At 39.5% G+C, this 60,915-nt stretch overlaps 2 protein-coding genes across 3 annotated transcripts; one reads left to right on the top strand and one right to left on the bottom strand.

Moving 5' to 3' along the window:
• Window positions 1-8,866: 8,866 nt before the first annotated feature.
• Window positions 8,867-60,684, top strand: PSMD1 (proteasome 26S subunit, non-ATPase 1). The gene is made up of 25 exons (XM_075202384.1): window positions 8,867-8,993; window positions 13,549-13,592; window positions 14,327-14,400; window positions 14,599-14,768; window positions 15,215-15,420; window positions 15,594-15,737; window positions 16,239-16,465; window positions 17,344-17,404; window positions 18,432-18,560; window positions 22,655-22,743; window positions 23,048-23,126; window positions 23,218-23,391; window positions 24,102-24,213; window positions 24,368-24,564; window positions 25,831-25,926; window positions 30,824-30,888; window positions 53,236-53,350; window positions 53,448-53,564; window positions 56,345-56,447; window positions 56,925-57,094; window positions 57,891-57,983; window positions 58,190-58,276; window positions 58,999-59,139; window positions 59,711-59,865; window positions 60,509-60,684. The coding sequence occupies exons 1-24, from the start codon at window positions 8,978-8,980 to the stop codon at window positions 59,855-59,857; spliced, it is 2,856 nt and encodes a 951-aa protein (XP_075058485.1). The 5' UTR covers window positions 8,867-8,977; the 3' UTR covers window positions 59,858-59,865; window positions 60,509-60,684.
• On the bottom strand, window positions 39,838-46,762 carry HTR2B (5-hydroxytryptamine receptor 2B). Of its 2 annotated transcripts, XM_075202381.1 has the most exons (4): window positions 46,472-46,762; window positions 45,308-46,056; window positions 42,378-42,578; window positions 39,838-40,995 (listed from the first exon to the last, which is right to left on the bottom strand). In XM_075202381.1, the coding sequence occupies exons 2-4, from the start codon at window positions 45,642-45,644 to the stop codon at window positions 40,097-40,099; spliced, it is 1,437 nt and encodes a 478-aa protein (XP_075058482.1). In that variant the 5' UTR covers window positions 45,645-46,056; window positions 46,472-46,762; the 3' UTR covers window positions 39,838-40,096. The 2 variants fall into 2 exon arrangements, with proteins under 2 accessions (XP_075058482.1, XP_075058483.1); XM_075202382.1 differs by lacking the exon at window positions 46,472-46,762 and having other exon boundaries at window positions 45,308-46,459.
• Window positions 60,685-60,915: the final 231 nt, after the last annotated feature.

Below are 60,915 nucleotides of genomic sequence, written 5' to 3'. Positions count from 1 at the left end.
AATTCCTTAGGAATAGATGTAAATATCTCCTTGATGTTTAACTGAACTGAATGCTCAATTAAGAAACTGTATCAGAAAATACAAAAGAGTAACGCTCAAACTCAACTAATGACTAACAATGAATTGGTATATAGAAATATGTTTAATGTAGCTACGCAGTTATGGATTCAAACCGATGGAATGGGTGTGAAGTATACAGAAAACTGGTGCATAGGAAGTTTTCAGACATACAGTATACTGAGGACCGAGATAATGTGTAAATTCCTCATATTGCCTGTCCCAATCTATGCCCAGGTCGGTGGAACACAATTATGGACCCCAGCGGTGTTTGGGACATAGTACGGCGGTGGAATGGCGTCTGCTGTTTCCGTTTTTTTTTTATGGATGCCCCAGTCAGTGATCATGTGATATTAGTCCTCTTCGGCAGCATCTCCAGGTCCAGAGAAGTGCTATCCCCACCCCCATGTTCTCACACTGTCTGTCACTGACAAAGTTATTTCCCAGAGCCCCCACTCCTCCCAGCATGCACCGCTCCGCTCCACCCCCCTCCTCTGTGTTTCTGGAAGCCGAAGAGCGTTTTGGCAGCCAGTGGAGAGGACAGAAGAAGTGTGAAGAGCCCCCTGCATCTGCTGACAAGAGAAAAAAATTAAGTAAATAGAATATTATTATTTATTTATTTTTTTGTAAAAAGGCGTGCACAAAGCTCAATAAGGAAGTGGCGAGTTAAAAAAAAAAATGGGGGGGGTGGATTATTATTTGGCACCTCATGTTCTTTATTTGATTGTAAAAAAATGGTGGCGTGGCACCTCATGCTCTATATTTGACTTTCAATTGTCAAATATAGAGCATGAGGTGCCAAATAATAGTCATTTTTCTCATGCATAGTTTGCAAATCAAATATGGAGTATGACGTGGCAAATAGTCATTTTTATACCACAGAAAAATGACTATTTGCCACCTCATGCTCTATATTTGACTTGCAAAGTATGGGGGAGAAAATGACTATTTTATTGGTACCTCACGCTCTATATTTGACTTGCAAACTATGGGGTAGAATTTCTACCCCATATTTTGAAAGTCATATCTGTAGCCCTGCGCCCAGGGCCAGAGCAAATCAAGGTGTCGGCAATAGGAGTAGAGTGCTCGGTCTCTACTTCTGCCCGTCACCTCGGACACCCCCCTTCCTTCCCATACGGATTATTGCACTGCAGTAATTCTTGCGCTTTCTCCACTAGACTCAAGCGGCGTGGACAGATTGTTGCTGAAGAAGGGGTGTGACTGACAGGTGGTCCGAACAAAACCAGTTAAGGCCGCTATAGTAATAATAAATGTAGAATTCTGATTCATTCATTTTAAAAAAAAAATTGTGTGAGAACCTCGCGGGAGGATGGGGGGGGGGGGGGCCGATAGGCTGAAACTTTGCCTAGGGTGCCTACAGACCTAGCACCGGCCCTGCACATAACTTAGGATTGAGTTCAAATACAGACAATGGAATAGTGTGCTCTCAAAACACTCAAGTTTATGAACCTTGTAAGTTAGAACATCCAACTAGTGTCTGTAATTGGGAGCTCCATGACAGGAGAAATGATATGTTTATAGAAGTAGCACCACAAATAGTGTGCTTAGTAACCCATGATAAACAAACTATAGAGATGTATAACTTGACTAATCCATTTTCAGGATGTATCTAAAATGTTACTCATCTAATATGGAGAAATGAGACTTATATATTCTATAAGGATAGAAAAGACAATATATATCAGCAATTTATCCCAATTAAACTACCCTCCTATAACTTGACTATTAATCTTCAGGGGATAATCAATGCTATAAACAACACCCAGCGCCTGGCAGAGCATTTGGCACAGGTAAACTATTCAGCTAATCATGCACAAATGCAGACAATAATAGAAGCACAGGAATTAAAATATGTAGCTCATCAATTAAAAGATAATCTGCAACACCATTGGTGGGATGTGTTCACAGGTAATTCCTCCACTGCAACAGGTATTTTTAAGGTAATGCTCCATCCAATACTGGTAATAATAGTGGTTTTGATCCTGTTGATTGTGTGGAATTGTTATTTGTCCTGTAAGTTTAGAAAAATGGTTAATCAGGCCATGACTCCTGTACCAACATATTTTAATCAAACTCAAAAAGTATGTACCTCATGTAAACGGAATAACCCCTATCAAGCAAAAATGACGTGTGTACTGCAGTGAAATACTGCTAGGGAAAGAAAAAATGATGCAAGGATACTTTCTCTTGTGAATGACTAATTCTCTATCCACATGGAGACTTTAGGTCAAAATCTGGGTAAATATAGCTTGAGAATCGGGTAGCCCTGTATCATGACATGATAGGAAGGGTCAGGAAACATATGTATATTTGTTTAATGTAATAAAAAGAGGGGATTGTGAGAGTATAAAACAATTAATAGTTATTAAGATGTACAAATATACGTGTGAAATACCTTAAAAACTATAATACAGATACAGGACTATGCCTTGAAGAAAAACAAGTGTTTCCTATGGAACAGACAAAAGCAGGATGCCAGTCAGCTAAAAACGGCCGAGAGCAAAACCACGTAGTACTGAACAAAGGATGTTGCCTTATATGTATTATTGTTGCAAAGAAATATTTGCTGAGCTAAAGAGATTTCCTTATATGTACTTGTTGTTAACCAGTTAATGCTGGACCCTAGGTATAAATAAAGGGCCAGTCTGAAGAGACCCTCAGAGCTGATGTTGAAACTGCAACACCTTGTTTGTGTTTCACTTCTTCCTCTCCTGTCGACAGAATTATGCTAATAGGAAATCAGGTTATCAGAAATCGATAATAGGGGCACCAAGCCTCGGTACCCCGTCAAATCCCCATATTAATCTATGGGTACTGCGATGCTGCATGATATTTGCCTAAACGGAGATTTCTGTGAAACCTCTTCCATTAAGACAGTTAATGCATTGCAACTATACTTAAAAGATGAACTTTTAAGTTTCAAAGTAGCTTAATACATAGACTGCTTAGTGTTTTAATTTTCTGGCCATTCTGTGGACTTAAACATCATCATTTATTTATATAGTGCCACTAATTCCGCAGCGCTGTATAGAGAACTCACTCACATCAGTCCCTGCCCTATTGGAGCTTACAGTCTAAATTCCCTAACTACACACACAGAAGACAGAGAAAGAGAGAGACAAGGGTCAATTTTTGATAGCAGTCAAGTAACCTACTAGTAGGTTTTTGGAGTGTGGGAGGAAACCAGAGCACCTGGAGGAAACTAGGGATGTGCACCGGCGACTTTTGGTGTCTCGTGTTTTGGATTCGGATTTGTTTCGCAAAACACCTGCCGAAAGGTTTTGGTTCGGATTTAAGGTTTTGGATTCGGATTTTTTTTGAAAAAAGCATAAAAAGTTCAAAAATCAAGTTTTTGGGCTTATTTTCACTCCTACGCTATTATTAACCTCAATAACATTCAATAACAAGCATTTCCACTAATTTACAGTGTATTCTGAACACCTCACAATATAGTTATTAGTCCAAAACGTTGCAACAAGGTATCTTTCTGGACTGCGTAGTGGAGTGGTCCCCACAATATAATAAGAAAACCATCAACTGGTCTTAATCGCACCAAAAAATGTACCTGGACTGCGTAGAGGAGTGGGTCACCACAATATAATAAGAAAACCATCAACTGGTCTTAATCGCACCAAAAAATGTACCTGGACTGCGTAGAGGAGTGGGTCACCACAATATAATTTAAAAACCCTGAACTTGTATGATTCGCACCAATAAATGTATCTGGACTGCGTAGAGGAGTGGTCACCACAATATAATAAGAAAACCATCAACTGGTATGAATCGCACCGAATAATGTACCTGGACTGCGTAGAGGAGTGGTCACCACAATATAAATTAAAAACCCTGAACTTGTATGATTCGCACCAATAAATGTATCTGGACTGCGTAGAGGAGTGGTCACCACAATATAATAAGAAAACCATCAACTGGTATGAATCGCACCGAATAATGTACCTGGACTGCGTAGAGGAGTGGTCACCACAATATAAATTAAAAACCCTGAACTTGTATGATTCGCACCAATAAATGTATCTGGACTGCGTAGAGGAGTGGGTCACCACAATATAATTTAAAAACCCTGAACTTGTATGATTCGCACCAATAAATGTATCTGGACTGCGTAGAGGAGTGGGTCACCACAATATAATTAATAAAAAACCCTCCATGGCTCTGAATTCCCCCAAAAAATAATCTGGACTGCGTAGTGGGGTGGCCCCGGTACTAAATTTGATACCGGGGCCACAATACCTCCTCCAAGTACCAAGTGTAGTGTCTATAACATATTAACACTACACTAATTCTAGCACGTCAAACCCTCTTGTTTTAAATAATGACAGGGCATTTAACTTTTGATTAAATTTTTTGAATTTGTTGACATTTTCTTTTACTTTTTGAACATGGCAAACGACTGTTGAATGGTCACATAATGCCAAAAAAATAGTTGCAAGATGGAATTGTCCTTGGGCCCTCCCACCCACCCTTATGTTGTTGAAATAGGACATGCACACTTTAACAAACCAATCATTTCAGCGACAGGGCCTAACAAACAACTGTGGCTGAAATGATTGGTTTGTTTGGGCCCCCACACCAAAAAAATAATTCATCTCTCCCTGTACAAACTAAACAGGCTCTACTGAGGAAAGATGTCGTCCTCATCCTCTGATTCCTCTCCCCCTACAGTGTGTACTTCCTCCTCCTCACACATTATCAATTTGCCCCGCTGGACTCCACAACCACAGGTCCCTCTGTACTATCTGAAGGGCAGTGCTGTACTTCATTGAGGAATTGATTATTCATTTTTATAAACATCATTTTTTCAACGTTGTGAGGAAGCAACCTCCTTCTCCGCTCACTGACCAGGTTCCCCGCTGCACTAAAAACTCTTTCCGAGTACACACTGGAGGGGGGACAACTCAGGTAAAATAGAGCCAGTTTGTACAGGGGCTTCCAAACTGCCTTTTTTTCCTGCCAGTAACAATATGGACTGTCTGACATGTCTATTTGGATGGTGTCAGCAAAATAATTCTCCACCATTTTTTCAATTGTGTCAGCATCCAATGCAGCGACAGTAGACATGTCTGCAATGGTTGGCAGGTCCTTCAGTCCGGACCAGATGTTATCAGCATCCCCGCCAGCGGCTCTTTTAGGAAAACTGAGCTTTTTCCTCGCAGCCATAGATGTGGAAGAAAATGAGGGTGGAGCTGTTGGCATGTCACGGTCCTCTTCAGAGGACAATCTCCTAACCAGAAGGTCTTTGCACCGCTGTAGACTTGTGTCCAACGGAAACAGAGACACAACATACGCTTTAAACCGAGGATCAAGCACGGTGGCCAGAATGTATTCCTCTGACTTTAAAAGAGTGACCACCCTCGGATCCTGGCAAAGCGTACGAAGGGGGCTACATCCACAAGAGCTACATGCTTGGTGTAATCGCAATGGTTTACCAGCTCCTCCCTCACTTTCTCCAGCTGCTTCTGCAATAGCCTGATCAGGGGAATGACCTGACTCAAGCTGGCAGTGTCGGAACTGACTTCTCGTGTGGCAAGTTCAAACGGCTGGAGAACCTTGCACAACACGGAAATCAGTCTCCACTGCGCTTGACTCAGGCGCATCCCAACTCCTTTGCCTATGTCGTGGGTGGCTGTGTAGGCCTGAATGGCCTTTTGCTGCTCCTCCATCCTCTGCAGCATATAGAGGGTGGAGTTCCAGCACGTCACAACCTCTTGTTTGAGGTGATGGCAGGGCAGGTTCATGCTTTTTTGATGTGCCTCTAGTCTGCGGTAGGCACTGGCTGAATGCCGAAAGTGTCCAGCAATTTTGCGCGCCACCGCAAGCATCTCCTGCACACCCCTATCACTCTTGAGGTAATGCTGCACCACCAAATTAATGGTGTGTGCAAAACATGGGACGTGCTGGAAATTGCCCATATTTAATGCCCGCACAATGTTACTGGCATTGTCTAACACCACAAATCCCCATGAGAGTCTAAGTGGGGTAAGCCACTGGGAGATAATTTCCCTGTTTCTCTAATATGTTGTCAGCGTTGTGCCTCTTATTAAAGCCTGTAATACACAATGTTGCCTGCCTTTGCACGAGCAGCCATTTTGTAGATGCTGCTACTGATGAAGCTGTTGCTGCGGAAGGCGATGCATCTACCCAGTGGACTGTCACAGTCATATAGTCCTTCGTTTGCCCAGAACCACTTGTCCACATGTCCGTGGTTAAGTGGACAGTGGGTACAACCACATTTTTTAGAGCACTGAGGACACTTGATCGTACTTCTCTGTACATTTTTGGTATCGCCTGCCTAGTGAAGTGGAATCTCGACGGGATTTGGTACCGGGGACACAATACCTCCATCAACCCTCTAAATCCCACTCCACTGATGGCGGACACCGGGCACACGTCTAACACCAACATTGCAGTTACAGCCGCAGTTATACGCTTTGCAATAGGGTGACTACTATCGTATTTTGTGGTCATGGCAAACGACTGTTGGACGGTCAATTGTTTTGTGAAAGACTTAGCGGTCTTACGACTTCCCCTCTGGGAAGATGACTGACTAACAGCAGCAACAGCAGCAGTGGCAGTAGTAGGCGTACCGCTGCAGGATTCCTCGGATGAATCCCGTATTGGAGAGGACTCAGTCTGGCTGCTGACTTGGGCTGCAGGACTGAATCTGATGGAGATCGTGGAGGAAGTTGACGAGGAGGGTGTTGCTGGTGTGTATCCAACTGGACCACGGGATTTAGGTGTCCCTGTACTGATGACGGTCCTAGCCCCAGTTCCTGAACTAACCACTGAACTATGAAGGTTATTCAGGTGACGTATAAGGGAGGATGTCCCTAGGTGGGCAAGATCCTTACCCCTGCTTATTTGAGCTTTACATAAGCTACATAGGGCCATACATTGGTTGTCCGGATTTGGATAAAAATAACTCCAGACCGAAGAGGTGCATTTTTTGGTCTTCTGACCAGGCATGACGATGGGCTTTTTCATCCCATGGACATCAGCTGTTTCCCCCCCTGGTGCCTCATTTACAATAACCACATCACCATCCTCATCATCAAGTTCCTCCACAGCGCCAGCTACATCATCAATAGCCTCCTCCCAAGCCACCTCTTCCAGTACAGTGATGGGAAGGTCAGGCTTGACAACCACCAACACCCTTGGACTCGCCTTCGGGATTTGTGATAATTTCTCTTTAGAAGGCAGAGTTGTTTGCTGTTTTGTTGCTGACAGCATAACTCTCTTCAATTTTTTGTGGGGGGGGGGGAGGAGGAGGAGGAGGGCTAAGATCCTTGGGTGAAGATGGACCACTAGTCATGAACATGGGCCAGGGCCTAAGCCGTTCCTTGCCACTACGTGTCGTAAATGGCATATTGCCAACTTTACGTTTCTCCTCAGATGATTTTAAGTTTCTCTTTTTTTTGAAAACTTGGGCTTTTTGGATTTTACATGCCCTGTACTAGGGGATTGGGCATCGGGCTTGGAAGACGACGTTGATGGCATTTCATCGTCTATGTCATGACTAGTGGCAGCAGCTTCAGCATTAGGAGGAAGTGGGTCTTGATCTTTCCCTACTTTATCCTCCAAATTTTTGCTCTCCATTATATGTAGCACAAGATACTGCAGAATGTGTGAACTTGGTAATATTGTAGTACCATAGGGCTTATACTACAGGATTGGTTTTGCAAATTTTGTTGTAATTACATTTTTTTTTAAAAAAAAATTGTATTTTTTTTTATAACTTTTTTTTAATTTTTTAAACACTTGGGAATATTGGGGAAATAACTATGCCCTTAAAAGCACAGAGCACAGGACACAGGACCACTGGACTGAACAGGACACAGCACACAGGACCCAGCAGCACCACTGAACTCAAAATTGACAGAGCACAGCACACAGCACCACTGGACTGATACTGCAGAACACAGCACAGCACAGCACAGAACTAAACAGCACAGCACGAGATCTACCAGAACAGAGGACCACCTAACACACCCTCCCTCTACCCTGATCAATGCCCGAGTGAAGATGGCGGCGACTAGCGGGGAATTTATAGGTTCCGAGTATCGCGAGATCCGACAGCGGGATTATGACTCCGAGCCTCGGTTTCAGGTTTTCATTTGGTGCCAATCTGTCTCGGATCCGACTCGGATTGGCAACGTTCGGGTGGGCTCGGATTCAGGAAATCCGAGTGCGCTCATCTCTAGAGGAAACCCACGCAAACATGGGGAGAACATACAAACTCCACACAGATAAGGCCATGGTTGGGAATTGAACTCATGACCCCAGTGCTGTGAGGCAGAAGTGCTAACCACTAAGCCACCGTGCTGCTCCTAAACACTCCCTTCCTCATTGGCTGGCAAGGGAGAAGAGGAGCTGTGTTTAACAAATTTAAATTGAGTGTTTCCTGCCTTGTGTAAAGATGCTGTGCAGGTTGTGATTCTGTTACTGTACTCTCCTTTCTCCCACCTGAAACCCTAAATTTGTTTCGAACCACATAACTCATACTTACACAAATAACATGTTGCAGAAAAAAATTAACTACACCATTGCTGCTTATTCCAAGCAATGACGCTTTGAAGTTGACTTTCTGCACGCAGAAAAACTATCAAAACTGATGTGTGGCCTGGGCATACTGGGCTTTGCAGTTCCACAACTGGCGAACCGCTAGCTGCCAAACTCTTTTCTATCTATCTAGACTACCAAGCACAGTTTTGCCCATGTCTAAAATGGCGCAGTATCATCACCTCCATGGCAACTGCCCGGCATCACTTCCGTCTCCCTGGTGACGTGTAGAGAGCGCCGGACACAGTAGAGTGATACAGGGCTTTGCCGGGAGCAGTGTACCGGATTACCGAGGGACAGCGGACAAGTGACGAGAGACAAAATGATCACCTCGGCGGGTGAGGAGTGTAACGCTGGAGAGGCCGGGCTCGGGAGGGCACAGGCAGGCCGCGGGGTAGCCGGGATTCGCTGACTCATTGTCTGTGGCTCTGTGTGATTGTACGGGGAAGGCTGGGAGTAACCCGGTGTGCTGCGGCCGGTGGTGCTGGAGGGGGAGGGAGGATACTGGGCGCAGGGAGAAAGGTTAGCGCAAGGAAGAAGCGGAGATAGAGGCACATGCTGAGTCACCCCCGACGGAGGCCTTGTCCTGAGTGAGCTCACTCATCCGCTGCTGAGCACCGGCCATTCCTTTCCTCCTGTTCTGTAACTGGTGCCCACTGGGAAGAGCTGGGTCTGTAGATCTTTTACCCATATGGTACCCTCATCTACGCGAGACGTGTGTGTATGTGCACCCATTGTGGCAACTTCCCATAGCCAAAGTATTGTCATATAGTAATTTCTGTATGTATGCAGTTTTAAGATTTTAACACAGTGATTGTGTGTGTGTGTGTATATGTATATGTGTGTGTATAAAATATATATATATATATATATATATATATATACACACACACACACAGTTTTTATTTGTGCCACTCCTGGTACTCATTTGTAAATAGTAAATAAAGTTTGAGCAATCCTATCAAGCCAGTTTATTTAAATATTGCGCTTTATTTTAAAGACGATGAACCACTCTTGGCCTCCAGTTTGTGTGTTAAAGTAATGATAGTTTGAAATGATTTGATTAGAGTTTGTTAGACAATGGATTATGCATGTTGGGATGTTCATAAAATCAGGGTTTTTGTTTGTAAATGGAGGGTTAGGGTACAATATCGGTTAGGGCTTGCATAGAATAGTGAACACTAATTCACACACAACAGAAAAGTTCCTGTAGCCCGACAGCAGTGGGGCATATCTTTAAGTTATAGCTATTATACATCTTCATATATGCATCACTTTCCTGACTCTAAAATGTCCTACTGGCTTCTGCATTTTATGTTATATTGGGCATCAGTGAATTAACATGTGTAGAGAAGTTTGTGTCCTGGAATATATGAAATACACTGTTGTTAGCATTGTAGCTCTAGCAATGTGAATAGAGAGCTTGGTTTCCCAATTTCTCAGATTTCCAATGAGTCATGTTTTGGCCCTCATGCACAGATAAACTAGTTTATCTGATTGAGTCAGCAAATGTCCCCACAAAAGTAAAACTTGAACTGTTGGGGGTCTATGTATACTTGAGAAATGAAGTTAGAAAATCCTGGTGTCCTCTCCATTGTGTGTTTGTACTTTTACAGAAAACGTAGTTTGTCCTAGGCTGTTTTGTGTGCTACTGAAATGTGACAGGTCATCAATGGGCCCAAAAATAGTTGTTGGTCCTTAAAACTCCTTAGGCACATAAAAAAATTAATCTTCTCCATCTCTCTATCTTGGTAGAAAGATTTCTCCTAGGTCCTGGAGCAGCTATTAGCCTGTTCCATGATTGGCAGACAGGGCTCAGTCTCATATTTTACACTGAACTTTGACTAATTGAGTTCTGTGAGGATGGAAACTGAGCTGTGTTTGGCAGTAATATAATAGACTGCTAGTAATGTCAGGTAGGAGGCAGCAGATTAATAAAGGATTGCTGCAGGGGGGACAGGGAATGGCCATTTTGATAGCAGTGCAGGAAACTGAAAAAAGACAGTGCAGTGCGAGCCAGTGGATGGCTCTGTTATATACTTGTCTCAAAATTATGGTTCAGCTTTCTAAATGTGCCACCAAAATGGGCCCCTGCTTTGTATTTTGGCAGAAAGGGTTCTATTTTTTTTTATATTTAGTGGGAATGTAATTTAATATTTTTACAATGAAGACAGTAGGAGAAGTGGCAGTATGGCATACCACCGTATACTTCCCCACTTCAACATATATATGAACCTACTATCTGATTAAGGCATACTGAGAGGTGTGACATGCTGGAAAAAATCAGCCCTTCCTACCAGTAAATGTATTTCCTGTACATCAACATATTGGGTACTCTTTACCTGTTTAGTGTGCTGGGAGCAGTGACTCATGGGATAGGTATAGAGTTGGCACTTTTTCTGTTTGATTTGATAATTTAGACAGGTGTTCCTTGCAGATTGGTGGGCATAGACCATATTTGTTTTTATAAACAATTTATTGTAAATCAATATATAACATGGTATCAACTCCAATGTACTTCCCCAAAATGTGCAATGATCCAGTCAAGTTCTGCATACATTTTTTCTTTTCATTGGAGTAAGTGTAGTAGTTTATTAATTTTGTCTTTGGCTCTAAGAATCACTGAGCATATATTCACTGTTGAAACACAGTATGTGAATCTGGTATGTCATTACTTTTCACACTAGAATCTAAAGAAATATGATATGGATATTGATCTTTATGTTTTAGAGCCTATTAACTTAGACTGTGTTTAAATGTAATCAATTAAATCTACAGATGAAGATTTATTATTGATAGAAATATATAGTTATGCATCTCTACCATTAGTTTTGTAACTGGACTACAAGTCCCAGCAGACTAACTATAAGGAACAGAGTTTGGGATCATTCCAGTGCTTAAAATCAGGTTTGTTTTTAAAAACACTATGTAATCCGTTTATATTGATCAAGAGACCTGTGGGATGCTAGTTCCTAAAGTGATGATATTAAATTGCATATGTATTTTTCAGTGGAAGTTCCCATAGACTGTGTTCCCATATTGAATATATGCTCAGTGACTCTATATGGGGCATATTCAGTTGACGGCGGGATCGCCGAAAATCCAGCGCTCAAAATATATTACCGTTAATACGGTAATATCTCGCTGGATTCCAGCTCGCAGCTCCTGAAATCCAGCGAGTAAATTACCGTATTAACGGTTTTCCTGCGCAGGATTACCGTAATAACGGTAATATTTTTTGAGTGTGGGATTTTCGGCGTATTCAATTGTTAGCGTTAACGCTAACAAACGAGCGCTCGAAAAATCTTAGCGTTAATACGGTAATTACTCGCGGAATTTCAGCTCGCTGCTTCCTGAGCTGCGAGCTGAAATTCCGCGAGTAAACTACCGTATTAACGCTTTTCGCGCGCAATATTACCATATAAATGGTAATATTTTTCGAGCGCTCATTTTTCAGCGTTAACGCTCACAATTGAATACGCCCCTATGAGTCTGATATTATGAATAAACTACTACACTTGTTCCGGTTCAAATAGTTTGAAAGGGATTGAACGTCATTGCAGTACATATTGGGGGAATGTTAGATTTGATACAAGTGTTTTGTTCTTTTGTTTTACTTTTGAAATTGTCTTTTATTGTGTTTCTTTGTGAGATAAGCTTTATACATGTATTATATTGCATTAATATTGATCTACTATAACAGATTATCAAATATCTTTTTTGAGTTTCATATTTCATTTATTTTTGCAATTTTTTTTAAGGACTCGCAACACACCACCTTGTCTATATTTTTAACGCCTCTTAAACTCCATTTGGGTTTGAGCGTTTTTTTTGTCTTTAGTGTATATAAGTTAAGACCTCATATTAATAAGGTGACATGTCCTGTCTGAAGAACAAGAAAAGCAACTATTTGACATTACTGTACACCGTGCTGTGTATTACTGAGCTGAATGATATACATGATACTGCAGGAGTGTTTACATCCACCATGCTTCTTTCATTTCTTCTGCAGCAGGTCGCCATGTTAGGAGGGAGGTACATCGCTACACACATAGGCAGTGACTGACAGCTAGGCTTAGCAGAAATGCACATTGTAGATTGGTTCATACACTGCGGCAGAGCCAGTGATGTCATAGCGTTCCAGTCTCTCCTTCAGTCAGGTCACACTGTCCTGAAAATTGTGAAGGAGTTGTAACTTTAGGGGGGCAGTGGGTCAGTAATATTTTACTGTTTAACAGAGCTTTAGCGGAATGTCAGTTTAACACTGAACAAAATATTTTGCCTTTGACTCGTATCTGAAAATGTTAATTTTGGTGTGTAGTATTCCTTTAAAATCACAAAGGGCTCCACCCCAATATGCATATTCTAGCATTCTGTTTTAATAAACACTGCATTACATATCTATTCCAAACCTATGTTTATGTGTATATCTGTTTTAGCACCCAACTATATTGATTTATGTATTTGTCCTCTGTTCAGTATGTATTTCTTTGTGATAGTATGTTTCCAGCTTAAAAAAAAAAATCTTGGGTATGAAATACTAAATAAGTGCTCATAAACAACCGTTTCTCTAAACCATACTTTTGGTTACACAAGCCGCAACACACAGGTTCTGACGTATGACTCTTGGGTCTGGTTCCTAGATTGTGAGCATTTGTTAAGACCTGGAAATCAATTTATGAACCTTTCAGTAGCAGATGTAGGATTGAAAGAAAGGCATAACGCTTTTTGTTATATTGTGGTTTTCACATACTCTTATACTAATAAGGAAGAAGCAATTTTATATAGTATACTGATAAGCAGACCTCTTCATGACTTTAAAGGGACAAGGCTGCAGATGTTTACATTTGTTTCTGATATTTGTAAGTAATTGTATTGTTTTCATTTTCACAGCTGGTATTCTGTCTCTTCTTGATGAAGATGAGCCTCAGCTCAAGGTATGGGAATTTTGTTTTCATCTAATGTTCTTTTATATCAATAATAGTTTTTATTAAAAATTTTCAGTTTACATAGTGCAAATAAAAACAAACCAAAAATAGGGAAAGCAAGGGGGAGGAGAGGGAAGGGATTAGGAAGGGTAAGGTGAAAGTACACACAAATTGTTCCAACAATTGCATAGTATATTTTGATGGACCAATCACATTAACTATGTCAAGACCTTACTGTGAGGAGGTCGCTGGTGCATTTACAGTGTCTTGAGAGGCCAGACGTGTGTGTGTGTATATATATATATGTGTGTGTGTGTGTATATATATATATATATATATATATATATATATATATTATATTTGTTCCATATAAACCATATCATATGGGGTGAGGAATCTAATGTTCTTTTAAATTGTTTGAAATAAATTATTTTAGAGATACTGCTTGCAGACACCTTTTCCCAATCTTTCCTTTAACCCAATATATGAAATATTTGTTTTAAGGCAGAGTATCTGTAGAATAGCATATCTCTTCTGTAGCTTCACTAGACTGCACACAGATTGTATTTAATAGCAGCATTACATTATGCTATATACGCTGTGTCTTTAGCTGTTTAACGTTTTGTCTTATGACTGTTGTTGTGAACTTGTTTTTTGTTCCTTTTTTCCCTTGAGACTGATAAAGTGTTTATTTAAATTCTAATGTAGATCTGCCTAATTACCATGAAATTCTTTCCTTGCAGGAATTTGCACTTCACAAATTAAATTCTGTTGTCAATGATTTCTGGGCTGAAATATCCGAGTCTGTGGATAAAATGTAAGACTTTTACTATGTCGCAATACACTGTACAACATATATTTTATATATTTTTATTAATTTCTATCCTAACTCTTAATATATGTGCAATGTTTTTTTTTTTTCAAAATGATGCCATTGGACAAAACTATAAATATTATCTTGGTCAGTACTCGCTGTTGGTAATAGAGTTGATGACATGTCTGTTTTATTTTGCAGTGAAGTGCTTTATGAAGATGAGAGTTTTAGAAGCAGGCAGTTTGCTGCTCTTGTGGCCTCCAAAGTGTTTTATCATCTAGGGGCATTCGAAGAGTCACTGAACTACGCCTTGGGTGCTGGAGATCTGTTTAATGTAAATGACAATTCTGAGTATGTGGAGACAATTATAGGTAAGTTTTGGGAGTGTAGCTTACAAGTTATTTTCAGACTTTGGGCCCTGTCACACTTATGGCACATTCACATGCGCTGGTGTTAGGCTCTATTCTAGCCTTTGGACACTTGATTTAGATGAGACCAAGACAACCCGTGGCTCTCCAGATGTTGTGACATTACAATTCCCAGCATACCAGGCAGCTATCGGGCTTTCTGAGGCTTATCGTTTCACAACACTTGGTGAGCCACGGCATCCCAGGACTTGTTTACAGTGTCTGTTTTGTTTTTGGAGGGTCTGTACAGATCTTTGTTTGTTAGTTCTATAATATGCTCTCATTTTTCAGAGAGCATAATTTGTCATGACGCTAGAAAAGATGAAATGTATAAGAAGTCAGAGTGATGAAGATGTTACAAAATTGATTTAATGTTCGTGTTTAAAAGTCCTTTACGTTCTCTTGTGCAGCTAAATGCATTGACCATTACACAAAGCAATGTGTGGAGAATGCTGAGCTCCCAGATGGTGAGAAGAAGCCAATTGATGAACGCCTAGAAGGGATTGTAAACAAGATGTTCCAACGCTGTCTTGATGACCATAAATACAAACAGGCTATTGGCATTGCACTAGAGACTCGGCGGCTGGATATCTTTCAGAAAACCATTTTAGAATCGGTGAGACTTCTTTCACTCTATTCATGGTCCATGATCTTGTGTGTTGTAATCTGCTCTGTTTTTCTCTAATATACACTAAAACCTTCATTTGTATTGCTCATGTTTCTTAGTCATGTGAAGTACCTTTTTGCTTTATTTAAAATTGATATGTAACACATGCCCCTTCTCTGTAGAATGATGTCCCTGGAATGCTGGCGTACAGCTTAAAAGTCTGCATGTCATTAATGCAGAACAAGCAGTTTAGAAATAAAGTTCTCAGAGTCTTGGTGAAAATCTACATGAACCTGGAGAAGCCTGACTTTATCAATGTGTGCCAGGTAACTTCATTACCTTGTTCTTGGGATGCTATTGCTATGGAATGTTAGGGCTTTGTGAGTGAAAACTATTTTTGTTAATTAGTATTAGGTGACCCTTAACTTTTCATTCCTGTATAAACCATAATGCTCAGCAACTTATTTATTGTTGGCACAGTGGCCATAATTTGTCCAAATCTCTCCATAAGGATTGACTGCATTAATTTGTGTACCATAAATCTAGCACATTTGGAAAGGTTTCTAAAGACCACAAATGCAATACAAGTGGTGGATAGATTTACTTTCGTAACTGGTGGATTTTTGCGCACTGTTGACAATTTTTAAAATGTAATCTTTTATAGTCAGTGTTGTCTGTCCTGGTAGAGACTAATTCATTGTAGCACAGTTCATTGTAGCATTGTATGTGTGGAGACTTATCAATGAATGCTGTAGTGAGAATACGCTGTTCTGTTTCATCTCCTTCCATTAATGTAACTCCTTTTTCTTCTCACTTTCTCTCCCCAGTGCCTCATCTTCTTAGATGACCCACAGGCTGTTAGTGATATCCTGGAGAAGTTGGTAAAGGAGGATAACCTGCTCATGGCTTATCAGATATGCTTTGACTTGTATGAGAGCGCCAGCCAGCAGTTTCTGTCTTCAGTCATACAGAATCTCCGTACCGTTGGAGCCCCCATTCCATCAGTGCCAGGTTCAACGAACACTGGGACAGTGGCTGTGGCAGCAAAGGACAGGTGGGACTTGCAGAATTGGATTGCTATTAATTTTCAAAGCTTTAACAAGACAAATGCTAAATCTCATCATTTTAGATTGAGACCAAAGACTATAAGATATTTTATTTTAACCAATCATTCTGTATTTTTCATTAGATTTAATTTTTTATATAAAGCTACGGAACATTGGAGACTGGACTCTGAGGCTGTCATGATTTAGTCACTGAACTGAAGTATGAGCACTGAATCAGTTCAGTTTAAACAATTATTAGTAGAAAGTTTTGTTGACGGTACACATAAATTAAGAGTTGCAGAACCTAAAACAGAACTGAGCAAGTCCATTACAATTATATCTTTAGAAATAAATAACAATATTTAAAAGAATAAATTGAAATAATAATAATAATAATAATAATGTTCATTATAACTGAGAGCAATAAGGCTGGTTTATTCTTTCAGGCTTATATGTTATGTGGCAGAGATATTTAGATAATCAAACTCTTCGTTGAATACATAGAAGCGCGTGTAATATGGACAGGCAAAAGGTTTAATTGCACAGCAGCTTCGCATAGCAGGCAAGAGTTGCTTCTTATTTCCACTGCAGGCCCTGCCTCTTTAATGAGGGGTAGGTGGCATTGTTTGCCTCTGCCCAACAAATGCTGCACATACATTTAGGAGCACACTGCAGCTTGGTACTACCGTTGTTAAAAACTGCCGCTCAGATCATATATATATATATATATATATATATATATATATATATATATATATATATATATATATATATATATATATATATATATATATATATATATATATTACACACCACACACACACACACACACACACACATTCTTTTTAACCTTTACTACTTGAAATATTTTTCTTTCTCTTTGCAGTGAACCAATGGAAGCAGAGGACAAAGCTGGGAGCATGGTAGGCAGCAAATCAACAGACTTGGTTAGTGTTTCCACTTTTTATCAGCTTCTTTTAATTTGTTTGTAACTGTTTTTGCTGCTCTTTGTAACAAATTTCCAATAGCAATTGTACCATCAGTCACCCAAAAAATATTGAAAGCCATTTAGAGCTTTTTAGTAAATTTAAAGTGACGCATTTACGAACTATTATATACTTTGTTAAATTTGACATTTACTAAATATTTTAGGGACCTAAGTTTCTGCTTATAAGTTTCTGTAGAGCTGTCATTAGTCATGTAATTATTGTAAAAATTTTTTTTGTGAAAACTGTGCAGGAACTACCATTTTCTAACATATTGCCTGTCCTATATGCATTGTCATATCTGGCTTTCCTTACTTGTATGTGGCTAGCAGGATTAATCTCGGTGCACGTGCATTGCAAAACCTGACATGCTGTCCTTTCACTCTGCTTGTCATGGAAATAAAAGCTTTTATGTAAAGACATGGGGATAAATGTATCATCCTCCGATTTTTTTTCAACTCGCCGGAAATCGGCGAGTGGCTTGTTTGCCTTTACAAGCCATCGCCGCTCTAAATTTTCAATGCAAAGTCGCCGATTTCCGGCCAGTTGAAAAAATTGGAGGATGATACATTTACCCCGTAGTGTTAAATCTTCTAAGTTTTGTGTACTTCTAATTTCTTGAGACTCGTAGTGAATTTAAGTAAAACTCTCAGCTGTTTGTATATGGTGAATAATATTATTAGTATTTTCTTTTTAATTTAAAGTGTAACAAGACAATAAAAATAAAAAAATAAGTAACAAATTATAGCCCCAAATGTAAATACTATTACCTGCTTAACTTTATCCCACTCTTTGACATGTAATGCCATAGAAAGTTTGTTGCATGGAATCATAGACCTGATCGACATGCTGATGTCTAGCAGCTTATAGAATACTTTTATTAAACTACTTATTGCAGATCGGCTACAGACTCCTAGGCACTGGTTATTGATTTTGCACCAAAATTTCCCACAAAGCTTATGTATTTCATATATGTTTCTCTTTGTAGAGTCCAGAACCTAAAGACCAGATTTCAAAAATGATAAAGATCCTCAGTGGAGAGATGGCCATAGAGTTGCACTTACAATTTTTGATACGGAACAACAACACAGACTTAATGATCCTAAAAAATACCAAGGTTTGTAATGCTCCTAATGACTGTACTGTTCCTGTTGTATCTAGATTGATGGATCATCTTAATGTTTATTGGGACTGGTATGTACTTAACATGAGTTGTGGCATTGTCCATTATCTCATGCAGTCTACTGATATCCAAACAAAATGAAGCATGCATTGTGTTTGATGGAAAGTCTATATACTTTATTTTACTCCAATTAGTAATCTTGTTGGGAAATATAATAGCCGCCATAGCAAAATATGAAAAGTGTATCATAGAGAGGCAGTGCAAAAGTCAAAATTGCGCACTTGAGGTTGTTGTGCTTGCCTTCCTATCTGGATGTGTGAAATTAGATTTTTGACTGTGTGACATCACACAGAATTAATTGGAACAGTCAGAATGTATTACTTGTTTTGCACAGGAAGAGCTTATGTTCAATGTCATTTCACATATTTAAAATGGGAAAGTGCGTATCACATGTCGATAAAGGCAGTCTTTTCATATACTCTTCATATATAAGGGGCACAGTTTTTTTTGGATGCACAGATTGACCTTATCCTTCAGCCATGCAGACATCACTACATAAGGTTAAGCTCTTCCCAGTATACGAAACAGGATGCTTAGAAAACTTATGTTTCTGCTAGCTTATCTTTTCCTGGTCACTGATCTCCAAGTTTGCTTTGATCTCTTTGGACAGTTTCCCATGATGTTATTTGTCTTCAACTTGTTCTCCCAGATTGTTGTTCATTAAATTCTAGTCTTTGGGATTAAACTGATTTGATTACTGTAATGCAGGCATGGTATGCAGAAGTTACTTTAACTTCTTAGTGGCCACAGAGAAATAGTCTCATCTGTTGACGGGATTGCTACAGTCAAAATTGCTTCTGTTAGCAGATCATCTCAGAGACTCTTCTGAATACCTGAGTGATGTGGGTGCAGTTTCAACAAGCTCTAGAATCTCCTCTGCTATAGTTGCTAGGTGAGCACTTTGACTCCTGTCCTGGGACATGGACCTTGGGACCCAGAAATCTGTGGAAGCCCTTCAGCATGTGAAGACAGGTGTGGATGGCCAGAAGCCTGACAGGCTTTATCCCCACCCAGCTCAGGCTGTGGTGGTAGCCAGTCTTTGTTGTTTTGGGAAATGTTGGAAGCCTCTTCAGACCTGTGGGTACCAGGCATTATAGAGATGTGTTACATCCTAGACCTTCAGGGACTCCTGTTAAGAGATTTTTTTCCACCAGTATCCCCATGAAAAAGCAAAGTGTCTGGCTCTCAGGAAGGCTATTGTCTCTTATTTCTTCAGTACTGATCACACCCTGTCCCGGAACAGGAGAAAGCTTGGGTTTTTCTGAAACCTCTTCCTAGTCCCAAAAACCAGGAAAGTCTCTTTGGCCCATCTGAACCTCAAGTCCTTGAACACTTAGGTTTAAGATGGAGTTTCTCAGATCTGTTCTCAATGGCGCTGAAGGGTAACAAATAGTGTCCATAAACCTCAAGGATGCTTATCTTCATATTCTGGTCTGGGAGGGGCACCACAGCTGACTCAAATTTGCGTTTCTGGATTCTCTCAATTCAGGGCCCTTCTGTTGGTCTGACAACTGCTCCACGAATCTTCACAAAGGTCGTGGCAGTTAACCGTCTTGATATTTAAGTGAATCACCATTGTGCTTTGCCTGGACAATCTGCTCCTCAAGGCAAAGTTGTCCCCCTTGCTGTACATTAACCTGCACATAACTGCTCTGATACTGGAATGTTCATCTTTTGGTTGGTTTCTCAGCTCATCTCGCTGTACCTGGATAATATGCGCTTGTGGATCAGGTGGTGGCTTAGAGCAGACAACTTTGTGAAGGATCAACTGTTTTTACATCCTTGACAGGACCATGTTAATGATTGACATCAGTCTTCAGGGATAGGTGATAGGGGATGGTGGTGGTGTTGTACCTTTGGTCCAGGAAGAAGTCGAAGCTCCCCATCAATGTTCTGGACCTCAGGGCAGTGATGAGCAGATTTTGTCTGGCAACACCACGGCTTTGGCGTATATAAATCATCAGGGAGGAACCAGGCGCTCCTTAATTATGAGCCAATATTTCCAAATTCTGTCCTGGGCAGAACACTTTTTCTGTTAGCAATTTCAGCAGTTAATATTCTGGGTGTGAAGAGTGGTGAGGCAGGCACTCCAATCTCCCAGGGTATGTGGTCTCTTCATCCAGAGGTATTTGGTCAGTTGGTGCAGAGATGGGGCCAGCCACAGGTGTACTTGATCGCCTACTGGCACAACAACAAGGTGCCCACATTCTACTCCATCACCAGAGAACTGTTGGCATCCCTAGTGGATGCCATGATGGTCCCTTTGAACTTCAAGTTGGTCTGTCTATTCCTTTTGATGCTCCCTTGTGTTCTCAAGAGGGAGGGTGTTCTGGTCCTCTTCGTGGCTGCATTTTGGCCATGACTAGCTTGGTACGTGGACGTTCTAAGTATGTGGCAGGCCCAGGATTGTGACTTCCTCTGCAGGATCTACTATCTCAGGGTCCATTCCTTCACCAGGCTTTAATGGCATGGTTTTTAAAGCTAGGTTCTTGAGAGCCAAAGGTTTGTCCGAGGGAGTTATTCAGACTGTTAAGCCAGAAAGCCAGTGTCTGCACACAACTGTCACAAGATGTGGAAGACCTAAGTGTTTTGATGCAAAATGCAAATTATTCCACTCTTCATTTAGGCTTTATTTCTTCTTTCCTTTCTTATGCTTTAGTTCCGCTAAGGTTCAGGTCTCGTCTTTGTGTATTTTGAAAGAAATTGGCCCTGATCCCTGAGGTCCAGACTTTCTTATAATGTGTTTTACACATCCAGCCTCCCTATGTTCTTCCTATGGCACCATGGGATTTTTACATGGTTATTTCTGCTCTTTAAGCTACCTCTGTTTTAACCTTCAAAGAAAATTGACTTGAAGTACTTGACTTGGAAAATTAGTTTCCTTCTAGCTATTTCTTTGGCTAGTAAAGTCTCTGAATTAGGCAGTCTTGCGTACATCTTCATTGTTTCAGCCGAAGGTAGTGTCACGTTTCCATCTTAATCAGGAGATCTCATTCGCTCTTCAAGGGGGTCCAGTTCATCTGGTGTCCAGGAACAACTGGTTTTCCGGGATGTGGTCAGAGCACTTAGAATTTACATTGACAGGACTTCAGGGGTTCGAAGGACTGACTCCTTGCTGGTTCTCTACGACTTGTAGAAGCGGGGTTGGCCAGTTTCTAAGCAGACTATAGCCAGATGCATCACATCCATTATTCAGCAGACTTACTCTAGTTCTGGTCAGCTAGTTACAGAAAGTCTTTCTGCTCATTCCACTAGATCAGCAAGTCCTTCTTGGGCAGCACTTCACAGGTCTTCAGCTATGTCGGTGAGCCACCTGCACATAATTACCAGATTTTACCCTTTTTATATTTTTGCGTCCATCAATGCTAGTTTTGGACGATGAGTTTTGTGGTCAGCTACGTCTGAGTACCCTCTTAGGGTATCTATGAAATGTAAGCAAGATAGTAGTGCCCCCCAGATAGGATGTAGGAGTAAAGAGGATTTTTGTTTTTTTTTGGTCTGGGTCCAAGCCTTCTGGAGCCAAATTCAGCATGGGGGTTTATACCAGACCTCAGACTCAAGTTCAGCTGATGCTTTAAAAATTGGCTTACCTGGCCAGATTCAGTGATGCCACCCTGCCAGTGAGTATAATGTTAGATGTGAAGAAGGTCCACTTGTTCACACCTTTTTCTATTACATTTATGGAAGGCACACTTTGTATCACATTTGTACATTTAACCCCCAAGGTACGATTACCGCTCTGTAAGCTAAAACACATTTCACAACATGTGCAGAATGTCGAGGAGGGGTGACACTACCTTGTGGCGTCTCAATGGCATTTTGGGCAGTGGGATTTTTTTAAAAATTATTGCTGTGAAATAATTGTCATGGTATACTTTTTAAATATAAAATTATTAAAATGCCCTGGTACACACATCTTGCAAAAATAATGGTATCAGTATCCAAAAAATTCATTGTAAAATGAGGGCATTATCTTAGGAAATAATTTGCTTGCACTGAACATCAATTTTTTTTTTTTTTTTTTTCAGGATGCGGTGAGGAATTCTGTTTGCCACACAGCTACTGTAATAGCAAATTCTTTCATGCACTGTGGCACCACCAGTGACCAGTTCCTCAGGTAAGCTCAGCTGCATATCACTTTTTGTACTTGGAATCCTGCTATTGTCCACATAGCATACAGCACTATCTCTGACCATAACTATGTTTAATGATTTAACTGAAAAACATATTGTTAGTACTTTTATTTTGTGCTACATCTATGCTATCTGAATCCTTTCTTCTCCAGCACATGAATATTGTTCTCGTATACTCCATATTTATTTTGCAAGAGGGTCCAAAATGTATAGATAATCACAACAGTTCTCTCAATCTTATCACCCAGAAGAAATTGATGTTTATCTTTTCATTTTATTTCTTGATAGAGATAATTTGGAGTGGTTGGCAAGAGCCACAAATTGGGCAAAATTCACAGCGACAGCTAGCCTTGGGGTCATCCACAAGGTGAGTGATCTAGAACCATCAGTAGTAATATGTGGAGATAGTTGTAGAAAAACCTGTCAAGGCTTTAATCATGTCTGCTTTATTTTACTAGGGCCATGAGAAGGAGGCATTGCAGCTCATGGCAACTTATTTACCCAAAGACACATCACCTGGCTCTGCGTACCAGGAAGGGGGAGGCTTGTACGCTTTGGGACTCATTCATGCTAACCATGGAGGGGACATAATAGACTACCTGCTTAACCAGCTGAAGAATGCCAGCAATGATGTAAGATATTTGTAATTAACAAGAGAAAACAAATGGCCATATGTGGCCTGAAATATATACAAGAGTATTAAAGATTTGTTCATTAGAATTGTCTGTTTTGTGAATGTCCTTTTGAAGAATGGAGAGCCTTGTGTGGGGTGCCAGCTGGATATTGGACAGTGAGATGCAAAGATGCATCATTTTACCCTGTAGTAAAAGTGTTCAACCTTACAATCCATAATCATTAAATACTTTTAAACTCTTACTTTGTATGCACTACTTGATAGAAATGTCTGTTTCGTCGAGGAAAGTCCAAATTGTTTTCCCTAAAAAATACCTATTCCCAGATTGCCCCAAAATCAGATGATTTGCCTTTATTTAGCTGTTAAATTCTCTTCTGGTTTATGTTGGTAATAGTATGAAGTAAGTCAGTATACCTTAAGCAGATTACAAATAACGAAGTGGATCCACTTAATAGGAACAATACTGAGATTATATCTATATTTAACAACATCAATACAATGAAAAACACTACTATCCTAACTTTGGGGAGTACACTACACTTTTAAGATCAAATTGAAACAGGAAAAATAGATATCTCCTTTAAATCATGAAAGGTGTTTCCCTTGAGATGTGCAAATCATATCTTTGTGCTCACATATTGGAGACACATTATTGCTTCACACAGTTGATTTGTGGCTAATAATTATCCTCAACATGTTTTTCATCAGATTGTACGTCATGGTGGCTGCCTAGGCCTGGGTTTAGCTGCAATGGGGACTGCACGACAAGATGTATACGACCTTCTGAAAACAAACCTCTACCAGGATGATGCAGTGACAGGTGAGAACACGGTTACTTAAACTAGCCATTCTGTTTTGTTTGTACTCTCTTGTTACTATTTTTGTTTCTGTTTTATTATTACATATATTGTCAAATAATTTTATACAAGTATTTCTAGATTGCTAGTCACACAGTACTACTATTTGTCTACTAGGGGAAGCAGCAGGCTTGGCTCTTGGTTTGGTGATGCTTGGATCGAAGAATGCCCAGGCCATTGAGGATATGGTTGGATATGCCCAAGAGACACAGCATGAGAAGATCCTGCGGGGGTTAGCTGTTGGCATTGCTCTAGTTATGTATGGCCGTATGGAGGAAGCAGATGCTCTTATTGAGAGTCTCTGCAGAGACAAGGTAAGAGATGTCAATACAAGCTGGTCTATGTGTATTAAAACAAGACAGAGCCTTTAACAGAGCCTTTATTCCTTATAGGAAGAGAAAAGTAAGTCTTGCTAAAATCATATTGGTACACTGGAATATAGAGATCCTTTTCCTTGGCCAATAGGATACTAATATAGCAACGGTACAGATACTCTATACATATGTTTGGGAATGTGTGTGTTCTTTAGAAAATCCATTTGGATACAGAAATATTCAGTATACTCTCCAGGACACACATACCATTTGTCACAAGTAGAGGAGTAATACCGCTATATAAGGAGACCTAAGAAATTGTGAAATGAATAAAGATTTGTTTATTCTTTGATCTCCCTGAACTGTAGGATACTAAGGTTACCCCTAAGTGATACTTACACACATCCCATGTGGGCCAATAGAGGTGTCTGCTGCTTATATCAGTGTTTTATTTCACTAGTTTTCCAATATTCTTTTCATTTCTTTGATTTTAATATTTCGCCTTTAGAGACCTGTATAAAAATCTACTTGCTTTTTTTTTTCTTTAATAAATGTACAATAAATATGATTTTATGATTGTAACTGGACTGGAGGGCCTCAAAGACAAACGCTAATCTTGTACCTGTATGATTAGTTGGGAGAACACCCCCTTACATTATGTCATTTACAACTTGCATGTATAAGTGCGTAATCTAGAGATGTCCATTCCCTCGAGCGGACCTAACTCCCCTTTTGGGTTTTGTGTTCATAAAATTTTAATGGATCAGTTGAATGGCTGACTGGCTGGTAATACAATAAATATATTTAGTAACACTTTTTCAATGCAAATTGATTCTTGAAGGCATCATGTTTGTAGAGAACTGTAGTGTTTTAATGTAGACACGCAAGTAAAAAATCCCTCTGCTCTGGCGTCTTTCTCGTGATACCTCCTCTGGCTAGACCTCATTCCTGTAGAATTTATAGGACGTGCCTGTTTTACCTCCATGCAGCAGACATTTCTGGCTTCCAAGTAGTTCCAAGATTTGAGGCAGTGACAGGGAACATCAATTCTACTCTCAAATGGATGGAGCTAGGTAGTAGTAAAGTGCAAAAACGTGTGCTTTAGAGTTATTGTGCAAACATCCCACAAATTAGTGTCTGTAGGAAATTGCAACATAACGTAACCTGTGCTGCAATGCTTACATTTAAAGGCTTGTGTGTGGTATTAACTTGAATATGTTCTCTTCTCTGTTACTAAAAGTCCTGTCTTTCCTCCACCCCCCCTAGGACCCAATCCTTCGTCGTTCTGGCATGTACACTGTTGCCATGGCATACTGTGGATCAGGAAACAATAAGGCTATTCGTCGTCTGCTTCACGTGGCGGTAAGTTTACATTTGCAATATTTATGCTGTATTAATGTAAAGGAAATATTGCCAAGGGCTTGCATCCTTTGCAGATATTTTGCTCAAGGCTGTAACTTTATTTAAGGTTAAATAATTGTGAACAAATTGGAGTACATTTATTTAATATTATACAGCATTGAAGCTTCCGGGCCATCAGAGCCAGCTGTGCCATGTCTTTGTGGACAAATGGGCCCTGGCTGAGAAGATATTCTCAGGGGCAGATGCCAAAGCGGCTTCTCAGATATACTGGAAAGTTCCGCATACCAGGACCTCTGAGGCCAATTGGGAGCCAGTAGTATAACGAACAGTTTCACGCCATACCTTTTTTATAATTCGTGATTTTGATTAGGGAAAACATACACTAACCTGAACTGTCATGGCGTCTACTAAGAACGCCTGAGGATCCCGTGTCCTTGAACAGTACCTGTTCACCTTGTGGTTCAACCGAGAGACCATCATATCTATCTTCGGCTGACCCCACCTGTGGACAATTCGAGTAAATGCATCAGGGACGGAGCGACCACTCTCCTGGATGTATAGCATGTCTGCTCAAGTAGTCTACCTCCCAATTGTGTACCCCTGGGATGAACACTGCCGATGTGACTGGAACTTGTTGATATAATACCTCTGTCATTGCAAAGGAACTTCTGGTTCCTCCTTGTTTGATGCAAGCCACAGCCGTGGCTTTGTTGGACTGAATCCGAATGGGCCGGTTTTGCAGACAAGACTGAGCCTGTATCAGAGCATTGAAATTTGCCATTAGTTCCAGGGCATTGATCCTTTGCAAACAGAGATTGAGAGTGACTGCCCCCCAGCCTGAACATCTGGTATCTGTGGTTACCACAGCCCAATTCCAAATTGAGAGAGGACTCCCCTGACTTAGGTGTTCACACTGTAGCCACCACAACAGAGACAGACGCGTCTCCGCTGACAGCTGAAAAAACTGACCCTGAGTGAGGGTTTGATCTTGACCACTTTGCTAGAATCTCCAGTTGGAACTTTCGAGAGTGGAACTGAGCAAATGGATCTGCCTGAAATCGGGACACTATGCGCCACATCAGTTTCATACACTGCAGAACTGAGACTCGCTTTTGGGACAACATTGTTTTCACTTGGTGTTGAAGTGTCCAAAACTCGTCCATGGGCAGAAACATTTTATGGGCACTGGTGTTGAACAAAAGTACCAGAAATGCCATCCGTTGGGTAGGTACCAAGCTAGATCTCTTAAAATTGATGATCGTGTTTTTGCAAGAAATCCACTGTCAAAAGCAGATGTGACCGCAGGCGAGCAGCGGAATCCGTTTTTTGGAGTGCATTGTCCAGGTAGGGTACTGACCACTACCTTCTGTAACCTTAAATGTGCCGCCGTCACCTTGGTAAACACTCGAGGAGCTGTGGCCAGCCCAAAAGGAAGAGCCCGGAACTGATAATGATCCTGTTCTTCTGCAAACCTCCAGTAGGTTATGATTACCCTGCCAAATGGTACATGCAAGTACGCGTCTTAGATATCCAGGGAGGCTAGGAACTTGTCCTTTTCCATGGAATTTATAACAGGATAGATGGATTCCATCCAGAAGCTGGGTGCCCTCAGGTGAGTGAGGGTTTTCAGATTCAGAATGGTATTGCCTCCTGAAGGGCTCTTGTTCTGATACGGTCCCTGGAGGAATCTCCACCAGGTCTATGATATAATATCGGACACTACTACCACCCTTACTCGGGCGTCTGTGCTGGAACAGACCCACTACTCCTGAAATTTCAGCAGTTGGGCTCCCACCACCAGTGTTGGGGATGACTCAATTGGACACAGGATGGCTTCCTGTCCAAGCCTGTCTACCCCTTTGTCCTCCCCCTGCTGCAGTGTAGTTTGACTTCTTTGTGGTGCACCTTTTTAAGCGACTGACAAAGCAAAAGGAGCGAAAACGCTTGCCCTTCGGTTTGGACGTAGCCAGCGGCAAAACAGAGCGCTTACCCCTGATGCCTGGGAAATGTACTTTTCCAGCGCTTGTCGAAAGAGGACTGAGCCGTCATAAGGTAGGGACTCCAGAGCTTTCTTGGATTCGGCATCGACCTCCCAAGATCTGAGCCCTAAACTTCCGTTTCTGGAAAGGGTATAGTACAGACAATATCTACGAGGTAACTGAAACCTGCTATCAGGTTGAGCCTGGCTTCTTGCCAAATCTCCAACAACTGGGATGAGGATGGAAAAGTTACTGTTCACTTTTTGATCCTTTTAAACATAGACACCTAAATGTCTGGCTGCACTAGGTCCAAAATAATAAAAACTTGCCTAATTGCCAGAATCAGGGCTTCCACACCTTGTCCCCCAGACTGATGGATCCTCCCAGTCGGACTCGTCCTGCACTTCCCCATTCTCCTGTAAGGATGGGTTCCGTATCTGATTCCGCCCTGTCTTGGACCAGGGTATGTCCTAAACGTTTACGCTGTCCAGGGAAGAAGACACTCTGCAAGACCCTGTACTGATCTCTCCAAATTAAGCATCCAGGGTGGTTCTCTGGATGCTGTAGAAACATTTGATATCACCTGAGTCCTGTATTGAAGGAAGGGTGTCTGAGGACTGTAAATACAGGGAAGAGGAGGTAAAAATCTCAGTACCTACCGTCCTTGAACGTGTAGTCTCTCTTTAGTTCCAAAATGGTCCTTACCAGTTCTCTAGCTTAAGCTGACTTTACCATATCATCTGCACCCCCCAGCAGAGCATTCAACCAGGTTCTCAGACTCGCAAACCGTGCACATGCTTTCCGGATCTGACTGCCCACTAGCTAATTTAGCTTGGCACCTTGAACAGGTAAAGTACGTTGCTGAGGAACCAGCAGCAGCCTTGGACCTGGAACTCTTCCCTCTTTATGTCATTTTAGACAAATAGGAGATAGAAGGGGAATTAATAACGACACAAACTGTAGAAAACAATATAACCAGAGAGTGATCTGACAGGTAATACACACTTTTTGTATCCTCTGTGTATATTTGTAATGCAACTTTATGTAAATGACAGAATAGTGATCTATGCAAAGAACACACTGTGCTCAATTTACAAGATAAAATACAGGAACAAAGAAAATCTAAACGGTGATAGATTGGCACAATCACACTGCAGAAATTGCTGTGGCTCTTCCCCAGGGAAGTGCTGTTGAGGCAGTACTATCTAAAATAGCGTCAGCCTGCAGAAGAAAACGGGAAACAGAGCGAGATGTCCGTTTCCTTTCATACACCTCCTCTATTATGGCTTGTCTTTCAAAAATGATGCCTGAATTTACAGCAACTGGTGGGAGCTACAATAGTAATTGCCCTTCACCAGTACACATGCCCCCACTACCTGTATGTCCACCGCTGTTTGTCTGAGGTCCAAAACGTTACCGGGGACAGGAGTGGGCAGGAACCGCCATCAGCGCCGTCAGGGGGACTGGTACTGTTGCTGCAGCTCCTAGTGCGACTCACTAGTGATTGCTGCCATGGGAACAGCTGCTGGGTCCCTGGAGACAAGATTGTGCCAAGTGACCCTTTTACCAGGAGCCCACTATGTATCACTGGACGTTGCTAGCATTATCCTATTTTAGCAGAAAAAAATAACAAAAAACCTAAGCTAGACTAAAACGTGTGCCCTACTTGTAGGCACTATTAAAACTGAAGATATCCGGCCAGAGGAGGCATAGAGGGGAAGGGAGCAGGCTAGACAAATTTACTAGTGCCTTTACTCCACAGCGCCCTCTATACCCTGTGGTTAGCAGTGTTCCCCAACTGTATGTGCTAGAGAAATACCACTTGCCATATAGGCCAACAATTTATATTTTAGTCTCATCAGACCAAATGACACATCTCCATAGTATCTTCTAGATGGGGTTATGCGGACAAGGATGATGTGGGTTTTTTTTCTCTTCAATCAGGGTTTCTTCCTTGTGACCCTCCCATAAAGACTTATTTTTGTTGACTGCCTTGGAGAATTCTCACCAATGTACATTACCTTCAATTGCAACCACTGACTTTTGTGGCTCTTTCAGTGTTACAGTTGGCCTCTGAGTAATTTCTCTGAGAAATGTCCTTCTTATCCATCAACCTCTCCATAATCGTATATCTTCACACTCTGCCTGTGCAAGACATGAGTGGATGTCAACTTTTATAAATATGCTTCCATAGTAGAATGGTAGAGGATGGTAACAAAAGAAAGAAATATTGAGCTTGCATACACAGGTTATGAATCGTTTTTTTTTTTTTTTTTTATAGTTATGTTTTCTATTGCATAATTTGTGCAAAAGTTTTATTTTAGTATCACATGGCAGGACAGCTCGGTGGCAAGTCCTATATTAAAAATCTGTTTGAAAGTTGAACTCTGGGGCACCAATTATGTTTTTCTTTACTGTCCTTCTGTTTCATGTCATTGTATGTAGTGTGTTTTTGTCATTATCCAGTCAATGTACAGTTATGAGTGACAGGTCATTGCTTTCTAAATAAAGGATTAGCAACATGGAGAATTTTTAATTGGTGACTTAGACCTCTGCATATACTTAACGAAGTAGGGACAAGCATTGCTACAAAATATTAAGTATAATGCAATAATATAGAAAAGTACAAATATATGAAATAAATTTCGAGGTGATATATATTTTTACACACTGTTTATATTAGAAGAGGTATGTACTATATAGACATGAAAATCTGTATGTGATTTTCCAAAAGTTCCCTACGTCATGTACTAAGCTTTTTTCGCTGCAATGAAGCACTTCAGGATGTTGAAACGTACCAGCAACTGTCAGCTTCTTTCTACTGAGTAGAATAAAAGATCTGTGTTTAGTATTGGTTTATACTATGTTAAAATAACACTACTGTTTAAGCTTTGTGTTCATCTTTCTCTTGGTATTAGGTGAGTGATGTAAACGATGATGTTAGAAGGGCAGCTGTGGAGTCTCTGGGATTCATCCTGTTCAGGTCTGTGATTTATCCATTCTCTACATTATCCCATGAATAACCCGATGCTCTCATGCTCTTGATTGATCATCTGGAACAATTATGTGGTATACATGTTTATCTAACTTTTTTTAACATTCTTTTGAATATTTAAATATGTTAAAATATCGCTTCCAACAAATGTAAGAAGCTATTTGATTTCTTAGTCCACCTCTCGCCAATGTACTAGAGTTCAAATGCCTGGGCTGGAAATGAAATGCATTTGTGTAACCTGGTCATCATTTTATAGCCAATGCTTGTATAGCAGCACTCTTTTCAGTCTTTTCTGGCAAAACCAAATGTTGCATACAAGATTCTAACGAACACTGATCTTTGGTAATGCATACGTTTCCAAATATTCTGCCGCGTGAGCTTCCGTTTTCCTTTCTTCAGGACAAAGAGCTTAAATGCTAACTTCAAACACTCCTGCTCTTGTAAAATAGTATCTGGCATGTAGGCAGAAAAAAGGTTTAGCAAATGTATAATCACTACATGAGATACAAGTGCCTGTACATGGTTTGATGTTTGGGTATTCTTTCCACTAATATGACATTAAGACGTAGCTAAAGAGCAGCAAGACACCTCAGCAATGGGACGTTTTAAGAGACTTTGGCGTTTTCTCTTGTTTTGGTAACTTATTGGGGCAGCTTGAAGAGGGGAACTGCTTTATGGTGTCCTCTAATTGCGTGAGTGTTTTTACAGTTCTACACTACTAGGTTTGTCTTTGGTCTGTACCTCACAATGGCCAATCATTTCCAATGTTTACAGGATTTTTATGCATAATGTGTGTTGCTTGGTGGTAGGGCTTAAATTCAGCTTCAGTATTTTTCAGTGTAGTGAAGTCTGCACTGATCCTGAATCTGTAACTCCTGCCACTTGTCTTATGTACGGAGTAGAGGTGTAAGCAGCAATGGCGCTTAAAGTGGTGAGTGTGTACCGCCTGGAACAAGCTCCGTATTGACTGAACTTGCTCAGGGAAGGCTGGTGTTTATACAGCCGGTGACAGCTCTCCCGGGATGAGATACAGGCTGGGCTGGGCTTGGAATGGTGTGGAGGCAGACTTGTTAATGGTGCATTTAGGCTACAGGTAACCCTTTCACTGCATGTGACATTCACATCTACAACAGTAAATTCTTGTTTTACACACACATGTAGTTTATTAGTGATAACTGTGAGCATTTTAAAAATGAATCCCTCAAGTAATGTGCGTCTGCTTTCTTTTTATAACTTGTTTAAATGTTATGTATTTTTTTGTTTTTTGAATTTGCACTGTTTTTCATGATTACATCTGGCCTTTTATTCTCATGCTGTAATGTGGTGCTGCACAGCAATTTCCTAGTTTAGTTGGATAGTTGTTAAACGTGCATGCTGCGGGGCCAGCATTACACAGAAATCATATCCAGGCTTGGGAAGTTCACATGATGAAAATGTTTGAGGGCCACTTGTAGACAGGGTCTACTTATTCAGTCCTGTGTTGCTAATACACCAAATTGGTGTGACAAATGCCCACATGTTTTACAGGTTCAAGTGAAAACCAAATGTTACTCAACCTTTTTAATACATTGTAGATTTGTATCTCCTAGGTTTTTGTTTTGTAATCTGATAATTAGTTTGGGTGCTTTTAGGTAGACTGGTTTCAAATGTAAAGGACCAATGAACCCCAAAATTGGAGTTGTCAGATAAGAACCATAAAGGTAAAATCCATTGTTCAGTGGTAACCTTACATTTTGCTGTAGGTTTGGTAAGAAGTAAAGTACCACTTCCCCTCTCCACTTTAGTTGAAGCTCCTCCAACATTTTTAGGATGTTATCCTGGTGGAATCTCTTACAGGTCAATAACCTGAGAATGCCTTTGTCTGAATTATTGAGACATCACTGGCCCCGCCACTGTTTGTATATCAGACCGTACAGTGCATTTCTGTACAACAGCTCTGCAAAGTTGTCACTCAAAACCTACCTGCTAAGTTAGAGAAGCCCCTTCCTCACATTGCAACCACCTGCAATGGCGTGTAAGAGAAACATATTTATGTTTTATGTATATTATGACAGCTCCGTAATGCTCAGGAGAATCTTCTGATTCATTGACATACTAGAGGAGGGGTAATGGCTAACATATGGCTACAGTACAACGATGTATCAATTTGTGTAATTATAAGGATATTGGGAGTCTCCAAGGAGACAGACTTAAGTCCAAAGGATGAGTTCTTGTATACAGGTCATGAAACTCCGAGATGACTTCCCAGTAATCCAATATATTCCTTATGATAGATGCCGCTGTAATCATGTCAGTACTTGCCATTTATGCATACACTGAATTTACGTTGCATGTTTATTGCAAAAACATATGCCTAACTGTAAAATTGAAGTTTGCTTTTGTGTATAGAATACATTTTTTTTTTCTGCAAACATTGAGTTTGAATAACTGTACCAGGTCCACTGGATGAATGTGCACATATCCTAAGGCATGATGTGGAGCAAAGGCTGGGCAATAGGGCTTTGAACAGGCAGATATTTGGTTTAATCGCTTTGTGCTGGCCAGATAGACTACTACTTTACCATATAATGAAAGCATGAATTTCATTCATTTAAGGAAACTAAGAAAACCATTTAGGTATTAATAATAATAAGAATAATAATAATTTGTTCTAATCGGATCAAAGGAAGGCTTTCTGTGTTATTTGCCTTAGTACCCAGCAGATGGTGCTATCTTGCCACAATTCTGTGTCAGTTTCTTGCCAACACAGGTCAGCTCAGATTGATTATTCTCCGTAGCCTTACATATACAGAAGGGAAATTCCACACGTGCCTTCCGTGGTGTGCAGTCTAGTGTACAGATCCTATGGCATTGCTTTCGACACTGTTTTGCCACCCTATACATAACACTGTACCGTTAACACTTATTCTTGCGATATCCCCAACCTCAACTTTTAAAAATCAAGGCTATACATCCATTACTATATGTAACTGTTATACATCTGTGCTTTGAGTTGCGTTTTGCACTTTCTTCTAACTGTAGTGTTTGTACAGAACCCTACAAGAAGGCTGGAAGTTTGAGATTCCTAAATTCCCTAATTTGCCACTGTTATAATAACTGAAATGTAAGCATTCAAAATGCCTTGGACTTGGAAGGGTTATGTAGATGTGTTTAGCTTTTCTGTGAATGTGAGAGAGGAAAGAATGGAGCCACTGGGCTAATTGGAAGCAGTTAGCGGTGTAATGGTTGAAAGATGGTTGTGCCAGCTCCATGAGTCACCAAATATCAGCTATATGCAGTCATTTGGGGCCAGCTGGTTTAATGGAGAAATAACAGAGACCGCTGACTAATTTTAATTCCTGTATTGTCTGGGAAAGGAAGTCATATACTGCAGGCATCCAAGGTATTAAAGGTGAATTGCATAGGTTACAGATCATCAGACACTTATGTTACACAATATATTGAGTCTGAAATGTGACTCATTAATAAACATGTAAGTGGATCTTTTGAGCCTATGAAAAATGTGCACCAAAATACGTAAGTCTTAGGGGTATATTTACTAAACAGCTGGTTTGAAAAAGTGGAGATGTTGCCTATAGCAACCAGATTCTAGCTGGCATTTATTTAGTACATTCTTCAAAATGACAGCTAGAATCTGGTTGCTATAGGCAACATCTCCACTTTTTCAACCCTGCAGTTTAGTAAATATATATCCCTTAGACTTGAAAGGGTATTGTTCTCATTTTGCAAGTTTATATGCAAATTATAACTACAATTACAATACAATTATATATTATGGTAAAATTGTGTGCTGTATTCACCCATTGTAAGCCAATCGTTTTGGGGACACTGTACACTTACTCTCACGCTATCATTCTTAGTGCTTTTGTTTTTTCTCATCTCGCTTTTAAAAAGCAATGAATCCGTCTCTTAAACAAATGCACCTATGTGATGCTGTAAGGAATTAAACAGCAGCTCCTTCCAAATGCTTGAAGAGGGTCGCTTGCATCCAAAAAAGGCCTGGGATATTGAGGTGAAAGATGAGCTGGGAGATAAAGCTCCACTAAATCATTTTTTAAGTAAATACATCATTTATTGTGCACTGGAAGTGAGGAGGCCACAAAATGAGCAGGGACTTGGGTAAGAGAGCCAAGATTGGCATTGGTGGGCTAATGATCCTGCCATGAGTTTCCTTTTGTTCCATGTCCGTCTCAGTCAGTAGCCATACTTTGTTCTATATTCTTTCAATATTTTTTAATGTTCTAATATATGTAAAGTAGTCCTAAAGTGTCTGATACCAACAGAATACTCTGATTTATATATTTACAATGATATTCACCACAGTATAATTTGTTCAAATATTCTGTAATAAATGTAGACTGTCAGTTTACTTGATATGCATTAATGCATTGCATTTCTTTTATCAGCTCTAATATCACTTATTATTTTAGTTTTGTAATGTTTTAAGCTTAGTAAGTTAACTTGCATGCATAAATTAAATAAAATTAAGTTTCTAGGCGTGTTCAGTTTGTGAGGCACACGTTGTTGTGTCCTGTTAGTGATCGTCTCTCTGTTTGAAATCCTTAGTTTGACCAATCTTCTTGGATTGTTTATTTGGTACAGTTTTGTTTTTTTTTTGTCTTTTTTTTATAAAACAAACATTTACACAGCATGAGGTGTAGGAGTGAACTGATGAGCTTTCCTGGCTCCCTCCTGACATTCTGCACATAATTTTGCCATGCAGGGCAGGTGCATTTTTCTGGGAGGTAGGATATATACAAGCTTCTGGAAATAAGGTCAACTGCCTTCCTTGTTCAAGTCTCCGAAAGCAATAAAAACATAGTCACTAGGTGTATTCAGCTTTTGCTACACTACATTGTTTAAGAAGGATTTTTGTCTTTTGGGGTTATTACAAGTATTTTTTCCTCAATACTTTTATGTAATACCTTTTCTAGTTTCAAATCAGAATTTTTAATATTATAGGTTGTGGGCATCATCCTCTTTACTAATAATAGGCAGTGTTTAGTGTTGCGAAAAAGGCTCTTATGAACTTCTCTAATAAGAAATCCCATTAGCATTTTGGGCTAAGACACTTTCCAGGACAAAATTGAAGGGAACTTCAATTTGCAAGTTTGTCTGCTTCCTAATTATTAGGATGAGATGCATGCAAGTGAAGACTTGAATGGCTCTAGCCTCTAATCACTTTCCAGCTTTTGCAAAAATAATCTGCCAAGATACTCTGATAGCAAGGATGTAGATCAGGGGTCTGCAACCCCCGGCACGCGGACCACTTCTGTCTGGCATGCCGAGCTCTGCTGCTGTCAAACTGACACCCTAAGGTGGCTGAAACGGAGATGCATGCGCACATCGCCGGAGACGCTGCAATCACAACTCCCGTAGCCTGGATATAGCCATCCTCAGATTGATAGGGAGGTAAGGATGAGACTTTCAAAGGCTCCGGATCTACATCGTCACGAATGAGTAAGTCCTCCTGTTTTTACTCGGAACCGTTCGTATTTTGGAACTTATTATCATATTGGATTTGAACTAAGCTACTATTGCCTTTAGTACATTATTGCAGGCTTTGCATGTTTGACTCTACACAAGTCTACTTGAATCTACAGCCAACTTGGCTTATTGTGGACTACTTTGTAATATGCAGACTATAAGGATTCAAGCGTGCTCTTAAGACTCACTTCTTTATTCAAGTCTATCAGTCCTCCTCCTAACTCCCTTGTCCCGGCTCTCTCCCCCAATTAGTACCACCCTATTTGTGTCTCCCCCTTTCCTTTAGGATGTAAGCTCTCAGGAGCAGGGCCCTCTTTCCTTATGTGCTCCTTCTACTATTCCATCATCCTCTGTCCCTCTTGGCCTGCATCCCTAGCCCTATTTTATTAAGCTACGGCCTACTTCTCGTTGATTTCTACACATACACTCCAAAAGGGACAGGGGTCACCTATTAATCTGCCTCCTTTTGGCAGCTTCTCACTACATATCTACATAGGGAGCGCAGATGACCATTCCACTTGCTATACTATGAGGCCGACTATGACTGGGGGGCACAACTGAGAGGCCGACTATGACTGAGGGGCACAACTGAGAGGCCGACTACTGACTAGGGCAGGACAGTAGATGTGGTCTACTTAGATTTTGCAAAGGCCTTTGATACAGTGCCACACAAGAGGTTGGCTTACAAAATAAGGGAACTGAGTCTAGGAATCAAAATTTGTACTTGGATCGAAAACTGGTTAGAGAATAGGGAACAGAGAGTTGTGATAAATGGAACATTTTCTAATTGGTCAAAAGTCTTAAGTGGAGTAACTCAAGGTTCCGTGCCACTCCTTTTTAATATATTTATTAATGACCTTGGTGATGGTTTAGAGAAAAAAGTTTCTATTTTTGCAGATGACACTAAACTCTGTAAGGTAATAAAATCAGAGCAAGATGTAGCTTCTCTACAGAGGGACTTAAACTGGAGGATTGGGCAGCCAAATGGAATATGAGGTTTAACACAGATAAATGTAAGGTTATGCATTCAGGGATCAAAAACAAGAACGCAATCTATAAATTAAATGGAATTAATTTAGTAGAATCTATAATGGAAAAGGATTTGGGAGTGCTCGTAGACTTGGCAATAGTGCTCAATGTCAAGCAGCAGCTGCAAGGGCAAACAAAGTATTGGCATGCATAAAAAGGGGCATAGATGCAAGGGAAGATAGTGTAATTTTTCCACTGTATAAATCATTGGTAAGACCTCATCTTGAATATGCAGTACAGTTCTGGGCACCACTCTATAAAAAAGATAATTTGGAACTAGAAAGGGTTCAGAGAAGGGTGACAAAATTGATAAAGGGTATGGAGTCATTAAGTTATGAGGAAAGGTTAGCCAGTTTAGGCATGTTTATTTTAGAAAAGAGGCGTCTAAGGGGAGATATGATTACTATGTACAAATACATTAGGGGTCAATACAGAGAGCTTTCATGGGAACTTTTTACCCCAAGGACCATACACAGGACACGTGGTCATCCCCTAAGGTTAGAGGAGAGGAAATTTCACAACCAGCAAAGGAAGGGGTTCTTTACAGTAAGGGCAGTCAAGATATGGAATTCATTGCCAGGGAAGGTTGTGATGGCAGATTCAATAGATATGTTTAAGAAAGGGTTAGACAATTTTTTAGCGGAAAGGTGTATCCAGGGATACGACCGTTAATTAAAATGAAGGATAGTAGTGGATATAGGGTAAAAATAGGACTGCAGTATTGAGTCTGGGGGGATTTTCACAATTGAAACAGATTGGCGGTTGCTTACTCTGGATTAATTTCAAATATAAGTACAGGATCGCAGGCGATCCAAAATAGGTTGAACTTGATCGACTGGTGTCTTTTTTTTCAACCTCATCAACTATGTTATTATGACTGGGGGGCACAACCTAGAGGCTGACTATGACTGGGGGGCACGACTGAGGGGCCGACTATGATTGGGGGGCACAACTGAGAGGCCGACTATGACTAGGGGGCACAACTGAGAGGCCGACTATGACTGATGATATGAACTGGGGCACTATTTTATGTGGCATAACATGAACGTTTATTTGTCCGATTACTATTCATTTAATGATATTTGTGTTACAAAATAAATAAATGTTACATAAATATATATACACAGTGGTTGAAGTGGAAATTTATAAGTGGCAGTATGGTTAATGTAAGTGAATGAAATTTGATAGTCAATCAAAACAATAAATAAAGAGGTGTATGGCATACCACTGTATAACAGCACTCTTCGACACACACACACACACACACACACACACACACACACACATCAATCTATCTATCTATCGATCTATTTATATATCTACAACTGGCACACCTGGGCTTGAAAAGATTTTTGCCAGCGCACTGATGGCAAAAGGTTGCCGCCCCCTGGGGTAGATAAAGAGGTACCAACTTCTCTGGGGCCTCAGTTGAGGAGACATGCAATGGCCCCTCAGCTGCTGGACCCTGTGAGTAGAAGGTGAAGTGCAGGCGCAGTGGTTGGAGAGAGAGGAAGCGGCTAGTCGGCTGGATCCTTAAGATCTTGTTGACCGCTTTAAAAATGTCAAGTTCTCGTTACACACCTGTCTGCTAGGCATGGGCTAACAACGGGACAGATACAATCAAGGGAGTTACATGTTACAGAACAGTTTTTCAATGCAATAATTGTCATTTGATAAATTCTAATTACATAAACTGACAGACTTGAAGAGCAAAGAATCAATGGTAGTTCATAAATACAGCTTTTTGGTGTGGATACAGTGGTTAAAATGTATTGAATGTTGTAAATTATATACTGTCTCTGTAATTGTTTCATACAGACATGTAAATTCACCAGTCTCTCTTTTTATATAAATGTTGGGAGTGCTGGTATAGAATACAAACACTAGTTTGATTTTAAAACCAGTATAGGTTTATTTGTTAGTCTTCAGTAACTAACAACAATAATTACAACAAGCTGAGCAGCCTGACAAAGTGGCTGTACTCAGTGTGACATCCTGCCATTTTCTCCCTCACAGCTAATTGTATGAGAAGTCAGCATGTGCACATGGACAGTTGATAGGATGCTATACCCTGTGCAGAGTAATGTTACTTCTTACTGTAGTGACAACCTGTGGCTCTCCAGCTGCTACCTACAACTGCCATTAGCCTTAGTCAGCCACATTTGTCTTAGTGTAAGCACTACATTTGCTAAGTTGGAGTCTGCAAAAATGAAGAGAGGACAGCAGCTAATGTTCTGGTTGATTAATTGTAAAACCACCTAAAACCAGACATTTGGATGAATTGACACTGGAATGTTTTTTTTGAACTTGCAACTTTCCAGAGTAGTTCTATGGAAATATTATTTCAACCAATCTCTATTTACAGCCTTTCTCTGACTGCAGTATTTAAATGTAAATCCCAGTAATCCCACTTGCAAGCAGTTCAGAGATCTTGGTATGATGATCTTTATTTGCTGTTCTCCAAGTGTTGATGCTTTCTAAAACATTCACACGGCCGCTGTCATACTCTACTAGTCCTTACGAAGACCTTCAATGCAGTCTGTAGTATAAAACTAGAGCGAAGAAAAAATCTAATACAAAGGAACATTTCGTTGCAAATGTAGCAATTTATAAATAATGAATGACACTACATCAGAGTATGATTAGTATTATGGTTTGCACAAGATGTTTTGTGGCTGATTTAAACGTAGCTCACTTGCTCCTCGGTCTTTCCAGCTTCGTTTTCCGTGAGTAATAAGGTGTCAAGCAAGATGGCAGAGGACTCCAGCTGAGAGTTGCGCATTCTCAGTGGACTCTGGTACATGACTGGGTTAATCCCATTTTTCATTCCATGTTTCATTATCAACTTTGAATTTTCAGCCATTGAGTTCCGGAATGATATCCGACTAGAGCAGTTTCGTAACAGGGTTACTGACCGCATACCACGGAAATTACAGGTGATGTAGCGCCCAAAGGCATCTCTGAAAGTCTTGTTAAATAGAGTATAGACTAATGGATTTACCCCAGAGGAAATATATCCAACCCACACAAAGATCTCCATTAACATCTTGATTACATCGGGGTCACAGTCATTTGGGTCACAGAGGACTGAGGCCACATTGGTAATAAAAAATGGACACCACATAAAAACAAACAGGAAAAAGACTATGCCCAAGACTTTAGAAGCCCTTTGCTCATTTGTTATGGTCTGCATGGACTTCTTACCCACACTGGAAAGCCTTCGAATGGGCATTTCATCGTTGTTGATGTGTAATACCCGATCTCTTCTGGGACCATCTAGCATGGCAACCTTCTCTGGAGAGGACCCAGGAGTCGTATCCCTCTGAAAGACTGTTGACACTGTAGACCACGTGAGACGCTGAGGGGGCTTGTTCTTGATCAGATATGCCTTTTTCCTCAGTAAGTGAATGGTCAGGAAGTAAATGACCACCATGATCGCAAATGGGACAAAAAATGCAGCCATAGAGCCATAAATAATAAAGTACTTGAAGTGCTCAGTCCGAACCAGACAGGTGTTGTATGTGTTGAAGATGGTGTTTGGTTTGAGAAGACCTTGGATCGGTATGGGAACAGCAATGCCTGAAAGAATGAAGATCATTTACTTATGTAAACTTGTATGACTTCTTTTTAAGCACTGCACTGGAGATGTTTATTTCTGTGCCTATCAAACACTTCTTGGAACACAATTCCTGGATGATGGCTAATGTGTTAAGACTACCCCAAACTACTGATTTATCTTGAAAATATGCTATAGAGTATTAAGTTCCACAGGTTAGTATTTTTTTTTTTTTTTTTTTAATAGGTGGGAAATATTTAAGCTACAAATCAAATATTTCTTATACCACAGCAAGTGTAGCTGGTTTCATTAACGATTAGTTACATGTTTCTGAAAATCGTATTTCCTGTACAGTCGTACAGCTGCCACAGGCTGATTACCAAAGCTTTATCATGCAATACCCAAGTAATCTGATCTGTAAGCTATTTCAGGCCAGAATAAATTAAAGGAAAGTGTTTCTGATCCGTTCTGCGGGGAAGCATGGGGATAGTTTTTCAGCATGTCCCAGTTATGCAGGGCACCTCCACAGCTGCAGGATTCAGAGGATCAGTGGGTTGCCATTGCTTTTCTAACTAGCAGAGTCTGTTATCAGCGAGTCTTCTGGCTCAGGATTAGGAGCAGAGTTTTGCACCTTGTGCAACATTTGTATATCCTGCAATTTACTAAAACAACTGTTCTGTAATCATACTATGCATTATCTAACTTTGTTCTGCTACTCCGTGATTGGCTATTTATCATCACTGACAGACAGAACTATAAGCTTTAATTATATGCTGCTGTCAATGTATAAAAAGGAGTATAGTATAATTAAAAGCCAAATTTAAATGGTGTTTTGAAGGCTAGGAAGAAAATGTGCCATTAGATTGAAAAAAAGTGTAAATCAATAACACAAATTTGGTATCTACATGATATGAATTTATTGCAATTCTGAGACTATTTCTAAAAACAAAGTTATAATATCAAGGTGCATCGTCTGAAACTCACATCTGTTTGTATGATGACAGAACTTAGATGTATGACAATGTGTTTATCTGCTATAAAACGGAGAATTAACTTTCATCTTTTCTCAGGCAGGCAATAACTATTTCTAATTCGGTAGACACTTTAAAAAAACAAAACTCTGCTGGGACAAATTCTTCCCCCACACTTGCAGCATTATTTGAAATCTTTTATTTCTGGGGAACGCCTTCAAACACCCACCACTTAATAATAACTCTTATATATATATATCAGATTTATATAAGACCATTTTATGAGCTGTTCTTCCAAGTTAACTTATCAAGTTAAAGTACAGTAAACAAATGTTGAGTTCGAGTATATAATGTTGCTTATTAAAATACAAACTACAACAAACTAAAACAGCGGGCAATGCTTAGAGGCATCTTTGAAGTTTTGTTTTACTTACCTGCTGATATCAGCCACACCACTGCAATCTTAACTAGTGTTTTTGCTCTGGTGTTGAATTGACTGGCTTGGATAGGTCTCTTGATGGCAATGTAGCGGTCTAAAGATATGGCACAAAGGTGTATGATGGAAGCTGTGGAAAACAGGACATCGAGAAATAGCCAAATTGCACACAGGCACTGTGGCAATGGCCAGACAGGTTCTGAAACAGATAAAGAATGTGGTCAGTTGGGCTAAAGTCACTTGATGTCTTGTTTCTTTCATATGATGCTGCTGACATGAAAAACATGGGGCTGCACCTACTATTCACCATAACGCTACAAAGCAATATATGCATGCAATGCATGCTGCACTCTCTCAAGACATAGTCACATCAAGCTTGGTTATTGTCACTCATAACTTTTTGGGTATATGGTGAAATTGTCTCCTGATCAAAGCCAATATTGGGAGAATTTGGGAACCAGTCCAATGGTGAATAGAAAAATATGACATTTTGTACTATGGTTGGTCAGTGGAGCCAAGGGATTTTAGCTGTCCATTGTAGTATGTATGCATACTGAGCACAAGGATCTGCCTATTAATATTTCTTTTTATACTGGAGCATCATGGCAAACCCTACATGCTGCAGTATTTGCATGACTGAAGCCTATTGCTCCCGAAAAAAACATGGATGTATGCTGCCTACCCTCAGTGTCTCTAGCAAAGTCCATCCAGGACAGCATGTGATAGAACTATAGCAATTGTCAACTGAAAGTCCGAAAGTGCAGACAACAGGTGCAGCAGATTCTAAAGTAGATCTCTGGAGTATAATGTTGAGTTTGAGGAATGTCCAAGATGTTTGGTGAATTGGTTTTGGACACAAATGTCTTTATCACTTTTTAAAGCATTGCTGTTAATCTTGGGGTTTGTGGGGAGCATCATAAAGAAAATGCAATAAGGTAAATGCAAGTTTGGCAGTTGTTTATATGTCTGTCTTATTTTTCATAGTTGTGTAATAATAATTTTTCAATTGTGTTTAGAGTCCGTCCCCCCCACTTTCAGGCACTGTTCTGTGCATTGTATGTTTGGTAACTTTGAAATGCTGTGGGGCTGAGATATTAGTTTTAGGTAGTAATAGGTGTTTTATGGGAATAAGTCACAACACATTCTATATGAATATACAAATAACAATATGGTAACTTTACCTAACGAAGTGAATATTGTAAACCCACTGCTCCCAAGGTTATATTCTATTTCATATATCTGTGCTTCTTTCAGATTTATATATTACTACAGCTTAGTGTTTTATACCTTTCCCCACCATTTTTATTTTGTTTATAATTTCCCCTAAGAATTGCTGTGTCTTCCAATCTGAGTTGGATATTATCTTATGAATTCCAAGTTCACCGTTTTAATGAGGGAGAGGCAGAAATGTAGGCTGCGGATTAATAAAATGTTTAAAATAACAAACCTGGCACTTGCGCTTTTTATAGCTTTGTTCTAATGACACTTTCATTGATTTATGTGCACCTTATATAATAGCTTGAAGAGGAGTTCTTGTTAATCAGTGCTTTTAAGTGTTTCCAGTTTTTCGTAGTTACAAAGGACTATGCATCCTTTGTGTACTTCCCAATACTCTGCACAATATTTTAGTAAACAAGTATTGAGTGTGGTTAGTGTATTTTATTGAGGAGAGGTTCACCTGAAGGGAAAAAAGAATATTTATTTCTTTACATATAATAGTAGATTAGGTTACAAGTTCATATTTACAGTTTGTGTTCTGCTCATATTTATCTGCCAAAGAATACATTTTTATGCAGCGGTTTTCTCGACATGGCATGATCATAAATTTCCATTTGTTCTACAGGATAAAACTTGTTGGGTTTTTTTCTCCCTTTTTGAAGCTTTTATTTTGTTTAAAGCAGGGATTTACATTTTATATCCTGTGTAATGTACCATACTCTTTACGGCTGTATGCAGTAGCAGAGAAGCACTATAGATCTCTAGCAGTTGATCCTTGATGTATATAAACATACGTGAGATCTGTATATAGAGTGCTATCCTGTTCTCGCAGTCCTCTCTTGGTCAGTGTGTGGATGAGTACTATAAACGTTAATACATTGATTTTTGTATGTACATTTAAAGAGTTCCTTACTTTTAAAAACCTCTGCTGCTAAATGAGTTAACTTCAACATATGACAAAGGCCTTAACCCTATATGGAGGCTGGTCATGTTTTCACTTGTTTAGCTGATTTAAGTTTAACTAAAATCTTTACTGGGAGGTGTTCATTTTTGCCTTTCCTTTGTGTAAAACTGAAAATATAGATGTGTACTTATAGGAATATTTGTTTGCCTTCTATCCCTGTATAATGTATTTATTTTAAGCCGTTTCCTGATAGTTAGGAGACTCGTGCTGTATTTCATAATTTATTTATATTGTGTATCGGATATACATATTTATTTTAATAGAGCATGATGCTCAAAAATGTTACATTCAGAATACATATTTGCCCTGAATACAGACCACATAATGCATACCTTTTAAATATAGTTAGTAAGAATAGGATTCTGCTTTTGAGTATATGTGAGTACTAGTATGGTTAATATGTGTATATATAAAAATTTAATTTTTTTTTTTTTCTAAGTTGTATTCTTCTAATTTTATAATGTGAACACATTCTGGTTGTTATCACTACATCCATCATGTCTCATTTGAAGTTTTTATAAACTTCACGTAAAACTGTATGATACCAGTCTTGGTTAAGGACTAAACAGTTACATTACTTGCATTCTAACCTCGAAAAACTTCACTGAGGGTTATAATCTTGATGAAATCCCAGTTCATCTGTACATAATGTATTATTTTCCCAAAGCAGCCTCTTCAGTACTACAATTAATAGTGATATTCTCTTCAGTTCTGAACGGATTAAAGGGACATTCTCTGATACTTACTGAATATAATGGTGAGGAGTGCGACTGGCATCACAAATATTCCAACCAGCAGGTCTGCCACAGCCAGCGACATTAGGAAGTAGTTGGTGGCATTCTGTAGTTTCTTCTCTAGTGATATTGCCAAGATTACCAGAATGTTACCTCCAATTGTGGGCACAATGACCATAAGGGTGAGAAGTGCAAGCCAGCATTTCGGAGGTGCAGTGTCTGTCCTGGTGTCGTTTAAGATGCTAGTAGTATAAGAGTGGTTGAGCTCTGGCATTTCTTGCCAGAGAACAGAGCCAGGTTCGGAAAGTGCTCCAGCTAACCTGGGGTATGTCAAAACTGCTTCTTGCATGTCCCATTCACTTAGCCATTACGATTATCTTGTTTTTCTTACCCATATTATTGACACTCAGTTTGTATCCATTATTGCTTGTGCTCAAGAGATTTCCAACTCTTTGCTATGCCTCTGCAAAGGTCCATGGTGTGGGTTTGACTCCAATAACAGATGAGATATTAAACTTGTGAATTAATCTGTTTGGGTTTTTGCAGATGAGCTGCTCTTCTCATGTAACACAATGAGGATACTCCACTTGCTTCGTCGTCCTCTAATCACCAGCCTTCGCCATCCTTTCTCCTGCCACACAAGGAGTGTCTTGATTTTGTGTGTGTGGGAGCTATTTGCTTAACCCCTCTGCTGCCAAAGGTATTGCTTGAAATATCCAATAAGTATCGGCATATGAAACAGTCAAATCTCTTGTATTTGTCTAGATAAGGCAGAAAAGGTGTATATATCTATAGTTTCAAAAAGCTTTTAAGAGTATCCATGTTTTAATATTTAAATGCCATGCTCATCCCTTGTAATGAGGCAGATGAGGGATTTGCTTAATTTAAACCCATCTGTTTTGACCAAGCTTGCCTGTGTAACTCTGCTCCCCCCTCAAGGGTGGGTATTATCTGCTAGTAACCTAACCCCAGCATCAATCTTTAACTCTTCATTTTAGATGACATTGCTTCAGTAGGTCCCATTAGAAATATTTTCACATTCTGGCAATATAGTGTTTAATTGAAATATGTCATTTAAAATTAGTGACCCTCCCCCTTAAGTGCAGTATTCCGTAGAAATTACCTTCTATTTTATGCCACTTTAATATAAAGGGTTGTCCTAGTTTTTGTACTCACCAGGAACTGTTCAACTGCATTCTGTGAAAACTTTGTATGATGTTATTGTGAGCCGTGCCTTGTTACCATTTTGTATATAATAGATTCCTTGCAGTTTACTTTCCACTTCTTTAAACTGAAGTATGCTCACTTCTTGTTTTCTTTCCATGCATTCGATTGATCACTGCTCCCACACCACATCTCTGTGCCCCATGGATACATAGTCGGTCTTCAGGAACTGTGTGTATATTGCATCTGCACTCCCGCATTGAAGCACTCAGTCTCCTTAAGAAAATCTAACGGAGGTTGAGAGCTGGAGGTCAGCCAGAAGACAGACTTTATTTTTTTTTAATTTTTTTGTTCCCCCCTCCCTTTTTTTCCCTCCTGTCCCTCCCACCCAGCTGCACCCTTGGGGGGCTTCACTGCCAGTTACTGACAACACAGACCCCCCCAACCTCCGTTTTAACAGGAGGGAGTCATTTAACACATTGTATTCTAGAAAATAGATTGCAGCACTCAATCAGCTAATTAAAAATATATACTTTAGTGCCATTTCAATAGATCCTTGTTTCTGTAAGTTTCCAGTTTCCATTGCTTTGCCCCTCTCACTCTTGCTGCTTTTTTTCCCTAGGTAGAATGTCAGATTGCTGCATTAGCTAGTTTATTGATATTAATTTTGGTTCAAACACAAGGAAAATATTATGTAGTTTGTTAATTTATTTTAGTTTGCTGTTTTTCAGCTAAACATAATCATGATCAATACACAATAAATATTATATTTAACATAAGGTCCAATTACCTTGAGATGAAATAAGTAAGGACCATTGTACTGATTATTTGTAGGGTCAATACTCCTGGACCATATGAATATTGCTATGTCTTAAGAGTCTGGAGAATTTCACGTGCAGATATTGTATACACAGGACAGGCAGTGCATATACCGCTTCAGTCATAATGAACTTTTTTTCATAGTTGCACAGACACATCCCACACATTAACCCTTTGGTGACCTATTTTAACCCCTTCAATATGTAAAGCCTGTCTAGGACACCTTCCTGTATATGCTTCATTGCATAGGAAGTTTTACTGGTCACAAACCCTACAAACAGTGAGTGTGTTTATTTCCCTTATACATAGAACAGAGCTGCATACATTCTTGTGAAGAAATATAGAAATGTTATTTCCCATAAACTTAACGTTAGAGGTTACGACATATGATGGAACACATAAGGTGATGCCTTGCACGGCTTACAGCAAGACTAGCTACATATACTGTTGTATAATCAAAACACCCCCCTCCTTCAGCCTGTAAATCGCTGGCCATATATTTTCTCATATATGCAGTCAGGATGGCTGAGCATCATAGGAAATTTAGTTCTTCTGCAATACAAATTGTCTTATGTAGATGTATGTCTAGATAAGGCATTTTAATTGCACTGCCTTCAGGTGAAATACTAAGATTTGGTTTTATTATATTCATGTTATTCCTGCTTCTCTGTTGAGGTGATTGTGGCAATATTGGTTTAAAAAAATATTTTTCTTTGGACTGTTTTATGGTTGAAAAACAAGATTTGAACGCATTGCCTCCACCACCATGCTATCTGACTGACTTAAGGTGTTTGGACTAAAAAGATGTTCACATCACTATTACTATTGAAACCCAAAGGTGTTGTGTTTGTGGTTGGGCTTTGGCAAAAGTCTACACAGGTCCTGTCCCTGAAGATTGAAAATCCACTGGGACATGCTAGATGTACTCAGCCTGCAGTAATAAATGGTACAGTTATTTTTGCAAAAATGATCTGCGTTACACACTTAATTGCTCTCTTGCACTCTGTGTGTGTGTATATGTATGTGTATGTGTATATATATATATATATATATATGTGTGTGTGTGTATATATATATATATATATATATATATATATATATATATATATATATATATATATATATATATATATATATATATAATATATATATACACACATACACACACACATACACACACACACACACACACACACACTATGTATATTAGTGTGTGTTCTTCATTGACAATTTGCTAAAACTCTGGGCTAGAATTATAATGTTTATTTTAAATGTTTGGAGTTCCCAGTTAGGCAGTTACACATTTCTTACTTAACTGTGTACAGTTAAGTTATGCATTACTTTTAGAGTTCTTTAATCAACTCTTGTAGTCTGGGATGGTGTAAATGTAGTTTTATATACAAATAAAGGAAAATGGATCAGTTAAAACTTTCTTAGCTAATGTGCATTCTTTCCAAACTGATGTTCCTTACTGTGCTTATTTAGATAGGTGTTCTTAATCTTATGTTTAATTTTGAGGCATGGCGGCTTGGCAGACCTGATATAGTTTAGATTATAATTAGAATCAACATTTAAAAGAAAATGTATTTTTGCTTTTAAAGCTGTATGAAATTCTGTTCTGAGTAGTTGTCACTTCTATGCTCAGTCATGAACCAAAGATGTCCAGTTGACTGATAAATGGTTCTTTTATACTATAAGACTATCTCTTGTTAATAGTATGTAAATGTTGTTCAGCTCAATAAGTTTGCTTCTTTTGTCTTCCAAGATCTAGTAGCTTGTTAACACACAAGTTATGCCGCTGTGGAATCGGTTGTCTCAATACAACACAACGCAGTGTAGGTGGCTGTTCACACATCTTTTAATAACTACTGATCACAATGGCCAAATGTCACATGCATTAAGTATATGGACTAACGATATTTATAATACAAAAATGTATTTTATACTTTTATGTTAAAATAAAACGTAGAAACTAGTGTTGCCTCCTTTTTAAGTAGTTGAGCCTATATCTAAAGCTATGGTAAATTGTTTTGCTTATGGTACCATCTAAAAATGAAAGAGCTCTGTTTTACTGGCCATACATCTGGATTGGTTGGCATTGTCCCTTGCTTTATACTCTCGCCCTTTGTCCATGGACATTTAAAATATCAATTTTAATAGGTCTGTTGTTTTTGGTAACAAATTGTAAATATACTGTGCCCCTATTATCTAATTGTACTCTTAAATCATTTCTGCAACAAGCCCAGATTGCTGAATCCTTGTCAGCTAGTGGCAGCCTCAGCCGATTACATTTGTGCAGTATACAGTGTAACTTAAATCATGCGCTGTAATAAGAACCAGTGGAGAGACCCACCAGAGCCTGCTCTTCTATCCCCTGCTGAGCACTGTTTTCTGTTCCTGGCTGGAGTTGACACTGTATATTTTTGTTGTACGGTTCTGAACACAAACACAATCAGTGCTCTAATAATGTGTGGCATTATAGCAGTCTATCAGATCTCGGGCGGTAACGAGAGGGGAGTAACTTTCACAGGAATCCAAGGAAATTAGTGAGTCTTGGTGAGTGTTGAAATGTTTCTTGAGAGACTCAAAGTGCAGTCTGTTACAGAAGTAACTCCTGTGTTGTTAGATGGAATGTGTATTCATTTATATGTATAATTTATGTATGAATAGAATGCTAATCATGATAGTCATTCATTTATTTTGCCATTTTAATTGCAAATATACTTGAAAATGTATATAAATGTATTTTTATGTGCACATTGCAACATGGATTACAAGGTACTTTTTACAGTTGTGCATTACTATTAATGGAAAATGCTGTTTTACTATCCATTCAACTGTTTACCTGAGTGAGGTCTTCTATATGTTTTACATTTGTCTTTTCATTTAGGTTTTTGACCTATTTTGCCATATGTATTGTATTTGTTTAATGGGATCATTTATAATGTATAACATTATAACATGTATGACATCCAGATTAGCTGCTTGCCTAAGCATTCACAGTGTGCCACAGTTTTATATATTTATCTACAGCTGATTTATATTTATCTACAGCTGATTCCCACCTAGTATAGTGTGTATGTATGTGTATATATGTATGCATGTTTTTTTTGGTTGTAAACAATTGTTTGAATGCTAGAAGGAAACCTTGCCACAACACGACAAAACAACAAATCTTATTTTCTAAATAGCATTTTTGGTCGATTTACCAAATAATTTGCTAATATATGAAAACTGCTACACATTACAAATTGCAACACTGGGTGACCCTGCTAGTTACTACACATAAAGCTGCTCTAAGCAAAAACATATTTAAGTTAATCTTGCCTAGCACATTCTAGATGTAGGTTTGTCCTATGTATGTACACAGGGGAAGGGGGGGTTATGTCTGTGTTCAGATTGCCCGCTCATTTTCTGTTTTCCAAACTGACTGAGCCCAAAAGCCACTTGTGTCCCTCTGAGCCTTAGCCAGCGGCCCCCAGCTCCTCCTTATTTTATGTGCCGTCAGTCTTATGGCCAAGCTTAACCCGCCTGGCGTGTCATAGAACAGAGAATAAGCCTAAACTTGATCTTATTCTTTGCCCAGAGCGCCAACTTCCACCTCACATGACTTCTGCTGCACACAGCTTGGAGGTGACGAGGGTCCAGCAGCACACCGAAGATCAGAGGAGGAGAGCTGTGCTTTCTGCTATTCATTATAGCATGGACATTTTTAGGCAGGCCCAGTTATGCATCAACTCAACTGCAAAATTGCCTATTTTTTGTTCTACTTATACATGTGAACAGGCATTCCCTATCATGAAACACTTTAAAAACAACTAGCGCAACAGGTTGAAGTTTAGATACCTCTCTGTAGAATTGTGTTAATCCTGATAAGCCTTACTCTTAACTTTCAAAAGCTGATGGACAGCCTGCTCACCCATTAGTCACATTAAATTGTCAGATTTGTTGGTTATCTTCAACATTTATTTATATAGCGTCGGCAAATTCCGTAGCGCTTTAAAATTGGGAACAAACATTAACAAGACAATACTGGGTAATACATACAGACAGAGAGAGAGGTGTAAGAGAACCCTGCTTACAATCTATGCGTTATCGTTTGTAAGACTCATTTGTCTTACATTAAAATGCCTGCTGATATGTTACAGGTTTGTGACTTTTTTTTTTTTAATTCAGTGAATTGTTCTAATTTTATTACTAAGATTAAGGGTATTGTGTGGCCCTTGTGAAAGTTAGAGGGCCACACAATAATGGGCCCTTAAAGTTTATTAAGTTACTCATCACTGCTTTAAGTCATGTAAAGCTTTCCTAGTGGCTCGTAACACACAAGTTGTGTAAGAAACTACATAAATAAAATTACTCATTCATCTTGTAATTGGACAAATACGAACAGATACAAGTAGAATAAATATAGTCTGCTTTAGATGAGAGCTTGTGGGATCGGAATAAGTTTCCTTGGGACTTTTTGCTGAATATTATCAGTACATGCTATCTCCTTTGTTTAAATATGACATAAAAAATGGGCAAGGTCTAAACAGCCAGCATTGTAATGCTCAGGACAGATAATTAATATTGCATGACTAATGTGGCCCTGCACAGGCTACCTTGTGGAGAACAGTAGTGCTGTGCTTGAGCAAAGTTTTGTAGTGATTTAGGTCATGGGTCTTTATAAATTGAGGGTGCCAGTATTCAGCATTTGGCAGTGCATAGTCTTAACTATAAGGGTGTAATTCTGCTGCATTAGAGGGAAACCTAATGTTCTAAGTGCCACCTCTTATATGGGTGGAATGATAAGCTGTAAATACTATCACTTCTGTGTCCATCTGTATAAGAATGTGTTGTAGTTCATAGAAAATTAACAAACTTCACTACATAATTGTATCAGTGGATCAGCATGTTTGGATCTATTGCTATATATGGGCTTTAGCAGCACTAGGTTTTACTCACTATACACTAGTAACCTTTGACACTGATACAACTATGTAAGTTATATGAACTACACAGTAAATACAAACAGAGTTTGGTAAAAGAATTTGTTTTGCTTGGAGTTTAAAGATGCCACAATATACAGAATACATTGCATCGCTCACTATTCTTAATAGATGTTTTAATTATTACCCTGAGAATGGACAATACATTTTTATTTAGGTCCATGACCTTTTATTCCCAGATTTGTTAACTGGGAAAGTATTTTTAAATATCTGTTGTGGTTAATATTAATGCAGTATGTTGCATAGAGATATGACTCTAAGTCTTGTGCAATATGTAACTCTTATTTTTTTGTTCTTTCATATTGGCTAAACTGAACTTGACACCACAAAGAATGATTATATTCTGGTTCTGACAGCTTTTACTTATCATAGCTGTGTAAGGTATATTCTGCTTTGTGAATGGTGACAGGTAGTATGTGCTGCTCATCAGTGGACTGTCGCCACTACTTGCTTTGTTTATATTCTTGCACAACACTACTGTGTTAATGCAGCTGGATATTTCATTTAAAAGAAAAAAAACAAAACCCTTCAAGAAGCCTCTGCAGGATCTGCTGTACTTCCATGTTCTAGTGGTACAATGAAAACCTAAACTACTTTTCTCTCACTGGGACAGTTCGGTTATCCACAAAAAAAATCAACAGCTCCATAAGTGCCATATCCTTACACTTTGTGAGCAAATGAGTTTATTTTCAGCAGATAATATTGATACCCTAGGAATACACTGACGTATTACATTATTATATTTGACCAAGGAATTGGCTAGTTTAATGCAGTTATAGGCAACTGATGGCTTTTCAAAGGCTACAGTGTACGCTAGTCCTGCCACAGATTGCCTACCCTTGGTTTAATGAGATTCTAGTCCGTGCTCAAGTTGAAACTTTTTTATATTTGCCTTATTCCTTTTGAAATGTCTTTTTTTTGTTTTTGTTTTTTATAACTTTCTTGTGACTTTCTTTCCTCCTGTAGAACACCAGAGCAATGTCCAAGTGTGGTGTCTCTGCTCTCTGAGAGCTACAACCCTCATGTGAGATATGGAGCTGCCATGGCCCTGGGTATCTGCTGCTCTGGCACTGGGAACAAGGTGAGAAGCATATAGCCTTCCCCACAGAATATGTAGTAATATGTGCATGGAAATAGGGTTATGGGTTTGCAATCTAATGCCCTGATTTCTGTTCCAGGAAGCCATTAACCTCCTGGAGCCAATGACGAATGACCCTGTAAATTATGTGCGCCAGGGTGCACTCATCTCATCTGCTTTGATTATGATCCAGCAGACTGAAATTACCTGCCCCAAGGTGAGTGAAGAGGTTTTCTTCAAAGAAATGTGTCCCAAGGCCCCTTCTCAACACAAAACATGACTTTAATTTTCTCACCAACCTGTTGTTTCCTTACCATTTTCACCCATGCTTGTGTGCACACAGGCACATATACACACTGCTCATCTTGGCTTATTCCACATGGTTCAAGTGACTTGCCTTGCTTATGTGCTTCTGTCAAATATTATATAATTTATATGTACGGTATATAGAATTAAAGATGGGATACGTTTTTTTTTTGTTTTTTTTTAATGCATTTTATTTGGCTAAACGGTGCACGTTTTTTTGGAAGCTGTAGTCATCTCTGTAGCTTTTCTCTCAATGGCTGACCGCTTTTCAGCTTGCTATCACTATTTGTCCTATTCGTTTTGTATTTTACCTGGGTGGACTAAAGTCTTGCTGATTGAATGGAGCAAAAGACTGAGACCTAGCTGATGTGCAAGGCTCTTGTAGAAACACAGGTGACCTGGACATACAGTGATTTCTGTCAGTAAAACAGAAGATCATTACTATGAAATTTTAGTATTGTAGCATTCATTACACAACACACCCCTACATTTAAAAGTACAATACACAAACTGTGGGCATAGTGGCTGCTGGATCCTTGGGCACTTTCATATGTAGTGTTGAAATTGAAGCTCCTCCCCCTCTATACCCTATTTGCTACATTCTAACCCTCAGTCTTAGGTGTATGTAAGAGCTAGGCGCATTTTTCATTTATTTATTTTGAGAAAACTGACTCACTCAATCTTGGGTGTCGTGGCAAGAGGCCTCTGCTGATCAGCTGTGCCGCGTGACCACCTGGTCTTCGGTACACTTCACAAATTCTACAAATTTAATACTTTTGCCTCAAAGGATGTCTTTTTTGGACATAAGCTGATGCACCCTGTGGCTGCTAAGCGTACCCTCCCTTAGGGACAGCTTTAGGACGTCCCCATGAATGACAGGGAAAATTGGATATTTGTACCAACATTAAATTATTTTCTCTGAATCCAATGCGATACGCTGGGCGCCCTTCCTTTTCACTCTTTTGTTTTTGTTCCATTCTGGTTCTTGTTTCACTATTTTCCTTGTTAGGATTGGGTTTTCATGGGAGAATGTTGTTTTCTCCTCTTCCTCTTGTTCTGTACCCCTGTTTCTGCCCTTTGGGACTTTGTTAGACAAGTATTATTAGTTGGAATGTAGCCAATGGAGTATAGAGTAGGAGGAGCTTCAATTTAAGCACTGAATTTGAAAGTACCCACATTCTCCAGTCTCCCACAAATGGTCTCTGAGAAATAGATTTTACTGGAAGTACAAAAATCCCATTTCATGTTAGTGTGTCTTTAACTTTTCTACCCTGGCCATTAATATCAGCATGCCCTACTTCCCCAACTCCCTATCACATTATTCTAAGAGCATCCAGTTGCTGAAATTCTCTAACTTTAGAGCTACATCTTTCTTACTTCATAAAATGGTTAATACACACACAAGCCCTTGTTAGATTTGTTCATCTATTTACTTCTTACCCTGTAATTTTGGAACCTCTTACAACCTGACCATGTCTCAGTTTGACCAAAACACACAATGTGAAGCAGTCTGCTTAAGAATCCACATGGATTTAGCAGATTTTAATGAGCCGTGGCAGGGGAGGCACATGGGTTACGTCTTGTAGCACCCTACAACACAGGCGTTGATGCTGCTTGTGTACTTTGTAAACTCCCCCCTCCCACCCTTCATAAATATTAGTCTGCCATGCTTGTAACAGCTGATAATATAGTACATTTATTCCCAGTACATTTTGCCCCCATATACTGCCTTGTACACAGATTGTCTCCCCACTTTGGTATGCAACTCTCTCCAGAGTGTTCCACCTGGGAGAACTCCACATTGAAATAAAATAAACAGTCTATAAAAGAGATAATAAAGTCTGTGTGTGTACAGTTGGATCCATGTACAGAGCAGAACCTGTATAGTGACTCAAACCCGACGCTCAGACTTCCTCCTGGAAGAACCATCAGTCACTAAGTGCATGGAAAGCTGAAGTGAGGCACAGCTCTTATGTCCTAATACTACTTTGCTGCAACTGCTTGGAAAGGCTCGTTTTGGATTATCAAAAAAAAAGCTGTTAGCCCTGTATTGGCTTGTTTACTTTTGTAATAGCCAGTCTCCATGTGTTTGCTTATTGACTTTATTTTGGCGCTAAGCATTAGCATGATTAACCAGCAGTTCGGGGATTTGCCCGGAAGATTTTATACCACGGTTTGACTTGTCAGTGTGCCATAACAAGCTACAAGCCTGACGATGCCCATGATCAACATCCTGAACATGGCCCTTCGAGCAGGCAGGCGCCAGTGGCGCATTAGGTCTGCTGTGCATCTGCCTCATTGTAGTCTTGCTTCCTGAAGATATGATTATTATTCAGGCTGTACAATGTGCTGTGAGCTGTCACTGTCCCCAAAGGCGTGGTTAGTGCTCACACCAGTTCTTAATACCGTTCCGTTTGAGATGTGTAATTTTGCACAGAAACTAGAAGCATGTAAGTTGCTGACTAGATTGGGTTTTTATTCAAAATAACATTTAAGCTGCTGCTTAGTGACTGTGTATGAAACCTTGCCAAACCAAGCGTATTTTGAATTCTTGAAAGCTGAGGCGTTTTCCACTTACCTGCAGAGAGAGAGGGAGATATTAAATCTAGATATGTGTATGAGTGTGTGCAGAACTTATTTTTTTTCCTTTTTGCAATTTTCTAATAACCGATTGACCATTTCTTTTTACAGGTCAGTCAGTTTCGTCAGCTATATTCCAAAGTGATTAATGACAAACATGATGACGTGATGGCAAAGTTTGGTGCCATACTGGCACAGGGAATACTTGATGCAGGTTAGTGGTAACGTATCACTGTACATATATTGTCTTTCCCAAATCTAGTTGTATTTCTAGTGTATTGTTGACTCACTGAAGCCATTCAGCTAGTATTGGTCAGTGAATGTAGCAGGAAGCCATACGGAATCCAAAGGGTTATCCTTGTTGGGGGAATGTCACTGTATATATTACTTTTCTCTAGAAGCCAAAGGATAATGGTTTTATAATGATATTAGATGACTGCACCTGGCCCCATGGCGGTAATGACCCTGCCTGCTGCCCTCTTCACCCTGCACAGACGGGAAGATGGCCTGGTCTTAGACACTTGTTTAACCATTCAGCTGCCATCACAGCTGTAGACTGACTGCATTATTTTAATCCTAATGCCTTAATGCAGAGCAACACAAGTTGTGTATCTTACTGTGTAAAAATCAAAATCATGAAGCTGTACTCATCTATGTAGCTTTTTAATACAGTATACTTTCTCTTGTGCAGGAGGGCACAACGTGACCATTTCATTGCAGTCCCGCACTGGTCACACTCACATGCCTTCTGTGGTAGGAGTCCTGGTGTTTACCCAGTTCTGGTTCTGGTTCCCACTCTCACACTTCCTGTCTTTATCTTTTACTCCAACCTGTGTCATCGGTCTCAACAAGGATCTTAAGGTGCGTACACTCTGCTCTCTCTAAAATATAAGGTCTACAGCCTGTGTGTGTCTCCTGTAACTGGGTTTATGTGTAGCAATGAATGGGTTACAATAACTAACATCACAAGCCCCCCCAAACTTGAAAGAGAAAAACATAATCCTCTTACAGACCTTATGATGCAGGATCACTCACCGCTCATTAGCAGCTCATAGTAATGACGGACATCACTGTTAATGAGATTTATTAACTCTTTCCCCACTCCAGTGCCCATATAGACAGGTTCTCAGTATCTGTTGTGAAGATAAAAACAAAACATGATCTGAAAATCCTCTAGGTGTTAATAGTAGTTAAGTCATTTGATGCTAAACCTGTATAGAGATTGATTGTTGATACACAACTCAGTCTGTCAGTGGAAGGGATATCAGATGTCTCAACCCAACAATAACAGACACTGCTGCCTTAAAGCGCAATGTGTTAGTGGCCCAGACATCTGGAAGAAAATTTATCTGCAAACTAGCTCTCCTTGAATAGCCTGATATGACACCTTTGCTGTATGCATATTAGGAAATGATTCCCATCATTACTTGCCTCCCATATTTTCAGGACAGATAATTAAGTGAATAATAATTACTAGCCTCTGTTGTACTGCTAAAGTGGCGGCTTTAAGCATATAGGCTCAAGTCTGGATTCCTGTTGATGAAAATGTACATGTGCACATAGACAATTGCAAACCATTTCATTATGTGTGATGGTTCTTTGATGTTTTTTTATATTCTGGTGTGTGTGGTGCATAATGTCAGTCTACTATTTTCAGATGCCAAAAGTTCAGTATCGGTCAAACTGCAAACCCTCAACCTTTGCCTACCCTGCCCCCCTAGAAGTGCCTAAGGAGAAAGAAAAAGAAAAGGTAGGTTAAAAATATACACTGTTTATATGTGCAGAAGCACCAGCTTAGTGCCACATCTACACTATTATCCATCCCTTACTGGAAGAACAGTGCTGCAAAACATGATGTATTCAAAATATTTTTTTTACCTCATTGCAGGATATTATTATTACCATCGTAAATAACTTTGACATATCATCATGATGGTGAATACTCTCTCCTTTCAGGTCTCCACTGCCGTCCTCTCCATCACAGCCAAGGCCAAGAAGAAGGAGAAAGAGAAGGAGAAGAAAGAAGAGGAAAAAATGGAAGTGGTGAGTTTCTGCAGCTGCCTAGCATAATGAATCATATGGCATGCTGATTCTCTGGCAACAAGTAACGGTCAAGAAGATGCATGATTACAGTCTCTTACAGAGCAGCGAAAACGCCAGTGTTACTTTTTGGTATGATCTAAGTGGGTGGTACTTTTTGCATGAGATATGTGGGTGAAAGCAAATCAACCAGCACTACAAATAGGTTTCATCGAACCCTGTAAAGTAACTGCCAGCAGCACACACGAGTAATCCTTTTAAACACTTTTGTACTGTCGGCACTTTCTTCATGGTGTTCATTGAACCCTTTTGCAGTGCCAGTTGAGCTACATTAAACAAGTGGTAAATGTAGCTCATCCGAATGTACCATGAACGCATAGCAAGTGCTCATGTGTATGAGCCCTTAGTAATCTCTCAAGCATTGCCAGGTATGTTACTATAATTGATCACTGTGGCACTACCCTTGTTTTTTATTGTGCAGTAAGTGAGTAACATTGCTGAAAAGGTAAAATGATATAAAATATGTTTAAAACTGGTTCTACAGTATGGAAGATCACTGTAGTAGCTGACCCTTACAGAGTGTAAGGAGGTTTTAATACACAACTGTTTGTCATTGTAGTTTATGAAATAAATTAATAAAAATAAAAAGCTATACATAATGTTGCTGGATACTGCTTCCCACAGTGCATACTCTTTTACATTTGCATCGATGCTCTGTTTTGTAGGATGAAGCTGAGAAAAAAGAAGAGAAAAAGAAGGAGCCAGAACCCAATTTCCAGCTCCTTGAGAACCCAGCTCGAGTGATGCCAGCTCAACTCAAAGTACTTAGCATGCCAGAGGGCACCCGATATCAACCATTTAAGCCTGTGAGTACAGCTGGAATGACAGTCTGTGGGATTATGAAAACTGGTCAAAGCGGAGAGGTTAAAATGTGTTCTTCCGGGAAATAAAGTGGTAGTGGTAGAACTTAAATTAAAATGTGGTTTCTCCTATGAAAATTGGGACAGATGTGCTTTTACTTTTGACAGCTAGAATCTTGTTGTTACAAGACATTATTTTTGCATAGTTAGAGTACACCAGCTCTCAATTATTTACCCCAATTTGTAAAAAAAAATAGTCTTCACAAATCCATTTTTTTTTTAATGTCTTGATGAAGTACTGTACTAATATATAGTATTTGATGACTGAGAGAGCACAATGTTGAAGGCTAATATAGAATGCTTGTCAGTGAATGCAGGCCTTTGTGAGGAGTGTTCATTCCATAGTAGACATGGAACAGGGTCCAGCAGTTAGTGCGCTAGTAAATTAGTGTATACAGCTTCAAGTTGCTTTTAGTTTATTTTCAAACCTCCAATGTTTTTATATAGATATTGATAGTGCATATGTGTTGACTGTTCGTAATCTGTAAAGGCCATTAAACATATCCATTCTTAACAGCTTTCAATTGGCGGCATCATAATCCTCAGAGACACTAGTGAGGAAGAAGAACAGCTAGTGGAACCAGTTGCTGCTCATGGTCCAAAAATTGAGGAGGAGGAGCAAGAACCAGAACCCCCAGAGCCATTTGAATATATTGATGACTAAAAATGCAGGTACTGATTTATTTGTCTCTGAGAGAACCATTTAGTGGGCAGCAAAGTGTAGAGCTCATTCTCATAAGTAATCCTAATAAGTGTTACTACACTCATACACACTGCTTTTCTGTCACTCACACAAGGTCTGTACGTTTGCTCTCTGTAAGCTGTGTCCAATACTAGATCACTCAGTGTTCTGTCAGCCATAATGATTCGGTCAGGGGAGGATATTATATTTATCTTTCGATTTTATGTGTACACATCCTTTTATGCAATCATTTTATTTTTTTTTGTTAATGTTTACATATATGTCCACTTTGGACAGCTCTCCGTATTTGAAGCTGTCCCAATCACGACTCATTCTGTTCTGCCCTCTTCAATAGATCTTCTATTTGCTACATATTTGCTCTTAAAATGGACAACCCTTTAACAACGGCAACAACAAAAAAAACTTTTAAAAATATATTTTATTGACTCCCATAAAAGTAAAAGGTTCCCACAATTCCAAAAGCAATATACAAAGGTAGCTGAAATTTCTAAATATTTTGAGGTCTAATGTGTATGTGCATGGATATTCCCATGCAGTAAAAGCAAGATAGAATCTATAGTATTGTTGTAATTTCACTAAAGGTACTTTTAACAACTTACTCTTTCTTTGTAGGTTTCCTGTACTTTAATTTGTGATATCAGAATGAGTGTCGCTGCCAGCAACATCACCAAGCTGCATATTAAATGTCTGCCATCCTGTGTGCTGTATCTAGTCCTCATGAACCCTGGATTCACTGTTACTGATCACACTGGTCTGGCCTGTTTTCAAATAAAAATATGGAAAACAAATGCGTATTTGCTTTGTGCCAATTTTTTTTTTTTAATTACACCAGACAAAAAATGTTGCATTCAGTAGAAGTGTTTTTAAGGAAAACTTGATTTGTAAAATTCCATGTTTTGGTCAGAATTGCCCCCTCAGACAGATTATGATGGCAGGGGATGAGATTTTTTTCCACAGGGTTGCTATTTGTCATGTTTTGACACTTTTGATGTGACGCAGCAGTTTAGGAGAGCGTCTGG

Source organism: Mixophyes fleayi, chromosome 3 (genome assembly GCF_038048845.1).
Source record: "Mixophyes fleayi isolate aMixFle1 chromosome 3, aMixFle1.hap1, whole genome shotgun sequence".
NCBI lineage: Eukaryota > Metazoa > Chordata > Amphibia > Anura > Limnodynastidae > Mixophyes > Mixophyes fleayi.
The sequence above is the reverse complement of the archived record's forward strand: the minus strand, read 5'-3'. Positions and strand labels throughout refer to the sequence as shown.

Coding starts and splice junctions, on each gene's coding strand:
- PSMD1 (XM_075202384.1), top strand. Junction 53,565..56,344: donor CTGAAATTACCTGCCCCAAG/GTGAGTGAAGAG, acceptor TTCTTTTTACAG/GTCAGTCAGTTTCGTCAGCT. Junction 59,140..59,710: donor GATATCAACCATTTAAGCCT/GTGAGTACAGCT, acceptor CATTCTTAACAG/CTTTCAATTGGCGGCATCAT.
- HTR2B (XM_075202381.1), bottom strand. CDS start 45,644: ATGCAAGAAGCAGTTTTGACATACCCCAGGTTAGCTGGAGCACTTTCC. Junction 42,579..45,307: donor ACTCCTCACCATTATATTCA/GTAAGTATCAGA, acceptor TATCTGTTTCAG/AACCTGTCTGGCCATTGCCA. Junction 40,996..42,377: donor GGTGTGGCTGATATCAGCAG/GTAAGTAAAACA, acceptor TCATTCTTTCAG/GCATTGCTGTTCCCATACCG.